At 46.3% G+C, this 64,984-nt stretch overlaps 2 protein-coding genes across 6 annotated transcripts; one reads left to right on the top strand and one right to left on the bottom strand.

The window, feature by feature from the left end:
• Positions 1-16,721: 16,721 nt before the first annotated feature.
• Positions 16,722-24,784, bottom strand: LOC104676077 (CEA cell adhesion molecule 4). 3 transcript variants are annotated; one of them, XM_010380790.2, is made up of 7 exons: positions 24,622-24,784; positions 23,351-23,710; positions 19,410-19,527; positions 18,324-18,376; positions 17,960-17,991; positions 17,420-17,461; positions 16,722-17,144 (listed from the first exon to the last, which is right to left on the bottom strand). In XM_010380790.2, the coding sequence occupies exons 1-7, from the start codon at positions 24,683-24,685 to the stop codon at positions 17,079-17,081; spliced, it is 735 nt and encodes a 244-aa protein (XP_010379092.2). In that variant the 5' UTR covers positions 24,686-24,784; the 3' UTR covers positions 16,722-17,078. The 3 variants fall into 3 exon arrangements, with proteins under 3 accessions (XP_010379092.2, XP_030768756.1, XP_010379089.1); XM_030912896.1 differs by lacking the exon at positions 19,410-19,527; XM_010380787.2 differs by lacking the exon at positions 16,722-17,144 and having other exon boundaries at positions 17,336-17,461.
• A 19,381-nt stretch (positions 24,785-44,165) lies between these two features.
• LOC104676075 (carcinoembryonic antigen-related cell adhesion molecule 5-like) lies at positions 44,166-61,522 on the top strand. Of its 3 annotated transcripts, none has more exons than XM_010380785.2 (8): positions 44,166-44,377; positions 45,266-45,625; positions 50,555-50,833; positions 51,234-51,488; positions 53,033-53,308; positions 53,718-53,975; positions 59,687-59,811; positions 61,332-61,522. In XM_010380785.2, the coding sequence occupies exons 1-7, from the start codon at positions 44,314-44,316 to the stop codon at positions 59,773-59,775; spliced, it is 1,581 nt and encodes a 526-aa protein (XP_010379087.2). In that variant the 5' UTR covers positions 44,166-44,313; the 3' UTR covers positions 59,776-59,811; positions 61,332-61,522. The 3 variants fall into 3 exon arrangements, with proteins under 3 accessions (XP_010379087.2, XP_010379086.2, XP_010379088.2); XM_010380784.2 differs by having other exon boundaries at positions 53,030-53,308; XM_010380786.2 differs by lacking the exons at positions 51,234-51,488; positions 53,033-53,308.
• The last annotated feature ends 3,462 nt before the right edge of the window (positions 61,523-64,984 follow it).

Genomic DNA, 64,984 nt, shown 5'->3' with positions numbered 1-64,984 from the left:
AAAATCCTTTAAAGACAGGCAAACACTGAGAGATTTTGTCACCACCAGGCCTGCCTTACAAGAGCTTCTGAAGGAAGCACTAAACATGGAAAGGAACAACCAGTACCAGCCACTGCAAAAACATGCCAAATTGTAAATACCATCGATGCTAGGAAGAAACTGCATCAACTTACAGGCAAAATAACCAGCTAACATCATAATGACAGGATCAAATTCACACATAACAATATTAACCTTAAATGTAAATGGGCTAAATGCCTCAGTTAAAAGATCCACAGTGGCAAATTGGATAAAGAGTCAAGAACCATCAGTGTGCTGTATTCAGGAGACCTGTCTCATGTGCAGAGACGCACATAGGCTCAAAATAAAGGGATGGAGGAAGATCTACCAAGCAAATGGAAAGTAAAAAAAAGCAAGGGTTGCAATCCTAGTCTCTGGAAAAACAGACTTCAAACCAACAAAGATCAAAAGAGACAAAGAAGGCCATCACATAATGGTAAAGGGATCAACTCAACAAGAAGAGCTAACTATCCTAAATATACATGAACCCAATACAGGACATAAAACAAGTCCTTAGAGACCTACAAAGAGGCTTAGACTCCCACACAATAATAATGGGAGACTTGAACACCCCATTGTCAATATTAGACATATCAATGAGACAGAAGGTTAACAAGGATATCCAGGACTTGAACTCAGCTCTGCACCAAGCAGACCTAATAGACTTCTACAGAACTCTGCACCCCAAATCAATAGAATATACATTTTTCTCAGCACCACATCACACTTACTCCAAAATTGACCACATAGTTGGAAGTAAAGCACTCCTCAGCAAATGTGAAAGAACAGAAGTCACAACAAACTGTCTCTCAGACCACAGTGCAATCAAATTAGAACTCAGGATTAAGATGCTCACTCAAAAGCGCACAACTATATGGAAACTGAGCAACCTGCTCCTGAATGACTACCGGGTAAATAATGAAATGAAGGCAGAAATAAAGATGTTCTTTGAAACCAATGAGAACAAAGGCACAATGTACCATAATCTCTGAGACACACTTAAAGCAGTGTGTAGAGGGAAATTTATAGCACTAAATGCCCACAAAAGAAAGCAGGAAAAATCTAAAATCGACATCTTAACATCAAAAATAAAAGAATTAGAGAAGCAAGAGCAAACAAATTCAAAAGCTCTCAGAAGGCAAGAAATAACTGAGATCAGAGCAGAACTGAAGGAAATAGAGACACAAAAAACCCTTCAAAAAATCAATGAATCCAGGAGCTGGCTTTTTTTAAAAGATCAACAAAATTGATAGACTGCTATCAAGACTAATAAAGAAAAAAAGAGAGAAGAATCAAATAGATGCAATAAAAAATGATAAAGGGGATATCACCACCAATCCCACAGAAATACAAACTGTCATCAGAGAATACTGCAAACAAGTCTACACAAGTAAACTAGAAAATCTAGAAGAAATGGATAAATTTCTGGACTCATACACCCTCCCAAAACTAAACCAGGAAGAAGTTGAATTCCTGAATAGACCAATAACAGGCTCCGAAATTGAGGCAATAATTAATAGATTACCCACCAAAAAAAGTCCAGGACCAGATGGATTCACAATTGAATTCTACCAGAGGTACAAAGAGGAGCTGGTACCATTCCTTCTGAAACTATTCCAACCAATAGAAAAAGAGGAAATCCTCCCCAACTCATTTTATGAGGCCAGCATCATCCTGATACCAAAGCATGGCAGAGACACAACAAAAAAAGAGAAATTTAGGCCAATAACCCTGACGAACATCGATGTGAAAATCCTCAGTAAAATATTGGCAAACCGAATCCAATAGCACATCAGTAAGCTTATCCACCACGATCATGTCAGCTTCATCCCTGGGATGCAAGGCTGGTTCAACATATGCAAATCAATAAACGTAACCATCACCTAAACAGAACCTATGACAAAAACCACATGATTATCTCAATAGATGCAGTAAAGGTCTTTGACAAAATTCAACAGCCCTTCATGCTAAAAACTCTCAATAAACTACGTATTGGTGGAATGTATCTCAAAATAATATGAGCTATTTATGACAGACCCACAGTCAATATATTGAATGGGCAAAAACTGGAAGCATTCCCTTTGAAAACCGGCACAAGGCAGGGATGCCCTGTCTCACCACTCCTATTCAGCATAGTGTTGGAAGTTCTGGCCAGGGCAATCAGGCAATGGTGCTGGGAAAACTGAAAGAAATAAAGGGTACTCAATTAGGAAAAGAGGAAGTCAAATTGTCCCTGTTTGCAGATGACATGATTGTATATTTAGAAAATGCTGTCGTCTCAGCCCAAAATCTCCTTAAACTGATAAGCAACTTCAGCAAAGTTTCAGGATACAAAATCAATGTGCAAAAATCACAAGCATTCCTATATACCAATAACAGACTGAGAGCCAAATCATGAGTGAACTCCCATTCACAATTGCAACAAAGAGAACAAAATACCTAGGAATCCCACTTACAGGCGATGTGAAGGACCTCTTCAAGCAGAACTACAAACCACTGCTCAACGAAATAAAAGAGGACACAAACAAATGGGAGAACATTCCATGCTCATGGATAGGAAGAATTAATATCATGAAAACTGGTCACACTGTCCAAGGTAATTTATAGATTCAATGCCATCCCCATCAAGCTACCAATGACTTTCTTCGCAGAATTGGAAAAAACTACTTTAAAGTTCATATGGAATGAAAAAAGAGCCCACATTGCCAAGACAATCCTAAGCAAAAAGAACAAAGCTGGAGGCATCATGCTACCTGACTTCAAACTATACTACAAGGCTACAGTAACCAAAACAACATGTTACTGTTACCAAAACAGATATATAGACCAATGGAAGAGAACAGAGGCCTCAGAAATAACATCACACATCTACAACCATCTGGTCTTTGACAAATATGGCAAAAACAAGAAATGGGGAAAGGATTCCCTATTTAATAAATGGTGCTGGGAAAACTGGCTAGCCATATGCAAAAAGCTGAAACTGGATCCCTTCCTTACACCTTATACAAAAATTCATTCAAGACAGATTAAAGACTTAAATGTTAGTCCTAAAATCATAAAAACCTTAGAAGAAAACCTAGGTAATACCATTCAGGATATAGGCATGAGCAAGGACTTCATTACTAAAACACCAAAAGCAATGGCAATAAAAGCCAAAATAGGCAAATGGGATCTAGTTAAACTAAAGAGCTTCTGCACATCAAAAGAAATTACCATAAGAGTGAACAGGCAACCTACAGAATGGGAGAAAATTTTTGCAATCTATCCATCTGACAAAAGGCTAATATCCAGAATCTACAAAGAACTTAAACAAATTTACAAGAAAAAAAACAAACAAACCCATCTAACAATGGGCAAGGGATATGAACAAACACTTCTCAAAAGAAGACATTTATGCAGCCAACAGACACATGAAAAAGTGGTCATCATCACTGGCCATCAGAGAAATGCAAATCAAAACCACAATGAGATACCATCTCACACCAGTTAGAATGGCGACCATTAAAAAGTCAGGAAACAACAGATGCTGGAGAGGATGTGGAGAAATAGGAACGCTTTTACACTGTTGGTTGGAGTGTGAACTAGTCCAACCATTGTGGAAGACAGTGTGGCCATTCCTCAACGATCTAGAACTAGAAATACCATTTGATCCAGTGATCCCATTACTGGGTATATACCCAAAGGATTATAAATCATACCACTATAAAGACACATGCACACGTATGTTTATTGTGGCACTATTCACAATAGCAAAGACTTGGAACCAACCCAAATATCCATCAATGATAGGCTGGATTAAGAAAACGTGGCACATGTACAGCATGAAACACTATGCAGCCATAAAAATGAATGAGTTCGTGTCCTTTGCAGGGAAATGGAAGCAGCTGGAAACCATCATTCTGAGCAAATGATCACAAGAACAGAAAACCAAAAACCACAAGTTCTCACTCATAGGTGGGAACTGAACAATGAGAACACTTGGACACAGGGTGGGGAACATCATACCCCAGGGTTTTTCCTGGGGGGGGGGCAGGGGGAGGGATAGAATTAGGAGAAATACCTAATGTAAACGACGAGTTAATCGGTGCAGCAAACCAACATGGCGCGTGTATACATATGTAACAAACCTGCACATTGTGCACAGGTACCCTAGAACTTAAAGAATAATAATGATAAAAAACACAACAAACAAAAACAAAAAGAAAAAAACAGGGCCGGGCGCGGTGGCTCAAGCCTGTAATCCCAGCACTTTGGGAGGCCGAGACGGGCGGATCACGAGGTCAGGAGATCAAGACCATCCTGGCTAACACGGTGAAACCCCGTCTCTACTAAAAACTACAAAAAAAAAAAAACTAGCCGGGCGAGGTGGCGGCGCCTGTAGTCCCAGCTACCCGGGAGGCTGAGGCAGGAGAATGGCGTGAACCCGGGAGGCGGAGCTTGCAGTGAGCTGAGATCCGGCCACAGCACTCCAGCCTGGGTGACAGAGCGAGACTCCGTCTCAAAAAAAAAAAAAAGAAAAAGAAAAAAACAAACAAGGATGACAAAAGAAAGGAAGAAAGAAAGAAGGAAGGAGAGAAAGAGAGAAAGAAGAAGGAAGGAAAGAAGGAAGGAAGGAAGGAAGGAAGGAAGGAAGGAAGGAAGGAAGGAAGGAAGGAAGGAAGGAAGGAAGGAAGGAAGGAAGGAAGGAAGAAAAGAAAAGAAAGAGAAGAGAAAGAAAGAGAAGAAAGAAAAGAATGAAAGAAAGCAAAGGAGAAAAAAGGCAAAAAGAAAAAGAATTTTTGGGGCCATGGGAGGTGCAACCTCGCTTGCACCAACAGAGAGTGAAGATTGAGCCACACTGTCACTGCCCGGGGTGTGTTCTGGTTCCTGCCAGGGTCATCCACTTCAGTTTTGACTTTACATTCTCATTCTTTTGCTTTCTTTATCACTTTCACAAACTCAGTGTGACTTTGTGAAACCAAGTATATGAACAGGACAGGGGATGTAGGAAATAGAATCCACCATCTGGGTTCACCGGCCGTTGTGACTTCTCGTGTTGAGCTCAGGGTGCTTTAATGAATTCTTCAGAGACATGCCCATGAGGTGAGGTGTGGAAACTAGAGGTGGGCAACAAGTGTAGGATGTCTTGGAGGTCTGGGATCCTAGGCAGTGGATGCAAATCAAATCATAAGGATTGAGTGAAGAATTTTGGTGTTTGGCATGATTGGGGATGAGGAGAATGTAGATTGGCAAGTAAGTGGCTTTGGGAAAATCCTAGGAAGGGCTGAGGACTCTGAGTGGGGGATGATCTACCTGTTCCTGGGAGAGTAACTCAAGCTAGCAGAGTGAAGTTGACCAGCCATTCTTTCAGGTGCAGGTGGGTATGAGAGAAGGAATGGAGTGTTGAGAGCGAGGTTAAAATTCATAATTTTCAGAGACCAAAATGTAAAATTTTCAAAGGGAAGAAAGCCCTACTTTTAGAGTTTAAAACAGTCGCAGCTCACCATTTCCATAGGTGTCCCATGACTTGAGTTTGACATGCTATTTGCATGGAAGATCAAGCTATCATTTGTCCTTTTAGGCAGAGATGGCAGAATCATGAGCTGGCAAATTGTGCAGTCACAAAGTCACTTTGAAAGGTGTGTGCTTAGTTTACAACTGGGTTTCACCATCTTAAGATCATTAATGAGTCTTGGCAAGGAGCTGTATATGTTCACTTTGCCCTGTGTCCTTTTATTTTATTTTACAGTAGGTTGCTAATTCAAGTTGTAAGAATGTCACTGGATGGATGAGCTTCATTCGAGTACAGAAAAGTCGGAGGCTTTACAGGGCTACAATCTGATCTTTGGCCACCAGAGGGAGGCAGCCCATCAGGGCAATCTGGAGTTGCCGTTCTTCATCCTGGATGACTGGCTGCTTCTACAGTATTGTGTCACTATAAGTCTGTAAACTGCTCCCTGGGAGCTCAGAGCAGGCTCTTCTGGAGCCATGATGTGCTTCAGGGATACACATTTTTGAACCTACAATACAAGTAGGGTACGGGCAGAAGAAATCGCAGCTAATTAACTGGAATATGAATAACATTACATAGACATTCATAAATAAATATTGGTCATAGGAAAATATTGGAAAGACAGAAATGGAAGGATATGTTTTTATTCTGCCGACAGACATGATGGAGGCTGAATCTTTGTTTTCCAAGAGAGAAGACCTTACATAATGGGTGTAAATAGAAAATCAGTTGGCAGCTGTAGAAAATATCATATAAGATGGGTTTAGTTCCACCCAGAGAAGGTTACTTGGTGTAGATCTCATGAGTGGTGCTCCATAAAGGAGAATTCAGGAACTTTCCAGTTTTCACTTGGACATAAAACACAGAAACCCAGGGACTATCATGGCAAACCGCAGTGGTGTTTCACTGTACAAGAGGTGACACCATCTGCCTGGAGAGGGGATAAAAATGGATGCATTCACAGTGTTGCTCTCAGGGATAGAATAAGAATCTTATGTTCCAGCTGCAGTGGGGCTGTAGGACACCAAGTGAACACCTCCTTGGAGTTGCAGGTGACCACATCACAACACCCAGCCTGCTCTGACACCTAACCATCAGAACAGCCTCCCTCTTCAACATCTTTTATGTGTAGGTCTGCTGACCGTCCATCAGGGCTTGCTGTTTTCAGCTACCTATATTGTTTTATTCTTTCCAAGACAGTTGGAGGAGATAAGGAGATCATTCTGGGGAATTTATCTTAGAAATTCATGTGGTATATGCACAATAAGATATGCTCAACCAACACTGGAATGCTCCTCGCACCTGATTCTCCCTAATTCTTGTTTTTCTCAGCCAAAATCAACTGCATTTTTACAGATGCTCAGGATAGAAATCTTGATGTTTTTCTTGAACTCTGGTGACATTGTACTGCGTCTCCAATCAATGGGCAGACTGTGCAACCTATCTGAAGGAGATAAGGAGCCCCTGCCTGAACGTCAATCTACTCACTGCTTTTATGAAGAAAATCTTTCCATGACAACAAAATGTAAACTGAAATAGTCAGGGCACTTATTCACATGGTTGATTTTCATTCTTGTCCAAGATCCTGAGCTCTGTGCAGATCACATTTTGAATGACACTGCGCTACACAGTCTGCTCCCTGTCTGTGCTTCTCACCTAATTCTACTCATCTCATCTGCTCAGTTCACAGTGGCTTCTGAGCCATTCCTCCAACAAATAAACTAAGCTTCTGTCCCAGGGCCTTTGCACTGGCTGTCCCTTTCTCTGGAACAATCTTTATCCAGAGACCTACATGGACATCTTCTTTCCTTCTTTCCTTTAGGTGACTGCTCAGATGCCACTTCTTCTCAGAGGATATCACTGACCGACTTATAGAATCAGCGGGAATCTTATGGTTGACATACTCTTTAATTCTCTCACTTGCTTTCTTTTCTAATAGAGGACTTACAGCTATCTGAAATACAGCATGCTTCTTTCTTGGCTGCCTTTCTGTCCTCATGACAGTATCAGTTGCATGAGGCCAGTGACTGTTTCTCTCTTCCCTGAGTCTCCTGTAACCATTTTTAGCATGCACATAGTGTGCGCTTAATATCTCCTTATTCAAAAGACGAATTTCTTTATTCATGAAAATTTGGACATTGGTAATTGAGTACAGCCACCTTAGTTTCCCTGTGATAATTCCAGCCCTGTCAACTTGTGGGAATCATGTAGGATGGGTCCTTTTGCTGGAGTATATTTCTGTGTAATAAAACATCCCAAATTAGTAGTAAAAAAATAAATAAATAAACCATCATTGATTTGTGCTCACAGATGCTGTGAACCAGAGGTTCAGACGAGAAGAGTGCAGATGATTTGTCTGTGCTCCACCATCTGGGACCTCAAAAGGCTGGAGTTGACTCTCAAGTGGAGGCAAAAGCAACCAGAAAACAGAGAACATAAGAGCACTATTGAATTGTTTTTTTCCTTTTTTGAGACCAAATCTCACTCTGTTGCCCAGGCTGGAGTGCCATGGCACCATCTCGGCTCACTGCAACCTCTGCCTCCCAGGTTCAAGTGATTCTCCTGCCTCAGCCTCCTAAGTAGTTGGGATTACAGGCATGTGCCACCATGCCTGGCTAATTTGTGTATTTTTAGTAGAGATGGGGTTTCACCATGTTGACCAGGCTGCTCTCGAACTCCTTACCTCAGGTGATCCACCCACCTTGGCTTCCCAAAGTGCTGGGATTACAATCGTGACTTACCATGCCCAGCCATAAGTTTTTACTTATCAATAATAACAGTGCCAATGGTCTAAATTGTCCAATTAAAAGCTGCAGAGTAGTCGAATGGATTGAGAAATAAGACCCAACTATATGCTGCCTTAAAGAAATGTACTTCACTACTAAAGACACAGAAAGGGAAATGTAAACAGGGAAATGGAAAAAGATATTTCATGAAACTTGAAACCAAATAAGTGCAGGAGTATCTATACTCATATTAGATAAAATAGACTAAAACCACATACTGTAAAAAAAAAAAAAAAAGACAAGGAAGATCATTAATGACAAAGAGGTCAATTCAGCAGGAAGATACAAGAATTATGAATACCCAAGTACTCAACACCAGTGTTTTTACATGTAGTAAGCAAACATTTTCAGAAAATCAAGAAGGAAGAAGTGGAGTTAAACTACACATGCAGAAGAAATATCCTTTTCATCAGTACGTAGGAGTTTGCCAGCTTGCTTCTATGCTACCATTTTGGAACTGGAACTGAGATATGCAATTTTGATATCTATTTTGTGTGTCTGTGAGGCAACAGATTCCCAGGGGTTGGTTTGTTTGTGTATTTGAATTTTCCAGATTTGACAACTGTCAAAATTGAGCTATGAAATGGAGAAACAGTATGGATAATCACCTCATTACTTACCGGGTTTCATGTAATAAGTTTTAATCTTTAAAGGCCCCATTTCAACTCACATTGGGCCATATTTACTATCTTAACTGAGGTTTCATGGGATCCCATTTTATCAAGTCAATGTCTAAGTACCAAAAACACTTCTATTATATTTATTGTCTCAGAGCACCTATGTCCAATAGAGAATGTTTTACAGCAATGGGTATATGACTCCAGGAAATTTAGACAAGACTACAGTTAAATTGAAGCATACTTGCTTTATTCAATTTTATGTTTAGTTTTCTTCTCAGGATGATAAGAACAATGTTTAAATTTATGGGATTCCCACGTGTGGCTACAGTTTGAGCCCCAGCATTGATTAAATCCATGAATATTTGTCAATTAGTGTATTTAGCAAATGTGAAGTTAAATTAGATCCTATGTTGTAGAGGCACAAAAGCAAATTGGTGCCCTTTTAAAAGTCTTTTTTTACATAAATTCCTTAATATATAAGTTAATAAATGAATTTTGAATTTCCAATAGAATCAAAGTATGAAACTTTACTCTGATTTAGTTACATATTATACATACATAATTTAACTATTTAGTATATATTTATATTAAAATACTATATATGTATATATTTAATTACCTTTTATTTTTTCCTCCTATATCTAGGGTTTTTTTGTAAATGAATAAGTAACCTAGGGCTAGCATTATGTTTGCGAGACCTGTGGTTTGCTCAGTACTTAAAGTTTAAAGTTTCTCTTCTATTTTTCTTGGATTTGTAGTCAATCAAAGTGGTAGCTTCTTTTCTTGGGGGGTGGGGTTAGCCACCTGAAGCTGAGTTTTCCGTCTCTAGAATGATAAGAGGAAAAGAGGGAGGAGGATGTAGCCTCCCTCTGGGATGACTCCACAACAACAATGAAACAAGCCCCTCTTTTTTTTTTTTTTGAGACAAAGTCTCACTCTGTCACCCAGGCTGGAGTACAGTGGTGTGATCTGGGCTCACTGCCACCTCTGCCTCCCAGGTTCAAGCAATTCTCCAGCCTCAGCCACCCAAGTAGCTGGGATTACAGGCACCTGCCACCACGCCCAGCTAATTTTTTGTATTTTTAGTAGAGACAAGGTTTCCCCACGTTGGTCAGGCTGATCTTGAATTCCTGACCTCAGTGGATCCACCCACCTTGGCCTCCCAAACTGCTGGGATTACAGGTGTGAGCCACTGCTCCCAACCCAGGCCCATCTTTTAAGCAAATCTTTAAAATGGCTTGTATTTCTAGATGGCATATCTATATCTATATCTATATCTATCTATCTCTCTCTATATATATCTTTTTCTTCTTTCTGTCTTTGGATGTTTCTTTGACAAGTTCCTGGTGGTACCCAAAGCCCCCTGTTGTTTTAATCTTACAACTTCCAGATACAGCCTGTGTGACTCCCCACTGACTCCACACCCTTCATGCTGCAGTGACCACCTCTAATCACCTGGATCTCATGTCTGCTTACATTAAACCCACCAATGAAAACTCTGGGAAAAATCTGTTTGGATAATATTCTGTACCCCAGAATCCAAAGACAGAAAGAAGAAAAAGGGGAAAAAAGAAAAGACATACACACACACACACACACACACACACACACACACACACACATATATATATATGCCGTCTAGAAATACAAGCCATTTTAAAGATTTTGCTTAAAGGAGAACCACAGCTCCTCCACATGCTGTCACCCATTTGTTTTGCTAACAGTAATGGTACCCTGCCCTGGTCCCCGTAGCTCACCTTGGCTCAACCTTGGGACAGTGAAAGAAAAAGTCAATACATGGCACCTCCATGGGGAAAATAAATGGGAAATGTCATTCCTCACTCCAAGGAGGGGTGGGGTTCACCCTCTGTGGATGCCTCCCCTATTAGGATTCCAGAAACACACCTAGCCCTTGCCCTAGATGGAGAATCCCCCTTCGCATGGGGTAGACCACTTTGAAAGCACATTACAAGTTCCTACTCAGTAACAATTTGGGGAGAACAACCTGGCTGCACTCTACAGCAGCAACACAGCAGCACAAAGCAGAGCAACTGAATTGCGCTGGAGAGAACGGCCTCACCAGTGAGGCGGCCACACCGGCTAGGATGTTAAAAGCCTCAGTATTTCTGAGATATCTTGTACTAATCAGAAGAGGTACTCTATATTGTGCCAACTACACCAATTGCTTCAATTTGCGATCTGTAAGATGCAGAGCTCTTGTCAATGATTGTGAGAGACATAAGATAAAAATAAAGATTTATTACTTACAGGTCCTGGGTGATATAGGTCCTGTCTGGAGGACACACACACACACACACACAGGGGCAGGGGCAGTATGGGGAGGACAGAGGGGGAACCCAAGTGCCAAGGCCTTTATTGGGGTACAGAGTATTATCCAAACAGATTTTTCTCAGAGTTTTAATTGGTGGGTTTAATGCAAGCAGACATGAGATCCAGGTGATTAGAGGTGGTCACTGCGGCATGGAGGGTGTGGAGTCAGTGGGGCAGTCACACAGGCTGTATCTGGAAGTCCCATAGGGAGAAGGTCACCAGGAGGCAGTTGTATAAAGCAGATATCTGATCAGTCACCTTGAGGAACTGGAAGGAGGTGGAGAACTGGAAACCATTTCAAGGGTGACTGAGCCCCGCTTCTGGTAGGAGAAAGGCCAACTTCTAGCCAAAACGGATGCCAAGGCATTGTAAAATTGTAAGCATTCTCAAATACTTTCTATGTGTTCTTATTTTGCTGATTTCTAGTTTTTACAGCCCAAATATCATCAACTTTCATTCTTATTTGGCAACATTCTGTTAGGTACAGCATGTGTGGAGGGCACCTCCTTCATTGATCCATGTGGATTTGCTCTAATTGTGGTTTTTCCATTTGTTTCATTGCATGGCTACACTATGATCTTTTATCCACATTGCTGTTGCTGGATTTGAGGCTTCTCCTCACTTGTCACAGTGACAAGACATTCTGCAGTGAACATCCCCGTGCACATATCTCTACCATGTGGAGTACTGTTCCCGGAGCTCATTCATTCAACATGTATTTATGAAGTACCCTGTGCTGGGTGGGCTATTGGCTGGTCTCTGGCTTTAGCAGAGACAGAACAGGCACATCCGGCCTTCTCAGAGCTCACAGCACAGGGAGGCCTTCAGAAGTAGGATAGTGGTCAGAGCGTGTGCACATTAAACATGATGAGGTCAATGTTGCTTGTAGGGACTAAACTGCAGTCCCATCAGAAGTATATGGGAATGTCCATCTCCATGTCCTCACCTTTCTTGGCATAATTATTTGAGTACTGCATGTGTTCCTGTTTTCTTCTTCTCTGCCCATACATCAACCATATTTACCCTCTTAACTGTCCATCCTCCACCTGTCCCTATGTGCTGTTGTTAATATTTCTGTGGTAGACCAGATGCCAGGATCCCTGAGATACCCTAAGCAGTTCCCTCTGCCAGTCCTTCCAAGAGTTCTGGTTCCACAGGTGACACCTCCGAACACAGGTAACCCCTGCAGAACCTGTGATTAACACGCAAGGCTGACAGTGAGTGGTGGGTGTTCTAGGAGGGGCCATCACCTCCATATGCAGGGTCAGAGAAGACCGAGGGGAGCAGGAGGCTGATGACTTTGACCACAAGGTAGGTGGGTGAGTATGTTTGGGTTTATAGGGAAGGGAAGAGAAGATAAGGGAAGAGGAAGGGACAGAGGAGGGGAGGAAAAGGGGAGGGGGGAAGGGGAGGGGGAAAAGGAAGGGGAGGGGAAGGGGGAAGGGGAAGGGGAAGGGGAAGGGAAAAGTTGGGAATTGCAGGCAACAACACAAAAGTTGGAACCTGCCTGTTAGAACAGCAGGGAGGCCACCCAGACTGCAGCTGGGGAGGGAAGATGTGGGAAACAGTGGGTCTAGGGGAGAAACAGACTGTGATTGACCTTGGGGGCTGGGCGGTGAGCACAGGTGTGTTACGTGTGTCTGTCCCAGTCATAGATATGAGGAGGGGTGGGGCCGCGAGTGGGCCCTGGTTCAGTGGGATTTCCTAATGCCTGCTGTTCATCAGAGCCTCTCCATGTAGCAGGTCAGTATAGATCTGAGGCTGTGTATGGGAGGGGGAGCTGGTGGTCCAAGGCAGCCTGTGGTGCTCACTGTCCCTAGGGGTGGGAGGAGAGGGATGAGGACACCCCGTGCAGTGAAGCCTCAGGTGTGTGGAGCCACAGGTGTCTCACCTGGTGATTCTCGTCAGACACGTGCCTTGGATGAGGATGTCAGGGCCAGAGTCATTGTCATTTTTTTTTTGAAATGTACATGGCATGGACCCAGGTATCCAGGGACCCAGAGAACAAGGCCCCTGGTGAGAGAAGGTTGCATGGGGCTGAGCAGTTTCATGTGCTCAGAGTGGGAGGGACTCTGGAAAAGACAAAGCCTCGACCCCACCTGTCAAAAGCCATGCCTGTTTCCAGGAGAGATGACAAGGGTGACCCAGGACAGACATTGAGTGTGAGGACAAGGCAGAGAGGACCCTGGTGACTTCTCAGGTGTGGGATGTTAGGTGGGGTTTGTTCCCGTCCAAGGCACAGAAGCCCTCCAGTGTACCCTGAGTGCTGTGTGTGACCAGCAGGGACACTGGAAGGGTTGGACCTGTGCCTCTTGAAGGCAAGGCTGGGTCTGTAGGACCAGAGATGCCTCTGTGGGTAGGAGGTGATGGGAATGAGGAAGATGAGGGTGACTATGAACCTATTTTAGTTCCCTGGGGATGTGTGCTGAGGAGGAAGTGGCCTAGAACATTCCTTTTCTGCGTAAAGTGAAGTGGGGAAGCGGTGTAGATTGTGTGTGTGTGTGTGTGTGTGTGTGTGTGTGTGTGTGTGACAGAGCCTCGCTCTATCTCCCAGGCCAGAGTGCAGTGGTGCGATCTTGGCTCACTGCAACCTGTGTTTCCTGGGTTCAAGTAATTCTGCCTCAGCCTACCGAGTAGCCAGGACTACAGGCATGTGCCACCAGGCCTAGCTAACTTTTTTGTATTTTTAGTAGAGATGGGGTTTCACCATATTGGTCAGGCTGGTCTCAAACTCCTGTCCTTAAGTGATCTACCTCTCCTTGGCCTCCCAAAGTGCTAGGATTACAGGCATGAGCCACTGCCTCCAGCCGCGGTGTGGATTCTTCAGTGTGTTCTGATAGCCGTGTGTCACTACACACTTGTTCTTTGTATCTTCACATCTCCTCCTATTGCATTTTAAAACATTTTCATAGTATGTGATTTTGCCTAATAAAGTATTCTCATGCTTTATATATATATATATTTGGATAGATAGATAGAAAGATAGATATATAGATAGATAAACAGATAGATATTCAGACAGATCTTCAGGCCCCACTTGTCCCTGAGAAGGATTATTTGCCTATGGGAAGAACAAGCAGATGGCAAAGGCCTCTGACACCAAGCACAAGGCTCAGCCTGGAGGAGCTGGCAGAGGACCCCAGGAGATCCCCTCAAGCATCTCCCCAAGGGCTCAGCTGGCGATGGAGGAGCAGAATGCTGAGCTCAGTGGATGCTCCAGGTTGAGTGATGGGTGTGCTTCAAAGGTCAGGCACAGAGAAGCAGACGTTAATCATGGAAGGTTCCCACCATGTTGGAGGCAGAGATAGTGGCCTAAATGTCAAGGGCAGGGAGACTTACCCTGAGGCCAAAGCAGGCTGTCAGCCCCCCAGAGACCACATCCTGGGTGCAGCAATCAGTCCTGCAGAGAGTGGCAGCAGATGTGCTAACAATCATGATGTCCAGACATGCAAATGTTTCGCAATTTGTGGATTGAAGAAGAATAGCATTATCTCTGTGATAGCTTCCTCTTTCTTACAGTCCTCATATAGAATAGAATGGGCAGTTTTTCCTGCAGTTCCTTCCTATCTGCAAGCTCCCTGCTGCCACCCCAGAAAAGAGCCTCACCGGGTCACTGTCCGTGGTGCTGATGTCCAGGAACTACTGAAGGGCCGGTGAGTTGTGATCTTTCAGTCACCTCTGCTCTCTTTTATTCTTAGCAACTGAGCATGTCACCAAGAAGAAGGTGGAGAGGTACTAGGGGCATGGAGAGCCCTCCGTCTCCCTCTCTCAGGACCTGGAGGGTGCTGGGGATATCACTGCAGGAACTGACGCCACAGTCAGGATGAACCCATCCAGGTGCCTGTGTGTAGTTTGTGGTGAACGATGATGAGAAGATGGCCTTGAGAGGAGTGATGGACAGAACAAGGACATTTCAAAGATGTGCACATCCTCATCCCCAGATCTGTGGACATGTCACATGGTAAAGGACACTTTACAGATTAAAGGAAGGATCATGAGATGGGGAGGTTATGGTGGTTTATCCCAGGTGCATCCAAAATAACAAGGCTCCTTCCTTTTAAGTGACAGAGGGAGGCAGGAGGAGGTGGAGATGTGGGGATGGAAACGGCACAGAGTGGTTTCAAGATGCTGCACTGCTGGCCTTGAAGATGGAGAAAGAGGACACAGTCAAGTTTGCAGGGGGCCTCTAGGAGGTGGAAAAGGAGAGGAAACGAGCTCTTCCCTGGAGCCTCCAGAAAGAACAGTCATGTGGGCACCTTGGTTCAGGTTTCTATGTCACTAAGCTTGTGGGAATTTGTCACAGCATCAACAGGAAACTAAAGAGGCCTCATCTTGTCTCATCTGATGCTGTGTGCAGGTGGGATCGGGGGTCATTTAGAGCTAAATCCCTATGCAAATCCTGATGTAAAACAATTCAATGCCGGTTGTTTTCTTACGTCTCATCTCATGATGAAGAACCTGTGGCAGTGGCAGAACACCCTTGGGAACCGTGTGGTTCTGTGCTTTAGTGCAGGGACTGGCTTGTTTGTGGGAAGGTGGCACTTGGTTCAAGTGAACCTACATGAGATCATCACCCTTCCAGGGGCCCTCAGGGAAGGGCTGAGAACCGCTGGCCCAGGTGTGTGGAGGAGCTGCAGGTGAGGCAGGGCTCTGGGCCAGGGAGAGGAGCAGACAGGTTGTCCCATCACCATGGGAGCCTACATGAGCTTTAGATGGGGGAGCCCTGCTCCTCTGACCTGGACACTCCTGTGTAAAGAGTTGGCTTGCTCAGTCAGATCCATGCCAGGGGGTAAAGTGGGAACTGATGGGCAATGAGGGGCTAGAGTCCTTGGTAGTGTTCAAGGACTGACTTATGGGTCTGTATTCACCTTGGTTACTCTGACAGCCCCTCTCTGTGTCTCACCAGGGATAAAGATGTCCTGAGCAGAAGCCACTGGGACAGAGGAGAACCTGGTGGCCAGGGCTAAGCACACAGGATCCTGGATTTGGGGACAGGCAAGTTCATTTGTGGAGGACAGTGATAGACAGGGCTGCCAGGGCCTGGGTGAAGAGGGCAGGAGGGCCCAGGACACTGGAGCCTGTGTGGCGGTCACACCCATGATCTGCACCACCCTTGGATGCTCCTGCATTGCTCACCTTTGTGTGGACATCAGATGGCCCCAACTTCCGTGCTCCTGAGACACCTCGTGCATTCACAGACGGACCCAGGCTGGGGCTGTGCATGGCCTTGGTCCCTGGGGCAGTGTGAGGACAGCCGAGTGCTCGGCTGGCTGGGCAGGGCTCCTGTGAATCCCACCCTTTCCTGTGTAGGGTCCACTCCAGCCTGACTCCCAACCCCCTATTTCTGCCTCCCAGGGAAGAAAGACTGGGGTTGAGATATGGTGAAGATGATATTTTCCCTGTGTGACCCAGGAGAGAATGGACATGGAGTTTCAAGTGAGTTTCTGCTAAGTTCCCATGAGCAGAAAAAGAGCCAATGAGAGGAAGGGTCCTCTTTATTCAGATCCTTTCCAGGTAACTCTGGGTGTGCCACAGGCCCATTCACTTTCCCTGCAAGCCCCTGCTTCCTGTGGTGATGGGAGGCCTTTTTCCCAGCCCATCCAGAGCCCAGGGCAGCCTGTCAGGGTCTCCAGATATTTAGGAGAGACCCCTTTCCTCCATGTCCCCAGGCCAGTGTCTTCTCGGGACTCAGAGCTGGTTCTCTGGCTCAGGCTTCATGTCCTTCCCTGTCCCCAGGGCTGGAGTCTTTGGGTACCTCCGTCAACCCACAGGAGCAGCTCCTGGGAGAACCTAAGAGACCACATCTGCTTTGTGGTCAATCCGGCAGTAAATGTTTGCGTCAGAGTGTAGCAATTCCTGTAAAAACAGAGAAGAGGCCTCGACCCCTGTGGCCTTCTAAAACAGGGTCTGGCATCTCCCAGGCTCTGGGCCCACCCAGGGCTGCTCTGGTGCTGAACCTGGCTGTGCTCAGGGGATTCCTGCTCCCAGGCCCCTCCCTCCTCTGCTCACCACCCACTGTTCTCATTTTTACTGCATTTTCCTGAATCTCAGAGCTCAGCCAGGTGCTGTTGGGGGTAGATCCTGGGTCCCCTGGGGCCTGCGGGACCAGAACATCCATGGCCCACACTCACCTCATACATGGGAGTGGCTGTCCTGGGGCCAGGTAGGGGGGCCTGGGCAGGGGAGAGAGGGGATGTCAGGGGACAGCGAGGGAGAGTCATGGAAACCCAGCCTGGAAAGTTCCTTCTCTGATCTGCCAGGACTTACTTCCCTGCATCTACTTCCAGGCATTTTCCCTCAGGAGTGACCAGCTCTGCCCCTGAGCTCAGCCTCCGAATGTGGACACAGCACCCCGACCCCTGTCCTGGCTGGGCCCACCCCACACCCTTGTGAATGTGGGCCTCTGACTGATGCTCCCAGTGTCCACTCTGCACCTGCTGGACTCCAGGGGTCCCCTCAGGCGATGGAGGATCCCAGGGTGGGGTCAGCACAGGGTGTGGGTGGTCCTGGCCCTGTAGGGAGGCTGGGACCTTGGCCGGAGAGGCTCACTTTGACCTGACTGTTTGGGGGAAGGTGGGGCTGTGCTGTGCTGTGGGGTTGATGGTCCCCCTGCCCTGAGCCTGCACTACTGGGACCCCAGTAGAAAGGGACTGGGGAGGGAACAGGCTTACCGAGAAGGTGGATCTGTGAGAGGGACCGTGGCCTGGGGACAGAGACAGGAGTGAGCAGCAGAGTGGGAGGAGAGCCTGGACCCCTCCTGCAGGAGGGTGTGAGGGTCCTCAGCTCCTAGAGAATCAGGGAGAGGGAACCTCTTCCCAGGGGAGACCTGAGCAGCTGAGGTTGAGGAGGTGACCCATGACCCAGAGCCCACAGATCAGTCTGATTAAGCCAGTCGGGGTCCCATGTGTCATGTTTCCTGATATCCTCCTCGCAGCCCCAAGGAAAGGGTCAGAGGCCCCCAGAGGATGACTGGCAGGATTGGACACTGTAGGGCAGACCTAGGTGCTTCCACACCTGGGCTGAAGGAACACTCACCGGGGGTGGAGGCTGGGAGCCTCTGCTCCCTGAGGTCACGCTGGATGCTGGCCCTGGGAAAGGTCAAGGGTTATTGATGAGGGTGCAGGGAGAAATCACACGTTTAGGGGCAGAATAAAGGACAAGGAAGGGATTCCATTTTCAAGGACTGGAGTGAAGGCCTCCTGTCTCCATCAGTTTCGTGGTAGGAGTGGCTGAGGAGGGGAGCTGAGGAAAGGTCTTAAGCAGCCACATCTGTCCTGGCCAGAGAGGACCCCCAGTCCTGACCCCCAGGCAGACGCTGGGTGAGGAGAACATTGACCCAGGGACCCAGGAAAGGGACTGAGGACCCAGGGAGGGAATCAGACCACCTGGGGGGTTTGCCTGAGAGGAAGAGTCAAGGCCCCAGAAGGAAAGCAGGGCCGTCTGTGTGTGCAGGACACTGGGGGAGCTGGGGGCACGAGGAGGCAAGGAGCATGCATTAGATTCTCCCAGAACTCAGTGTCTCTGCCATGGCCAGACCCTCCTTTCAGGCCTGGAGATGCTGAAATGGGGGCAATGGGTTTTTCCTCTCTCTCTCCAGCCCTTGGCAAGAGACATAAAGGACAGCAGGTCCTTAGGTCCAGGTTCTCCCGTCTCACACCTCAGGGACAGCAGTTACAGCATCAATCATGGTGGGATGCTGACCCCACCCAGCCTGTCCAGGCTTTGCCACTCCCCACTGCGTGACTTCCAGGACCCCCACCTTGGATCTCAAGCCTGCAAATCCCCCCCCTCATGGGTGGGTAAATTCAATGAACAGCAGGAGGTACCAGATTCTGAGCACTCCCGTCCTATCTCCCTCCCTTCCTTCCTCCAGGCAGCTGTGACTTTGCTGTGTTAGGGAACTAGGACCACACTCAGGGGTGCAAATTTAGTTTTGCCACATTCATAAAGGAGGAGGCAGCCTAGGATCAGCAGCTGGCAAGGGAGGAGCCATGGAATGAGAAGGAAGGATCCCTTGGGAGGACGAGGAGAACCTGGCCCTGAATACAGGGCGGGGTCTCCCTCCTCCCGGACTGGGATCAGCCTAGGGGGTGGGAGGAGGCTGCAGAAAAGCTGTGGTACCTTCTAGTCCTGGCGAGGAGCAGGAAACACACCAGGGCAGCCACCAGAGCCACCCCGACCAGGACCCCAGTCACGATGCCAGCGACAGCCCCCACAGGAAGGCCTGGGACGTTGTTTTCTGCAGAAAGGGGAAGGCAAAGGGGACGAGGCCCAAGTCTGTTCCAAGGGAAACCATAAGCAGCCTTGCAGGGCAGGGGCACGGTCAGGTAGGAAGGAAATGCTCCAGAGCCTGAGTGTGGTCTCTTGTGCTGTCCTCATAGCTGACTCCCTCGCTCTCCACGGTTGCACCATTTTCTGTGTCTCAGGCTTGAAACACTGGGATGCACCGACTCCTACATTCTCCCACAGGTGCCTGCACCTCGCCCTGCTCCTGTGCCTTTAAATCCCCTTCTTCCTCTCACTTCATGCCTCTTCCCTCTGTTTTTTTTTTTTTTTTTTTTTTTTGGACGGAGTCTTTCTCTGTCGCCCAGGCTGGAGTGCAGTGACGCAATCTTGGCTCACTGCGACCTTCATCTCCCAAGTTCAAGTGATTCTCCTGCCTCAGCCTCCCAAGTAGCTGGGATTACAGGTGTGTGCCACCATGCCAGGCTAATTTTTGTATTTTTAGTAGAGATTTTGCCGTGTTGTCCAGGCTGGTCTCAAACTCCTGATCTCACGTGATCTGCCCGCCTTGGCCTCCCAAAGTGCTGGGATTACAGGCGCGAGCCACCGTGCCCAGTCTTCTCTCTGTTTCTTCTTTTCCATTCCATGATTGTCATAGACAGCGAGCCCTTGCCATCAACTCAATGCTGATGAGCGGGGATGATGCTCTTTGACTGTTTTCAGGGGACTTCCATGTGCCAGGCCCAGTGGGAACCAAGCTACCTACAGCTCATCTCATCCTCGCATCACCTTGAGGGAGGGGGCATCAGCTCCAGCTGCAGAGTTAGCATCTGAGACTTACCGTGCCTCAGTAAGTCAAGGAAGGTCACAGAACTTGTACATGATACAACCAAATTTTTACTGCATTGTTCCTAATTTTATCTCTAATAACAACAATATCAAAAAATAAGAACACTAGTTGACAGCATCAAGGGAGCTCTCACCCTGTGTGTAACTCTGCTTTAATCTCTCTAATCTCCTAATAAAGATCCTCACAACCACCCTGAGATCCACGTGTTACAGTGAGTTTGATCTCTAGCATATATGTAGTTAGACAGATGATAGGTGATAGATAGATAGATAGATAGATAGATAGATAGATAGATGTTGTTATTCTTTCTTAGCCTGTCCATCTCTCTGCTCACATCACCCTCTGTTCTGAACATTGTCTATGCTCTCCATTGCAGCCTGTAGCATATTAGTCAGAATTGTTTTTTCATTTGTTTATTTGTTTTTGAGACAGAATCTCGCTCTGTTGCCCAGGATGGAGTGCAGTGGTGCGATCTCGGTTCACTGCAACCTCTGCCTCCCGGGTTCAAGCAATTCTCCTGCCTCAGCCTCCCAAGTGTCTAGGATTACAGGCTCCCACCACCATGCCTGCCTAATTTTTAGTAGAGACGGGGTTTCACCATGTTGGCCGGGCTGGTCTCGAACTCCTGACCTCAGGAGTTCGCCCACCTCGGCCTCCCAAAGTGCTGGAATTACAGGTGTGAGACACCGCTCCTGGCCCTAGAGTTGTTTTAAATTCCTGGTCTGATAATTTCAACATCCCTGCCACTTCTGCATCTCGCTCTGATGCTTGTTCTGTCTTTCAACCTGAATTATTATTTTTTCTTTTTGCTCTAGTTTGTCTTGTAGTTTTTGTTGAAAGCCAGGACATGATATACTGGGCAACAGGAAATTGGGTGAGCAGATGTTCAGTGATGCGGTGGTGAGTGTGGGGAGGGAGGGGTTCTGTGGTCCTGGATGGAGTCTGTGCCCTGGGCTGTGAATGTCACAAGTGTCTCAGTGCCTCTCAGTTTTTTCTTCCCCTTAGGTGGGACATGATGGCTTGAGGGGGCCAGAGTTGGATATTTCCCCTCCTCTCAGTCAGTTAGGCTCCCATAAACCCCCAGCAGGTTAGACTCTGGTAAAATAACAATTTATTCCTGCCAGCTAATAACTATCTGGACTTGCTAAGAAGAACAGATGCCCTGGCATATTTTTAAATATTTACTTTCTTCTACTCCCCAGAAACGATGGGGGGATTATTATGGGATATTCACAGTGAGAACTGGGTAGAGCTGCAGGACGGAAGGCAAAAGTGTGGGGCTCCCCGCAAGCCCGATCTCTCCCCTGAAAACCTTCCCACAGCCCTGCAGCCCCAGAGTCACATGAGACTGCTCCCAAAGGCAGATTTAGGAGAAAGGGGCTAGAGGAATGGGACATGGGTCTTAGCCCCTAGAGGGACAGAAAACAGGTGTGGCGGCCAGAACCTCCTAGGATCTTGCATCCAGGTCTCTGTTTCTGAAGAGGTTATAGATCATTCCTTCATTCAATCCCTCCCTCCATAAGAGAACTACAGAGTGTGTGTCTCATGTTGGGCCCAGAACCTCCCAGGATCTTGTATCCAGGTCTGTGTCTCTGAAGAGGTTACAGATCATTCCTTCATTCAGTCCCTCCCTCCTTCATAAGAGAACTACAGAGTATGTATCTCACCCTGGGCCCTGGCTGGTGCAGGGTGTGAAAGGGGGAGAAAGCAAAGTCCTCCCCTTTATCCTTCCATCGGAATGGTACCAACACATCAGTAAACACACGATTTCATGTCCAGAGATGGGGGTGTGGACCTGAGCAAGGAGGCCTGAACTTCCCCAGCACTGACTAATTGTTGAGCACTGACTGATTGTTGATTTAGTTAAGAAAAAACTGAGTAATTCTGTATTTACTCGTAACTCTCCAGACCAGAATCTCCCCCTTTGAGCTGTAGACACCTAAGAAGAAAACATCTGAACCGGTGGCTGCTCTGAGGTCCACAGACACCTAATAAGGCACCAGGGAGGAAGGAGAGGACGTGGCAGTAGCTGCAGACAGTCCTCCCGTGACTCTGCCAGCTGCGATCTGCCCACCCTGGCCGGTGTCTGTATCTCTCTGTGCCTCACTTTCTCCTCCATACAATATGTAAATGGGAAATGGTCTGTGGCTTGCCACTTTGTCTATGGATGAACTTTAAATTATTCACAGGATCTGACATGAAGCTGGCACAGAGGAGGTGTTCACATCAAGAGCCTCTGTTATTATTTGCCTCCATGGGTGAGCACCCCCGGGCATGATCCCTGGTGGACAAGAAGCTGCCGGGAACATTTTCTCACCTCTGTCCCTACTCCTGGGCCACTGACTGCCCAAGGGCATCTCTTAAGCTCCCCATTCAGAGGGCCGATGCCCTAGTAATCCTGTCCACCTGTCCTCTCCTGACTGAGTCCCAGGTAAAGTGGTAGGCTCTGTCCCTGTCCAGATGAGACTCTGGGAGTTGAGCTGGCACTGGTGAGCTCAGCTGGTAAATCCTTGCTCCCACAGACAGCTGGTAAATCCTTGCTCCCAGTCAACCCTGCCCAGGAGACCACACCCAAGCCCTGGCACAGGCTTCCCGGGGTCACCTGGAGTCAGGAGCCTTGGGGCTGAGCTTCTCTGTGAGGATCCCAGGACCCCCTCAGGCCAGGCCCTGACGCAGTTCTCCAGAGTCTTTCTCAGGGTCAGGTTCATGGGGAGGGCACGGGGTGCTTGGCTGAGACTGACCTCCCCCTGCTGAGGCCCCCCCGCCCCGCCCCGCCCCCATTCAGCAAGTGTCTGCAGGGTCTGGATGCAGGAAAGGAATTCTGATCTGTTGAAGTTTACCTCCTATATGTGTGTCCTGCACTAAATGCTCAAATCTCAACACGGGACAAAATGCAGAGGGGAATGCAGGCACAGCCCAGGCCTGACAATCTCATGTGTGTGAAGCGGAACTGACCCCCAACACCCAGAGGTATGGGGGAATCACTCACGGTGCACGTGGAGCTGGCCAGTTGCTTGGTCGGAGTCATAACTGGCATTTATGGTTCGTAGGGTGTAGGATCCTGCGTCCTCCAGGGTGACGTTTTGGAACAGCAGGGATCCATTGGGGTATATTGTCTCTCGACCGCTGTATGCAGTCCCCGGGATATTTACTTGAACGTCTATCAAATAACCAGCAATGAGAGGGCTCCCTTCTGCCGTTTTCCCCTTGTGCCAATAATAGGCTTGAATAGTCTCTGAAATATTGCGGGCCAGTAGAAGAACATCCTTTCCCTCTGCAGCACTGGACGGCAGGGCTTCAATAGTGAACTGGACAGTGGTGGGCAGGTCCCAGAAGGTTAAAAGTGAGGCTAGGAGGTGAAGAGAGCATCAGTCAATACCGGGACCTAGGTAGTGGGATGGAAAAATAAGGCCCTGGGTCCTCAGCGGGTCTCCTCCTCCCTCAGCCTTGGAGTGTGTGTGTGTGTGCGCGTGTGTGTGTGTCCCCGCCTGGGTCAGCAGCAACGACCCCCATTCCTTCAACACCTCTGACCTTGGCATTTTCTGGTGTGGAATCCTCTTCCCCAGGGGTCTGCATGGCTCCCTCCACACTGCTCTCAGATCCTGCTCACATCAGGGTGTTTTGGGGAGACCCCTCCCCTGACACCTCCTCTAGAGACCCTGGGTCTTCCCTTTCTGAACTTTCCCTGCTCTGCTCCCTCCGGAGCTCTTGTCAACACGTGATCTCACATTCTAGATCCCTTTGGGTGTCTGTCTTCCTCCCCACGAGAGCGTGAGCTCTGTGAGGACAGGGACTTGTGTGATCTTGGTTGCACCCCAGTGCCTGGGACAGGCTGCAGACTCCCGTGGATGAATTCATAGCATTCCCAGGGCCTCCAAGTCCTGAGGTTTATTTCCCAGTGTCTGAAGTTGTTGGCTAAGAACAGTGTTTTATGCCCTGGTTATGTTTATTTGAAGTGTCATCTGATAATAGTTATTCTCATTTTTCAAAATGTAGTGGCCAGTGATGATTAACTAGGAAACAAGAACACTTGAGATTTTCCTGCCTTTTACCAATTTCAGTTCACTGAGATTTTCTTGTGGTGACCCCTGCCCCTCTATGGTGTTCTCTCTCTTATCCAGCCTCCAACAGAAGCCCTCAGTCCCCTCTCAGAGCCCCAGGAGACCCCAGCCAGAAGCCCTCTGTCCCCTCCTACCCAAGAGACTCCAGTCAGTCTCTGTGCTCCCTCCTCCCACCCACTCCCAGAGAGTCCTCCCTCACCTGTGATCAGGAGCCCCTGCCAGGGCCTGTGCCCTCCATGGGGAGCGACTGGGGAGGGGCCCATGGTCTCTGCTGCCTGCTTGTCCTCCGTGGAGGGGAGCTTGGGCTCCAGGAATGCTCTTGTCAGAGCTGCTGTGACTGTTAGGTCCGCTGACCTTCCTCCTTTTGTGCTGAGCGAAGCACTTCCCAGGGCCAGGGGCAGAGGCGGGACTCTGCCCAGGTCACCCCTCTGCCTCCTCCCCTCTCATTTCTGCCTTTTTTGTCCCTCCTTCCCCTTTCTCTTCTGTGTACATTATAGTTTCCTAACCACACTTTGAGAAGCAGGGTTGATGGAGTCTGCTGTCCCCAGACAGGGTGACCTGTCACCCCTGCACTGACCCTTTGGGAATGTCACCACACACAGAGGTACTCTGGGGTCTCCCAAACTCGGGGAACTGTTTCCCTTTGTGACACAGAAACCCAGCTGGGCCCTCAAGTCTCCTCATGCTCCCCAGTTCTCAGGGAATGTGGGATGATACCCAGCAAGAGAGTGACAGAGGTGGCTCTGTGGGATAGAAAGTGGGGGGCAACTGCGGGGGACCAGTCCTCTCTCTCCAGTGTCACCAGCCTTGCCTCTGACCCAGGGACACAGATCCAGGCCTGGGAATCTTAGGAGGATCCCCAGCTCCTGGATGTGGAGGGAGGTGTCCTGCATGTCCTGGGAAGAGTGGACTGTGGTGGAGGGAGGTGGGTGGCTCTGGGTTCTGCTGTCCTTGAGGAGGGATTCAGGGAGATCCTCCTTCTCTGTGTTTGTTGGCTGCGCTGTGGCTCAGGGCCTGTCCATGTTCTCCCTGACCATCCCAGGTGGCCTCTGTCCTGTGAAGCTGACTGTCCTGTTGTCACTGTGCCTTCCCCAGGCATGGTGCCAGGAGAAAGTGGAGAACTGAGCAGAGAATCCTGGCAGAGCAGGATCCTCAGAGCCTCCAGGAAGGAGCAGGAGAGACAGAGCAGACACATGGGAGGGACTAGAAGGGCCTGCTAGAGCAAAGGATGGAAACCAGGCTTCACCTCCACCTCCTTAACAAAGCCAGGTTCCTGTCCAGGGGAACCCATTTCCTGTGTGTTGTCTGTGTGCAATGTTGCCCCTGAAGGGCAAGAAGAGACCTGTGGTAAAAGTCAGAGACTTCCCCAGGAATGCTGACCAGGGTTCATGTGGTATGAGTGGCCCTGGCCCCTGGGCAGAGGTGGGCTCTGAACTCCAGACTGCAGGGTCAGGTTACCCTTGGTCCCGTTCACTGCGGGTCCCCAGGATGCCCAACTCCACGCAGTGCAGGATGAGCTCAGGGAGAGGACGAGAGTTGTCCAGAGCACTCCTGGTCCTGATTTGGGAGAACTGTCCTGCAGGCAGATGGGCTGCCTCAGAAACAGCCATCCGTCCCCAAGGTTTCAAAAGAAGGGCCCAGGGAGGTGTCTCTGGGAGCGTTAGAGAGAGGACACTGGCCTGGGAGGTGGTCCCCAGAGTGCCCTGTGTTCGTCCATCCCAACACTGGGGGTTCCACCTCCAGGTCACCTGTGTCCCTGTCTGTTGTCTGCCCCAGGCCTCCCCACAGGGCCCAGGAGCTGGGGCAGCTCCCACCTGGAGACTCCACAAAGGGATACCTGGTTCCTCTATTAGAGCAGGGGAGGCCTCATGACCCTCAGTCCCTCTGAGACGGAAACAAAGGCAGATCCTGGGTTATCCTGTCCCCTCCTGCAGGAGAAGTTCCCCTGGATCCCTGGTGAAATGTCTGCAGGGACCATAGGCAGATGTCCCAAATACTGGGGACCTTGAGGGTGGGGAGTCACTCCCTGACTTCCTTGTGGTCATTCTGCCCTGGTGGAAGATCCACCTGGGATCGAATATCCAGAGTTTGTGCCAGTTTCAGTGTGTTTGTGAGAGGCTGGAGGGGATGTCAGTGAATGATGTCAGGGAATTAATTGGGTTTGACCCCTCACTGTTAGAAAGACCCTGAATTCCCTCCCAATGCTACTAGGGTAAAAGCCCTGTTCTTGTGTCATTTCTCTACGTTAATGCAAATAGAGTTTATTAAGGCATTTCTGGCCAACTAAGGTGGATTTTGTCCTGTAGACACAATATAGACCATAATACATGTACATATGCAAAAACAGACCTAAACACATATCCACAAACGCACATAAAAATCTTACAGCTTTCATTTTAGAATTTTAGTCACGAGATAGTAATACAAACTTACTAGTTGATTAAAGCCAACTAGATCCAATTGTATTTCTGACAAATTGGAATCGTTAACATGGCTAAATTTTATTTGCCCCATAGGTAATATAATGAAGGCTGTGGGGGAATATTTTGGGTAAAGCAGTTTCTAATGGCAGTGTAACTTATAAACAAACAAATGAAATCTCTACCCTTTCAGCATCTTTTTTTGCTGTTTCACATGAGTTTAGGATTAAATTTTCAATTGCTTACACTTTAGCTAGAACTGGCTGAATTGTATAAGAAAAAAAATCTCCAACTAGCCTTAAACTAGCTTTTTTATTGTTGTTGGTGGTGGTGATGGTGTGGTTTGCTTGATTAGCAAATGTGGATGAGGAAATATTTTAGCTTTTTTTCCTGGCTTTTTCTTTTTTGCCCCTGCATGGCAGTAGAAGAAAAAAGTTTATGTCAGACAGAGATACCTTAAATTATTGTTCTGAGCTCAAGATTTTGACCCGTATGATCTGAGAGCCTACCTTTTATAAACATGTATTTTTAAAAATTATTGATTTTTAATTGTGCTCCATCATTATAAGCAATTACTAGTTAGGCAAACTTAAATTTACATTTCCTACAGGTGTCTAAGTTGTTTCTTATCTTGGAATTGTTTAATTTGCAAAGTCATTAATTTTAAAGCCCTTCAAAATTTCTTTTTTAAACCTCTGGGCTGGAATGCCATAAGCAGTGAGTTTTATCTCAACACCAGTAGAAAAGTCAGTAGATTCAAAGTGGGTAGAGAAAAAAAATAGAGAATTTAGAAGACTCTACATTTTCACCCTACCGATGCAGGGCTTTTTAAGAGAGACTTAATGATGATCATTGAATACTGAATTTTCCTTGATGTAATTTTGCTCATAAATTTTAAAATGTGCACAAGAAAGAACCATAAAATGTAGCCAGCTGGAGCCCCAGAAAACCTGGCTTGCCTTAATGTTTGAGAGTCCCATTCCATTTCTTATTAATCTCTTGAAAGTGAAGAAAATTTTACAAATCCTGCCAGAGAATGCCAGGCATTTCTACCGGTGTTTTAGATGGTGGCAACCATGCTAGTGGCTGTTAAATAGCCATTTCGTGCCCATCATTTAGAACGTTTATTTGTGCTCTGGGACAATTTTCAGAAGCAAGCAAGGGGAAAAGAGACAAACCAAATAAAAAGAAATCCAGATAAAGCATTCACAAGAATTTTAACCCAGGCATGTAGATTTTAAAAATATTTAAATTAGGCACACAGATCAAAATGGAAGTAAATTCACCAGAATAGACATACCTCACAGGCAGAATGTAAATTTTGTAGAATCCAGAGTACATGATCTAGAAAGATATACGCCTTTCTACCAGGAAAGACTTGCCAGAAAAGACAAAAATTTTTTTAATCATCCCAGGAGAAATGTACAGTCTTTTATTAAGGCAGCCTTATCCAAATCAGATTCCAAATAAAGTCAAGAGCTTCTACCAAAAAGAGGCTCTGCTTGAGCAAAAACTTGTCAGGGCAGGAAAGGTGAGATATGGAAGCAGAGAGCTCAAACTTCAAAAGTGAGTAGTGCACACTGGTTCAAAGATCACAGATTTCTTCTGATAGTGATCGTTCGCAGATCCCACTTCTGACACCACATGTGTTAACAAACAGAGTGAGGCTTTCTATGAGAAAATGATGTTTATTGGGAGTAGCACATTTCAATGGAAATGCATGTGTCATAGTAAATCATCTACATATTCAGGGTTTTTAAAGGAAAAAAATTAGGATTATTACCTAGTCATTTTGAAAAAAACTATCTTTAGCTGCAAAGGTCAATAACCAGAAAGATGCCTCTGTGAGGATCCATAGGCAGTTGCTGGGCAGATGTCCTTGCAAAAGTAGTTTTTGTATAAGGTTGTGATGGCCTTTGTGTAAACTTGTGGCTTTTGCAGTCTTTTGTGATAGTTTTGTTATCAGGCATGAGGATCCTCTCTTCATGGCCTTCTCTGGCTCTATTTGTCAGAGGTTTTTTTTCACACTAGTAACTCATTTTGACTCTGACAACTTTCACATCTGTTAATATTTAAAGAATAAATAAAATTAAAAAGACCAAAGTCTAGTAGAAAAGTAGGCAAATATATAAACAGTTTACAGAAGAAAAAACAATTTGAATGATTCATAGACATATGAACAAAATACCCTCACACATGCAGGAGAAATTGACATTGATATTATCCTGGAATGGTGAGGCTCATAATATGGCCCAGTGATTTCAAATGCTGAAAAGTTCCATTTGATAACACAATGTATGGGAAGAACTGGGGTAAAAATTGTACTTCCTAACTTTGTTGGGTGACGTGAAAATTTGTAACAAGTGTGTAGCATCAAATTTGTCAATACCTATCAAAATTTAATACATGCATTCTCTTTGCCTCCCCAACTTCACTGGGAGGAATTTATCACACACTCATGAAAAATGACACCTAATCATGGTTTCTCATGGCAGTGATGGCTTAACAGTAAAATATTGAAAACAACCTACATTTACATTAGCATAAACAGGTTATGTACATCTACACAATGGAATATGAGGCAGATATTTAACCAACAAGGAATTGTTTTAGCCACAGATATGGAAACTCTTCCATAGTGTTTTTAAATTATATGGCATAAACAACATATAGCCTATGTGTAGTTTTTACATTGAATGTGATATTTCTAATTTTCTTTTTTCTTTCTTTTTTTTTTTTTTTTTTTTTTTGAGACAGGGTCTCATCTTGTCCCTGGGCTGGAGTGCAGTGGCACGATCTTGGCTCACTGCAGCCTCAATCTCCCAGATTCAAGTGATCCTCCTGCCTCAGCCCCCGCCCCCAAGTAGCTGGGACTACAGGCATGTACCGCCATGCCCCACTAATTTTTGTACTTTTTGTAAAGATGGGGTTTCACCATGTTGCCCAGGCTGTTCTTGAACTCCTCAGCTCAAGTGATCCTCCCACCTTGGCCTCCCAAACTGCTGGGATTACAGGAGTGAGTCATTGTGTCCAGCCTAGTCTTTTTAAACTTTAGAGTTGAGTTCGTATGTATTTATTCTATAACTTTTGTTTTTTAATTTAATACTTCTGTATTTGGGTTTTTTTTTCTATTGTCCACTTTTCCGGTGTGTTTCCGTCCTTTGTTTTTGATTGATTCACTTTGACTTAATGATATAGTATCTTTTTCTTTTTTTTTTTTTTTTTGAGATGGAATCTCCTCTGCTGTCCAGGCTGGAGTGCAGTGGGCCATCTCGGCTCACTGCAACCTCTGCCTCCCGGGTTCAAGCGATTCTCCTGCCTCAGCCTCCCGAGTATCTGGAATTACAGGTGTGCGCCTGCACACCTAGCTAATTTTTGTATTTTTAGTAGAGACAGGATTTCGTCATGTTGACCAGGCTAATCTGGAACTCTTGAGCTCATGATCCACCCACCTAGGCCTCCCAAAGTGCTGGGATTGCAGGCGTGAGCCACGGCACCCAGTCCCATGATGTAGTATCTTTTTCCTTTAATGTTATCTCCTACATATAATCATAAACATTTACGTATACTTCACAATTACCTTCTGGTTCCCAAATTATGACTCTTGCACAGTGATTCTTTGAGATCACTCCCTGTTTTCAGCACTCCCTGAAATGTTTTCAAAGCTTCCTTTATATTGACATTTATGGATATTTTGAGCTAGTACAGATTTCTGCTACTCCAAAATACGGACTCATTTGTGCCTCCAGGAGCACTGGCTCTTCTAATAAAAAGAATAATTAGAAAATACATCATATCACAAACCACAAACTCGACCCATGGGGTGAATTTTAATTGTTTTCCATGAATACAATTGCAGAGAGGATAATATTGTCACCAGTGGAAGGTGTCTAGGTTCTTGGTGTATTGGACAAAATGCACAAACAAAGCCATAAAAGAATGAAGCAACAAAAAACACACATTCATTTAAATGAAAGTATGCTCCACAGAGTAGAAGTGGCCTCAAGCCAGCAGCTCAAGAGTGCTGGTTATAGGATTTTCTGGGGGTTTAAATATGCTCTAGAGGTTTCCCATTGGCTACTTGGCTTACACCCTATGTAAATAAAGTAGTGGCCTGCAACCAGTCTGATTGGTCGTGGAAGGCAACCAATCAGAGGCTGAAGTGAAGTTACAACGTTACACCCTATGAAAATGTCTGATTGGTTGCCTGAGGGGACCAATCAGAGGCTGAAGTGAAGTTACAAAGTTACATTCCTATGCAAATGAAGACTAGACCCTTGACCAGTCTGATTGTTGCAGGAGGGGACCAATCAGAAGTACTTTCCATTTCTCATCCGCCAGGAGGGTGGATCATCCCAGTTCAGAGACCGCACCCACCACCTACTTGGCTTTACCAGAGAGCAATGCAGCAACCACCACAGTAGTCACAAACTGCCCAAGTACCTTTTTCCATTTTAAAGTGGTGGTGATGATGCATTTACTTTATCGAGCCATCGTGAATAGTCAATGAAATCAGGTAACTTGCCGTGAGTCAATAAATACTAAACACCGTGGACTGACATTGTCATTGTTGGCTTAAGGTCCCATTCAACACCAGATCCCACTGTTTGTCTGAGTTGCACCATCTCCACAGTGGCGGCAACACCGTGTCCCTCAGAGGAAGGACTGTAATTGCGTTTGAAGGTGGGAACACGTTATCAGAGGGAAGGAAAACTCCTGGTCTGTGGAAGGGCCACAGTGTCCCTCTAAGCTGAGTCACAGCATTGTTTGAGAAAGTCCCAACCAAATTTCTGCTGTGTTCACTAAGCCTGAGTCTGAGACATTCACCTGTTGCTCCCATCACAGGCTGTGGACCCTGAGCCTCCCACGATGGGAGCAGCCCCTTTCTACCTATTCTTGGTCAGGGCTGTGCCTGTCCAGGTTTGCCTGGGGCAGGAAGTCACAGCCAGCACGGGTATCCAAGGGCGAAGATCTGTGTTCTTGGACCCGGGGAGAAGTGGATGGTTTGAGCTCTGGCTATGTGGATTTGAACTGGCAGCCTGAGCCCCAGAAGAAGAGAGGATACGGGGGACGTTCAGGCTAACTGAGTCACTGCAGTCAGCATTCACTGGGTTCTGGGTTCCACTCCCATACGGTCCTGTGTCATTCCCTGTGACACTGAGTAAAGTGAAGGTCCTGGTGCCCTTGGACATCTTCAGCCTGGGACTGGCCAGGAAGCTCTGACCCCTTACCCACCACAAGTGTGTTGTGTCCTGAGTCTCAGGTTCACAGGTTAACCTACAGAGTCTTTGCCCTCCACGGGGTCCTGTTGCCTTGATGGAGGGCTTGGTTAGCTCTACTGTGCAGATAACAGAGAGAACACTGCCCTATGGGACACCCTGATTACTCCAAAGTGAACATGGAATGCATATAGCATGCATGTTTTCTTATCAAACTTGTGCAAGTCAAACCTTCATGAATATTAATAACTCTTCCTATACCCTACTGAATATCTACTTGGCCAACCTGTTCAGCGTCAAACCCTGTTCCACCCTCCCCTCCTTCAAGTGCCTGCTATTGGTCTCTGCTGGAAGCTGCACTTGCTAGACTGAGGAATGGCCAGCAGGCAGGCTGTAATATTTTATAAGAAATAAATGCACCAGGTGCAATAGCTCAAGCACGTAGCATCAGTGCTTTGGGATGCCATAAAGGGAGGGTTGCTAGAGGATAGGAGTTGAAGACCACCCTGGGCAACATAACAAGACCCCATCTCTAAAACAATTTTAAAAAATTATCAGAGCATGGTAGCAAGTGTCTGCAGTCTCAGCTATGATGGAGGCTGGTGTCCTTTCCCTTATTCCCACTTCAACAGAAACCCTTGATCCCTCTCAGAGCCCTGCCCTCCCCAGGAGACCACTGCCAGTCTCTATTCTCCCTCATCCCACCCACTCCCAGGGAGTCTTCTCCTCACCTATTGTTAAGTTCCCCTGCCACAGAATGAACCCTCTGCCGGGAGGGACTGAGGGGGCCCCAAGGTCTCTACTGCCTGCTGTGTCCTGCACTGTGGAGAAGACCTTGGGCTCCAGAAATTCGCCCAAGCACGGCTGCTCTGACTGTCAACTGTGCTGTTTGTGCTGAACCTACTCCCAGGGCACTTCCCAGGTGGGCCTGAGGCATGGTCTCGGCCCAGGATGCCTCTCTGTCCCCTCCCTTCTCACACTTGCCTCCCGTTTCCTTGCTTTTCCCTTCACTTCTGTCTACATTTTGGTTCCCCCAGAACATGCTTTGAGAAGCAACTCTTATTTGGATCCCTGTCCCATAACAGGATGAGCTGCGTTCCTCTGCGCTGACCTCTGTGTGTCCTGGGTGTGGATCTCTTATGCACCACACAGAGAGTCCCTAGGGTCCCCCAACCCAGCTTTTTTCTCTATGACACAGAAGCCCCTCTGTGTGCATTCAGTTTTCCTAGTGTTCTTTAATAGTAGGGAAGGTTGGATTGACTCGCAACAAGGAGGTCACAGCGATGTCCAGGGAGAAGGTTCCTAGAAATGGACACATGGGGCTAAAATCCATGTCTAAGATTCTTAGTTTTCCTTTCTGCAGCACTATGAGACTTTAATTTTATAGACATAACTGAAGATGAAGCTACCTGGCACTACAGTATTATGTCTCCCAAGCCTCAGATACTTATAGACCATCTCTATAATGTTTTCTACAGTTTGAACCACCTTTATTATTATTGACTTCATACGTTTTTCTAAATCAATTTACTTTACAAAACATCCTGTCCCAGCAGCGTGCAATGGCTTACACTGTAATTCCAGGTATTTGAAAGGCTAAAGTGGGGGGATCACTTGAAGCCAGGAGTTTGAAACAAAACATCCTGTCCTTTGCAATATTGTCCATGAAATTAAAGGTTTTGTGGATGTGCTTAAAATTATTTCTAACATGCATTAAAATAAACATATAACTATTAAAGTTTCTTAAAAGCTTATTTATGTTCTACCTAAAGTCAGTTTTGGGAAACACTGATACAGTGGAATAACCTTGGAATTTATATCCAGAGACACCTGGGACTCACTTGGTTCTGTCACTTAACTGTGTCTTCTTGCACGAGTCACTTGGCTTCTTTGATACTCGATTCCACAATTTTAAAAATGATGATGGTAAAATCCACTTTGCAGAGTTGTTAGGAATAAGGATTGCCTCAGCCAGGAGGTGGAGGTTGCAGTGAGCTATGATGGCACCACTGCACTCCAGCCTGGATGACAGAGCAAGACTCTGTCTCAAAAAAAAAAAAAAAAAAAAAAAAGGAAAGTAAAAAAGTTACCTCCACTTGTTAGGACTTGTGGTGCATCTGTCATTGTTTTCATTTCCTAGTTCCACTACCTATGTGCTTTGTGATTTTGATCAAGTTGCCTAACTTTTCTTGTTCCTCATTTACCTAATTTGTAAAATGTGGGTAACAGTACACTAGTGTGAGTGTGTGTTATTTCCCAGCTCTGACCACTAGAGGGCCTAGAAGCACCGGCACCCACTGGCAATGGACGTGTCCGTGCCCATGGTTTACAAACATCATTCTCCCATGAAAGGAACCAGGGTTCCCTGGAGAAATAGCTGATCCAGGGCTGGGGCAAGAAAGCACAAGAGAAGCCTGGAGCTTTATGTGAGGGCAGAAAGTAAGGAACCACTGGAAAAATTATGGCAAGGTTTCAAAAGATTACAGATGTCAACAGGGAGCTTAGAATTACCAATTTTGGGACAACATGAGCAACATAATAAATAATGATAGCAATGGATTCCAACCCATAATTATCCATGAGTCCATGCTGATATAAATAATTAAAGAAATAAATAAGGAAGAAGAAATAGCTCTTTCTTATAGCAGAATTCCAATTAATAAATGTAGAAGGAATTATGGAAATAAAAAATCACTATCTGGCTAACACCTCAGTAATAATTGTTTATAGGCAAGAATCAAGAAACATCCATAGATTCTAAAAATTAATGGGTCATAGTAAGACGATGCTGTAAGTATTGAGTACCAAGGAGGGGTGGGAGGAAGTATGGTGAGAAGAAACAGGCTACTTGCTTATTCCCAAAATATCTGTCCATAAGATACGTATTAATTACAATGAGATGAATGGTAAATTTATACTAGAGAAACCTGGCAGACACCACCTGAACCAAGGGCTTAAAGTGAACCTCATCAGTAATGAGAGATATCGACATCCTGCGCCTCCGGCTGGGATGTCCTGAGAAAGACACATCACTTCTGTGCTAATCTTGCCCGAAATACACAACCTGAAACATCCCAAGGAAACATGAGACAAACCCAAACTGAGGGGCATTCTACGAAACAACGGACCAGACCTCCTCAAAAGTGTCAAGGTCCTGAGAGAGGGAAAGAATGGGAACCTCGGCCGGGCGCGGTGGCTCAAGCCTGTAATCCCAGCACTTTGGGAGGCCGAGACGGGAGGATCACGAGGTCAGGAGATCGAGACCATCCTGGCTAACATGGTGAAACCCCGTCTCTACTAAAAATACAAAAAACTAGCCGGGCGAGGTGGCGGGCGCCTGTAGTCCCAGCTACTCCGGAGGCTGAGGCAGGAGAATGGCGTAAACCCGGGAGGCGGAGCTTGCAGTGAGCTGAGATCCGGCCACTGCACTCCAGCCTGGGCGACAGAGCAAGATTCCGTCTCAAAAAAAAAAAAAAAAAAAAAAAAAAAAAGGACCCTCCCCAGGTTGGAGGAGGCCTAGGAGACGTGACAATGTTATTCGGTGTCAGATCTTGGATTGGAGTCGGGACCAGAAAAAGGACATTAGTGGGATGATTAGCAAAATTTGAATATTTGTAGATTAGTTAATATTATTGCACCAATGCTGGTTCCCTGATTTGAACAATTATGTTGGTTATGTAAGATGTTGTTTGAAGAAAAAAAAAGCTGGATAAAGGATAAACTGGAACTGTATTTTAAAAGATTTTTGTTAAAAATAAACGTGATAAATGAGAAGTCAAAAAAAATTTTAAATGCTTTAGATTTCTGTAAGGCCAAAATGAGTGTATAGTGCTTAGAACAATGCTTGTGACGTAGGAGTTCTTAACATGTCAGCTATTACTATAAGTACTTTTATAATTAATAAGGTTATAAGGAATGAGTAATCTAAGTAATTTATTGCCTAATGTCCTCATATATTCTCATATTTTTTCCTCTCTGCTGTGAAATCCATATTGAGCATGTACGTGGCTATTTTAAGATATAAAATAAGATTAGGCCTGGCGTGGTGGTTCACACCTGTAATCCCAGCACTTTGGGAGGCCAAGGCCGGCAGATCACTTGAGGTCAGGTATTGGAGAGCAGCCTGGTCAGCATGATGACACCTCGCCTCTACTAAAAATACAAAAATTAGTGGGTGCAGTGGGCATGCACCTGTAATCCCAGCTACTTGGGAGAATGAGGAGGGAGAATCACTTGAAAGTGGGAGGCAGAGGTTGCAGTGAACAGAGATGTCACCTCTGCACTCCAGCCTGGACAACAGAGCGAGACTCCGTTTCAAGAAAAAAAATATATATAATAAGATTGGGTTTTATTTTGAGAATTAGTTTGGGGATAGAGGAGCTATTATTTCGTTTAGCCGCTAATAGCAGCTCAGACTTAGGCCGGATTGCAAAACTTTGGCTGGGAAACAAAGCTTGAAGCAGGCTGCCACCCACCGTACGTGGTTTGTGATGGCGCCCCCTGGCGGCGCAGCGAGCTTTCCCGGTTTAGGAGCGACTCACCCTCGTGCTTGAGGAGCGACTTTTTATTTTATTTTATTTTATTGTTATTTCAATAGTTTTTGGTTATATGGATAAGTTATTTGGTGGTCATTTCTGAGATTTTGGTGCACCCATCACCCAAGCTGTGTACACTGTACCCAATGTGTAGTCTTCAATCCCTCACCCTTCTCCCACCCCTTCCGGCTAAGTCCCCAAAGTCCATTACATTATTCCGATGCCTTTGCATTCTCATAGCTTAGTTCCCACTTATAATTGAGAACATATGGTATTTGTTTTTCCATTCCTGAGTTTCTTATAATAATGGCCTCCAGTTCCCTTCATACTTTCCTTTTTATGGCTGAGTTAGTAGTCCATGTTGTATATATACCACATTTTCTTTGTCCACTTGTTGGTTGACGGGCACTTAGGCTGGTAGGAGTGACTTTAGAATTCCACTCGGTCTATTTATTGAACCCTTTCTAGCTCACATTGTGGATCCTTTAATCTTCACAACATGTCTCTGTTGGGACATGAGAAGCGGTGTTTTTAACATTTATTTTATTGATTATTTATTATTATTATTTATTCATTTATTTTGACAGGGCCTCGCTCTGTCACCCAGGCTGGAGCGCAATGGTGTTACTATGCTCACTGCAGCCTCAACCACCTCCAGCTCAAATAAACCTCTGCCTCAGCCTTCCAATAGCTGGAACCTCAGGGGCACACCACCTCACTCAGCTAATTTTTAAAAAATTTTTCTAGAGACAGAGTCGCACTTTGTTGCCAGGGCTGGTCTCAAACTCCTAGCTTCAAATGCTTCTCCTGTTTCAGTCCCCCAAAGTGCTGGGATTACAAGTCTGAGCCACCAAAACCGACAGAGAAGGAGCATTTGTTCATCTTAAGATGAGAAAACTGAAGTTCTAAAGAGTAAAGCAACTTGCCTTGCCCAGGGTTGCAAAGGGAGTGGCAGAGCCAGAATTTGGATCTAGGTCCCCCTGACTTCCAGGCTAAGTGTAAATGTCTAGGTGAATCTGAATGTGTATCCAGGTGGAGAAGTATTGCTATAGAGCAGGTATTGTCAATTGGGGGTGGTTTCCCCCAGGGAGACAGGTGGCAATGTCTGGAGATATTTTTAGCTTTCATAACAAGGGCGGGGATGGGAGAGATGGAAGACTGTTATTGGCATCTAGTGAAGAAAGGCTACGTGGATGCTACTGAACAAAACACAAGGCACAGAACAGCCCCCACCACAAGGAACTGTTCAGCCCAAATGTCAGTAGAGCTGCTATGAAGCCCTGGTTGGACTTAGAAACCTGAGGATGCATTCTTGCAGTGAGTTAATGTTTGCCAAGTGCTGAGCTGGACAGCATGAGGGATATGGAAACCGTGCACCATTTGTGCTGCCAAGGAAGCTGCAGCCTAGAAGGGCAGGGGGTGGAGGCAGGAGAGGCACATGAAGGCCTTCAACATAAGGCAGCAGATGATAAGTGCCAAGAACAGAGTGTCCAGTAGGGCTAAGCCAGCTCTCAGGAGGGAGACCACATGTCTGGCTGTGGGAGGAACTGAGGGAAGCTGTGGGAAGGTGGTTTTGAGCTGGGTGTGTGAGTAAAGTTGAGCTGATGGGACAACACAAGACCTGTAGAGGGAAGGGCAAAGAGTCTAGTTTGGGTGGGGAGAGAGTATTTTTTTAGTGAGTAGAGAGGGACATGCTGGAAAAGCAGGTTGGGGCTGGAGCTTTGAGTCCAGGCCGAGGACTCAAGCCAGGGTGTCTGTTACAGAGATAGAAAAGCCTTTCCTCTCCGAATGGTGGTCTAGGCCGTAGGGCTACAGGGCTCAGCAGCTTCCCAAGTGCTCTCTCTACAAAGGAGGGGACGTTGGAAATCATAGTGTAGAAGGGTGAACATCTCTTGATTTTAGGACCAATTTCACGCTGAGTATGTGACAAACCCATTTCATATCAAAGTGGCCTTTGGGTAGATGGTGTTCCCAAGTGAAATTATACATGGGGTGAGCTCTCTTCTGCATGGTTGCTCTGTGAAAGGCTGGACCACTTTATAGTGAAAACCCAGAGCAACTTGAGACCCCTAGGCAAAGGTTTGCTACCCAAAAGGTGAGATGCTACAGCAGGGCTTGCTATGGATAAAGTTAAAAATATGGACACTACCTGGTGATAGGATTTTTCTAGTTTATTACTTTACCATTAAATAGCATTAAGACATGTTTGTGGTATGTATGGTGCACTGTAAAGAATATAAGCAAGGACTTCCTGACCTTCTATACATGTACAGTTGCCTTTAACACCCTCCCACCACTGCCACCATGTTTGGCCCCAGAGAAATGCATTCCTCTTCTGGGGGGTTAGAGGAGAATGCAAGAGAGCAAATCTTTGTTGAGCCAGCTTGTGTGTGTGTGTGTGTATTTGCCAGCTACAATTGTGGACACTTTCCCATACATTACCTTATTTAACTTTCTTAACACCGTTTGTATATAAGTACAGTTTACTTCTTTTGGTAAAGGGGAAGCTGGCACTGGGAAAGGCTAACTTGCCCTAAACCCCTGTAACTGAAAGAGGCTACATTTTGATGCGCATGTGGCCCACTGTGCCACATTTTCTCCTCCCTTTTTTCTATTCATAGGCAATTAATCTTATTCACCTGGACTTGGGCTGCTAGAGACCATGGACATTAGCATTAGTGGCAGCAACAGAAGGAGGAAAGAGATAAGAACTTTCATTGCGATTGTTGGTGCAGCTATAAGTCACTTGGAGAGTGTAGGGAAGTTTCCCGGTTGGAGGCTCCTGATATCTGGGGATGGCTCAGGCCAGGGTACACAGCCCGGTGGTCTACACTTTAGTCCCAGGTCAGTGTTTCCATCTAAGGGCGAGAACAGGTGAGGTGATGCTGGCTTTACTGTTAAGTAACAAGTTAGACTGTGTGTTTTCCAGAAATGTGGGAGATAAAATTTCTCAAACAAAAAAATGAGACAGAAGGTGTTGCAGCAGAGAGTTTAATACTTGCAAGGTGGCCAAGCAAAGAGGATGGGATATATTTCTCAAATCTGCCTCCCCAAGAATTTGGAGACTAAGGTTTTAAAGGATTGTTTGGTGAGCAGGGGACTAGGAAATGGACACTGCTGATTGGTTGGGCTGGAAATAAAATCAGAGGGTGTCAAAATTGTCTTGTGCACTAAGGAAGTTTCTGGGTGGAGCTCACAGGATGTGTTGAGCCAGTTTCTTAGCATAGGTCAACAGTCTGGGTGGTGTCAATTGGTCCACCAGAATGCCAAGTCTAAACAACATCTCAAACTCCAGCCTTAAATTTCACAACGCAATAAAATCTGTAGGAGCAATTAAAGAACATATAAATCTTGTGCCCACTGGCTACGTGACTCCTGAGCAGTAGGTAATTATAAAAACAAAACAAAACAAAAAGATGGGGAACAATGACTGTTTACTGTTTAACTCTGCCTATATCCTAGCTGAATTCAGGCCCCTACCATAATTCTAACCTCGCAACATTTCATTTGTTTTACAAAGTTGGTTTCAATTCTGGAACAAGAAGGGGATTAGTTAAACTATAAATTCCTTCTATAGTTAGGCTGGCCTATGTACACGAATAAGCAAAGGTGGATAGTGTGTGAAGTTAGAAGCAAGATGGAGCCAGTTACATTAGATTTCTCTCACTATTGTAATTTTGCAAGGGTGGTTTCAGTCCCCCCTGGGCTTCAGCATTCCTCATTCCTGAGGTGTGAGCAGATGATGAGATGGGAGGGGTTGATTACCACTCTAACTTCTTCCTGATGATAGGGGACATCATTGGGGTTTATTCCAGGATAGGAGAAATGAAACTGTCTTGCTGTTTTCTTCCTATATTCATGAGTGCCTGGTTGGGGACCCAAGTTTTGCATGACAAGGATATTAGTATTCACATCCCCAGCCCCAGCATAGTACTTAAGTGAACAGCAGACTATAAGTATTGAGCCCTACTATAGGGAGTGAAAGCCCAAGTCTCAAGAGTTCTTGTGGAACTGATCTGAAGTTTTAAGGCATTCAGATAAGTAACACCAAGAACCAACCAATCAGACGTGGGGTCACCGGTAGAGACCTGCTGTAGCCGTCAAGTTTCTTGGAAATTTCTTTCTATCCAGATTGCAACTTCTCCTGAGGTGTTTATGTAGGTGCAGCAAGTGATGTTTCAAATTGCACAAACTCCCCTTTGTGTAGCCAACAGATTGTCTAGGACTACGTGAGCTAGCAAATTGAAGGACCTTTGTTGAACCCTAAGGCTTCTTTATTGTGGGGTTAGGACAAGGGAGGTCATGAAGCCTGTTCCCAGGGCACTCTGTGTGAGCACATGAGACCCCCCTGCCCCATTAGGTCTCCATACACAGCTCTGACCATCAGGCATTGTGAGGAGGACTCCAGCATGGGCTCAGGGATCACACCAGAGAATCAGCTACAGAGAGGAAGACGGGCTGGAGGAGCTGATGGATGACACAGAGCAGGATCCCTGCAGTTCACAGGTCCAGCTCACCCTGGTGTAGGTGCCCCCCCACCACCAATCCAGGCATCCCTGACACAGCTCCCTCCCGGAGCCTCCTCCCTGCTGACACATCAGGGTCCCTCACTCAGGCTGTCCAGAGAGGGCAGCACCTTGGACAGCGCCCACGCCCCCACCCCACCCCCCCACCCCCACCCGCGCCCCGCAACTTCCCCCTTCCTCCCTTACAGGGCTCAGGGCTCATGGCTCAGAACAAATGGCAGAGGCCAGTGAGCCCAGAGATGGTGACAGGGCAATGATCCAGGAGTAGCTGCCTGGAACAGGGGCAGATGAAGCCACAGATGGGAGAAGATGGTGCAGGAAGAAAAACCCAGGAGTGGGCAGGAGAGGAGAGGAGGACACAGGCTCTGTGGCTGCAGCCCAGGGTGGGACTGTAAATGTGAAGTCATCTCAGCAGGTGAGGCCAGGTCCCATGAACAGGGAACAAGCTCCCACCTCCCCTGATGCAGGGACACAGAGAGTGTGTGGTGCTGTGACCCCAGAGTCGGGATCCCCTGTTCTGGTCCCCAGGAAATAAGAAGTGAGATTGACTTGCCCCTGCTCCTCTCTGCTCCCCTGACATTCACCTTCCCCTCATGTCCTTCCCTCTCTAATATGATTTGGATCTATGTCCCGGCCCAAATCTCATGTCAAATTGTAAACCCCAGTGTTGGAGGTGGGGCCTTGTGAGAAGTGATTGGATCATGCGGGTGGATTTTCTGCTTTGACGCTGTTTCTGTGATAGAGGTTTCACATGATCTGGTTGTTTAAAAATGTGTAGCACCTCTCCCCTCTCTCTCTCTCTCTTACTCATGCTCTGCCATGTAAGACGTTCCTATTTCCCCTTCACCATTCAGAATGATTGTAAGTTTCCTGAGGCCTCCCCAGGAGCAGAAGCCACTATGCTTCCTGTACAACTGCAGAATGATGAGCAAATTAAACCACTTTTCTTACTTTTCTTTATAAATTACCCAGTCTCAGATATTTCTTTATAGCAATGTGTGGACAGACTAACACAATCTTCTACTCCCAGATCCCTGAACAGTGCTCAGCCCCAGACATCATTGCCCCTGGGGGCATGCACAGTGCAGCCTCCTGCAGACAAAAACAAAGTCACAAAAGGTGACAAAAATCTGCATTTGGGGACATCTGATTGTGAAAGAGGAAGGACAGTATACTTGGAGCCACAGAGACTGGGGCTCACCAAGCTGAAACCTGGTGGCACTTTGGCATAACATGTGCATGACCCGTGTTCAATGTCTACAGATCAGTGTTAAGTAAAACAGCCTGGTCTGGGGTCGCTGCTCTCCCTACTTCCCTCCCCGTCCACCAGAGGGAGGCAGAGTTCCTCCCAACCTGGAGCCTCCCCAGAGGCTGCTGACCTCCCTCAGCCAGTCCCACAGCCCAGCAGGGTCCACCCTCACCAGGGTCACCTCGGCCCACGTCCTCCTCGCCCTCCGAGCTCCCCACACAGACTCTGTCAGCTCTTCCCTGCAGCCCGCCGGCCACCCACCTGAGGCCTCTCCCTCTGCAGGCAGCTCCTGTCCCCGACACCCCCTCCTCCCCAAGGCTCAGTTGAAAGGGCATTTCCCGGGGCAGCTCCCTGTGATGTCCAGGACAGCTCAGTCTCTCATAGGCTCCGACGCCCCCAATGTTATCACCTCACAGCCCTTCTCTCATTACCATTAACTCCTCAGCCCCACGAAGTTCACTGAGCGCCTGCCTCCCTGTTGCAGGAAAACTCTGTGGGTGCAGAGTCCACACCTGTCCTGCTCTCTGTGGAATCCCACGGCCCAGTCCAGTGCCTGACATGAGACAGATGCTCAATAAATACTGGTTAAATGTGTGGGAGATATCTAAAAAGAAGCACATCTCCTCCTTGTGGCCCCCGGAAGTCAGAGTCTGTTCCTTGTGGACACAGGGGCACTGGCACCAGCACGGGAGAAGGCCAGCAAGTGCCCACGGCTGCCCCAGGGACGACGCCTCAACCCCCGGAGCTTCAGAAGGGAGGACAGAGGCCTGTATGGAATAGAACCTGGGCCGGCCAGACCCTGCAGCCTAATCCAGGGTTCAGGGTCAGCTCACACCACGTGGACCCTGGTCAGCATCCCTAGGGCAGCTCCAGACAAGGCCGCAGGTCTCCTTTTGCCCTCCAGGGGGCGACATTGCAAACAGACAACACTCAGAAAATGGATTCCCCTGGACAGGAACCTGGCTTTGCTAAGGAAGTGTAGGTGGAGCCTGGTTTCCATCCCTTGCTCCAACAGACCCTTCTGATCTCTCCCACATACCTTTCTGGGTTCTATGAGTACCTTGTTCTGCCAGGGGTCCCTGGGCAACTCCCAACTCCCTCCTGGTACCACCACGGGGAACGTGGGGTGACCACAGGACAGTCAGCCTTGCAGAGGACAGAGACCACCCAGGACAGTCAGGGAGAACACGGACAGACCCTAAGCCACAGTTCAGCCCACAGATACGGAGAGGGAGGGCCCCCTGGAGCCTTCCCCAAGGACAGCAGAGCTCAGAATCACCCACCTCCCTCTACCACAGTCCTCTCTTTCCAGGACACACAAGACACCTCCCTCTCCACACGCAGGAGCTGGGGACTCCTGAGACCTCTAGGCCTGGGTCTCCATCCCTGGGTCAGAGGCCGGGCTGGTGTTACTAGAGACAGAGGGCTGGTCCCTCCTCAGTCACCATCCAGTGAGCCCTTTTCTATCTCCCAGAGCCACCTCCGTCACCTTCCTACTGAGCATCACCCCCCTTCCCAGAGCACTGGAGAGCATGGGGAGAACCGGGGCCCAGCTGGGTTTCTCTGTCACAAAGGAAAATAATCCCCCTGGTGTGACAGACCCAAGGCCAGAACACAGCAGAGTTCAGCACTGGGGAAGGCAGGTTGTCCTCCCAGGGAACGGGGGTCCATCCACCTTGCCAGAAAGCTTTGTCTGGGGAACTGAAAATAGAAGGGAAAAAGGAGGAGGGACAAAAGAGGAAGAAATGAGAGGGGAGGGGACAGAGGACACCTGACCACACCCATGACCCACATGATGCCAAGAAGTACTCCTGCGGTAGGAGGAGACTCAGGGCAGAGGGAGGAAGGACAGCAGACCAGGCAGTCACAGCCACCCTGACAAGAGCATTCCTGGAACTCAAGATCTTCTCCACAGAAGAGGACAGAGCAGACAGCAGAGACCATGGGGTCTCCCTCAGTCCCTCCTTACAGATGGTGCATCCCCTGGCAGAGGCTCCTGCTTACAGGTGAGGGGAGGACAACCTGGGAGAGGGTGGGAGGAGGCGGCACAGAGACTGGCTGGGGTCTCCTGGGGAGGACAGGGCTCTGAGACGGACAGAGGACTCCTGTTGGAGCCTGAATAGGGAAAAGGACATCAGAGAGGGACAGCAGTCACACCAGAAAAATCAAATTGAACTGGAATTGGAACGGGGCAGGAAAATCTCAAGTGTTCTATTTTCCTAGTTAATTGTCACTGGCCACTACATTTTTAAAAGTCGTAATAACTGCATCAGATGACACTTTAAATTAAAACATAACCAGGGCCTGAAACATTGTCCTCACCACCTACCGCAGACATTGGAAAATAAACCCCAGGCCGTTGAGGGCCCTGAGAAGGCTCATGAGCTCATCACAGGAGTCTGCAGCCTGTCCCAGGCACTGAGGTGCAACCAAGATCACACAAATCCCTGCCCTCATGAAGCTCATTCTCTCATGGGGAGGAAGACAGACACGCAAAGAGATCTAGAATGTGCGGTCAGGTGTTGACAAGAGCCCTGGTGGGAACAGAGCAGGGAAAGGTCAGAAAGAAAAGACCCAGGGTCTCTAGAGGAAGTGTCAGGGAAGGAGTCTCCCAAGAATGCCCTGATGTGAGCAGGACCTGAGGCCAGTGGGGAGGCAGTCGTGCAGACCCCTGGGGAGGAGCATTCCACACAGGGAAATGCCAAGGTCAGAGGTGCTAAGGAAATAGGAGTCACGCCGCTAACCTTGACCCAGTAGGACACACATATACACACATACTCACTCACTCACTCCAGGGCTGGGGGATGAAGAGACCTGCTCAGGACCCAGGGCCCCGTTTTTCCACCCTAATGCATAGGTCCCAATATTGACCGATGCTCTCTCCTCTCTCCTAGCCTCACTTCTAACCTTCTGGAACCCGCCCACCACTGCCCAGCTCACTATTGAATCCAGGCCATTCAATGTCACAGAGGGGAAGGAGGTTCTTCTACTTGCCCACAATCTGCCCCAGAATCTTTTGGGCTACATCTGGTACAAAGGAGAAAGAGTGGATGCCAACGGTCGAATTGGATCACATGTAATAGGAAATCAACAAACTACCCCAGGGCCCGCACACAGCGGTCGAGAGACAATATACTCCAATGCATCTCTGCTGATCCAGAACGTCACCCAGAATGACACAGGATCCTACACCCTACAAGCCATAAAGGAAGATCTTGTGAATGAAGAAGCAACTGGCCAGTTCCGGGTATATCGTGAGTGATTCCCCATGACCTCTGGGTGTTGGGGTCAGTTCTACTTCTCACATACGGGATTCTCAGGCCTGGGCTGTGCCTGTGCCCGCTCTGCATTACGTGCCGTGTTAGGGTTTGAGCATTCAGTGCAGGACACACACAGAAGAGACAAACTTCCACAGATCAGAATTCCTTTCCGGCATCCAGATACTGCAGACACTCACTGCAGAGGAAGGACAGTCTGATGGGGAGGACTCAGCAGGGGGACGTCAGTTTCAGCCTAGCACCCCATACCTTCCCCCATAAACCTGACCCTGAGAAAGACCCTGGAGAACTGCATCAGGGCCTGGCCTGAAGGACCCCCTGGGATCTTCACAGAGAAGCTCAGTCCCAGGGCTCCTGACTCCAGGTGACCCAGGGGAGCCTGTGCCGGGGCTAGGCTGTGGCCTCCTGGGCAGGGCTGACTGGGAGCAAGGACTTACCAGCTGTCCAAGGGCTGTGGCTTCTGGAGCTGGATTCTGGATGCAGAATCGGAGTTTCTGGCCACACCTGTTCCCTGTCCCCAGAGTCTCATCTGGGCAAGGACAGAGCCTTGTCCTTTACTTGAGACTCAATGTAGGAAGGATAGATAGACAAGGTTACTAGGGCATCAGTCCATTGCCCTGGGGACATAGGTGACTCCATGGGAAGTTCACTGTCCTCAGAAGGAGGAACAGAGGAGAGAAGATGCTCCCGGCAGCTCCTTGTCCACCAGGGATCAGGCCCAGGGCCCTCTCTCTTGGAGGCAAATAAACATAAATGCTCTTCATTTGGGCAGCTCCTCTGTGCAGAGCTGAGATCAAGTGATTGTAAATATTTTGAGGTTAATTCACAAACAGTCTCATAGCCAAATAATACTTATCCTACTTATTGAAAGGAAATTGAGGCACAGGGAGACAGTCACTAACAAGGGTCACACAGGCCATAGGTGGCAGATTAGAGACATATGAGGTCTGTCTGCAGCCAGAACCCCCTCCTCTCCTGAACCGGGGGTGGGTGGGACTGTTTGTTGTTAGGCATTTGCAGACCTGAGACCAGTCATGGGTCTGCTTCCTTTTGTCTTGGACATCCACAGCTCAGAAGCGGAGATTCTGGTCTGGAGAGTGAGAAGTAAATGGAGAGTTAATCAGTTTTACTCTAGAACTAAATCACCTCAATTGTCAGGGTCAGTGCCGGGATTGTCCAGACCTCGCCCTTAGATCCACAGCCCCCTCACTGGACCTGAAATCCTGTGTTTCCCGATTTGTCAGTGTCACTCCCATGGGAGGATAAAGGAAAGGATTTCGCTTTCTCTCCGCACTCATACCCCTGCGCCAACACAGGCCCAAAGTGAGACACACTCTTGCTCAGTAGCTCTCTCATGAAGGAGGGAATGAATGAAGGAATGATCCATAATCTCTATAGAGACTGGATCCTGGATGCAGAATCCTAGGAGGTTCTGGCCTGTTCCCTGTCCATCAGGGGCTAAGATCCATGTACCATTCCTCTGACTCCCTGTCCTGAAAGTAACCCTATCTCATGTGACTCTGGGGTTCCTTGGCCATGGGAGGGTTTTCAAGGCTCCCTGGTCCTGGTCGGAACAGCCAAGGGACTCCTGCTCCTGGTGTCTCTGAGGTCACTATACCCCGCATGTCTCATTGCCATGGGCATTTCTGACTGTCTCCTGTTCCTCCGTGTTCCTCCCTCTTCATTCCAGCTGAGATGCCTATCCCTGAACATCTACCTCCACTCTTAGGCCTTCCCCAGACACTCCCTCGAACAAGGCTGGCTGTGCTGTTTTCTTCCCTCTCACACTGTGGCCTGGCCCACTTCCCAGGCAATAGGGAAGGCACAGAAATCAGCTGGAGCAGCCGCCCCTGCCAGGCTCCATCACAAGCCAATGTCAACAGGTCACCAGGAGAATGAGCTTCCGCTGTGTCCCTGCCCAGAGCTCTTTACCTCCATGAGGCCAACACACGGAACAGGCAGCAGGACAAGGATGAGCAACTCCTCCATCCACTCCCTACACTGACTCACCAGGGGGTCAGAGACAGAAGGACAGGTCTGCAGTCCCCAAAGCCCACATGCTTATTCCACCCAGTTCACTACCTACTCCATCTTCATCCTGGTGTGGGGCTTACATCCTCCAGTGGATCCTGGGGCCTCCCCCAGGTGCAGCTGGCCAAGCAGGTGCTGTCTGATGGGTTTGCTGTCCATTCTACATATACTTGTGTCCTCGAGATGATGCCATTGTCATAAGGTGGGGTCCCTTGGACTGAGAAGTGCACCAGCCACTGGCGTCTCACTTAGACTCTGCCCAGTTATACAAACTTAAACTCTAGTTGTGCTTTCTGAGGTTGATAGGAGAGGAAGAAAACCTTTCATGTGCTTGATTTGGGGCTTCTCCTCTTTTTGCCTAACTCTGCACAGGAACCAGAGGCAGGGAGCGCTTTCTAAACTTACTACCATAACACACATCGCTTCTCCTAATTTGGCATCATCTCTCCCTTTATGTAATCTACACACCTAAGACTTCCTCTCTGACCGGTTCTGTCTTCCTAACAGGACTCATACCCTTCTCTCTACTCAGGGAGTCACTGATTTCAAACCACCTTCAGCATCTGCCTTTGAGCGTAATGTGATCCCACTGGAATTGAGAGCAGACCTAAACCTTCGTATAACATCAAGAGAAGTACTACTTCCAGCAATTGATCTTAGATCTTTAGGCCATTAACAACAATTTCCACTTCTGGAAAATGTTTCCCCCAAATGTCTTTCATTTTTTTTAACTCTAGTCAGAAAATAATATGAGATCAAAACCACTGACAAATTTTTAAGGGCAAATTATAGTATTACAGGTTGAGTATCCCAAATCCAAAAATCCAAAATCTGAAATGCTCCAAAATCCAACATTTTTTGACCACTGACATGATGCTCAAAAGAAATGCCCACTGGAGGCTGGGAGTGATGGCTCACGCCTGTAATCCCAGCACTTTGGGAGGCCAAGGCGGGAGGATCATGAGGTCAAGAGATCAAGACCATCCTGGCCAACATGGTGAAACCCCATCTCTACTAAAAATACAAAAATTATCTGGGTGTGGTGGCCTGTGCCTGTAGTCTCAGCTACTTGGGAGGCTGAGGCAGGAGAATAGCTTGAACCCAGGAGGTGGAGGTTGCAGTGCGCTGAGATCGTGCCACTGCACTCCAGCCTGGCAACAGAGCGAGACTCCATCTCAAATAAAAACAAAAACAAAAACAAAAAAAAAAAAAAAGGGAGAGAGAGAGAGAAAGAAAAGAAAAGAAAAAGAAAAGCTCACTGGAGCACTTTGGATTCTGTATTTTCAGATTTGGGATGCTAAACTGGTAAGTATACTGCAAATATTTTCAAAACTCAAAAACAGTCAAAAATCCAAAACACTTTTAGTCCTAAGCCTTACGCATAAGAGATACTCAATCTGTACGAACTATAGGCACCGAGCTGAACAGCAGATCTCTAGAACCTCCTCATCCTGCGTAACTGAAACTGCAGAGCCATGAACAACTCTCCATTCCCCCACTTCCCAGGCCCTGATAACCACCATTCTACTCTCTGATTCCACGAGTGTGGCTACTCCAGGGACCTTATATAAGTGGAATCCTACAGTATCTGCCCTGTGAGTGGCTTATTTCATTTAGCATAATGTTGAATGGGAGAAAATAATTGCAAAATTTCTTCTCAAGGTTCTATCTCATAACTGTCAAATGCACATGGTCCTTGAGGGCCAGATTTCCAGCAGTTCATGCTTTCCCTTTTCCACCAGCCAGTTCTGCATTTGCAAATGTCCACATGTATTTATGGAGAGATCCACAGGTCCTCGCCTGCCCTCTGCAAGGGGAGAAGGGACATTAAAGACCGAAGACAGGCCGGGCATAGTGGCTCATGCCTGTAATCCTAGCCTTTTGGGAAGCTGAGGTGGGCAGATCACCTGAGGTCAGAAGTTCAAGACCAGCCTGACCAAGATGGTGAAACCCAATCTCAACTAAAAGTTCGAAATTTAGCCAGGCATGGTGGTGGGCGCCTGTAGTCCCAGCTACTCGGGAGGCTGAGACAGGAGAATTGCTTGAACCCGGGAGGCAGAGGTTGCAGTGAGCCAAGATCGTGCCTGGCCAACACAGCAAGACTTCATCTTGAAAAATAAACAAACAAAAAAAAGACCAAAGACAAAGAACATACATATGGTTCTGCTGTTAAATCCAGGCAGCTCCTGCCTGTCACCTCACTCTTTTCTAGATCATTCCCTGGACTCCACTCTATCTTTAGGGGTCACTGGCTCAAGTCAGTCATCATCAAACACCTGGGGAAAACTACCCCACCTTGTGCCTCCACTGCCTGACGACTGAGCTGACCTCCAGGCTTGCCTCTGGCGTCCCCTGTGTTATTTCTGCTGAAGCATCCAGTCCCAGGCCAGCCTGTACAATACCTACAGGGTTTAAGGACAATGGGAAGTCCCATCATCATCCATTTCTAGGATGTCCTTAGACAGGGAAGCTGCAGAAAAAAGACACCTAGGGAAACAAAGCAGGACTGAAGGTGGAAGGAACTCAGCACCTGAACGTTCCAGGTGAGGACCCCAAGGTGGGCCAGGCAGTCAGCTGATCAGGGAGGGACCAGGAGAGGCACCAGGAGCTATGACCCCCCAAGTCCTGTGTCTGTCCACAGCCCAATGCTGCTGCTCAATTCACACTTGAGAAAGTCTGTGATTCTCCCACACAGAGCAGGTGGCCTCAGAGCTCTCAGATCATCATGCATCTGACTTGTGACACACACACCTGCTGTGGGCTTGTAAGGACTCAGGTGGGCTGGGAGGTGGGAGGTGCCAACTCTGATTGAAAGATGCCTGTGAGGAATCAAAGGTGCCACACAGGGCAATCTTCTCTCTGTTACCTGCACAGTGGAGCTGCCCAAGCCCTACATCATCAGCAACAACTCCAACCCCGTGGAGGACAAGGATGCTGTGACCTTAACCTGTGAACCTGAGACTCAGGACACAACCTATCTGTGGTGGATAAACAATCAGAGCCTCCCGGTCAGTCCCAGGCTGGAGCTGTCCAGTGACAACAGGACCCTCACTCTACTCAATGTTCCAAGAAATGACACAGCGTTCTACGAATGTGAAACCCAGAACCCAGTGAGTGTCAGACGCAGCGACGCAGTCACCCTGAATGTCCTCTGTGAGTATCTCTGCTCCTCTCTGGCCCAGGCTGCCAGTCCAAATCCATAGGGCCAGAGGCAGGGTCTCTCAGTCCCTCTCAGGTTCAAGTACACAGACCCTCACCCCTGGACATCCAGACTGTCTGTGACTTTCTGCCCCAGAAAAACCTGGGCAGACCAAGTCTTGATCAAGAATAGGAGGGGAGGGGCTACTCCTGTTCTGGGAGGCTCGGGGTTCACATCCTGTGATGGGAGAAACAGGTGAATGTCTCAGACTCAGGCTCAGTAGATACAAGAGGGGTTTGGTTGAGACTTTAGGGTTGCGACTCAGCTTAGAGGGACACTGTGGTCCTTCCATAGACCAGGAATTTCCACTTCCCTCTGACAACATCACCTGTGGCTTTATTCTCTTTGCTCCAGATGGTCCAGATGCGCCCACCATTTCCCCTCTAAACACATCTTACAGAGCAGGGGAAAATCTGAACCTCTCCTGCCATGCAGCCTCTAACCCATCTGCACAGTACTCTTGGTTTGTCAATGGGGTGTTCCAGCAATCCACACAAGAGCTCTTTATCCCCAACATCACCATGAATAATAGCGGATCCTATATGTGCCAAGCCCATAACTCAGCCACTGGCCTCAATAGGACCACAGTCATGGCGATCACAGTCTATGGTAAGTGGATCCATGAGCCCTGACGTCACGTTTTGAGGTGGAGTCTGTCTGGTTTTCAGAGAAGAGCCAGGAAGAAATTTTCTATCCCAGCCTGTGTCCAATGGGCACAAGCAAATCCCAGATTCTCCCCCTGGACCTCCCCAGTGTGTCTCTACACACTGTCTTCTCCGTGTTGTTCTGATTTCTCATGGCTGACCCCGGGTCTAGCCTGGAATATGGGGAGGAGGCTCGCTCAGCCCTCGAGCCCTGTGTAGTGGAGGAAGCTTCACAGAGTGGGAAGGAGCAAGGGTTCTCAAGGTCAAGTTGCTTCTCTCTGTCACCAATCTGTCCCTTTCTATCACCTCTTTGTGTTCTTTTGCCTACTCCATGAACTGCAAGGAACATTCGAGGCTTTGAAACAAGCTCATACTTTTTTCCCAAATGAGAGAAGGAAGCCCCTTGGGTAAGGGAGAAACAGCTCAGACTCTGCTCCCTGCTCTGCTCTGGGCTCCCCGCCATGACTGGCCTTGTCTGACTCCACTGGAGTGGGACCCGGGTGTGTGGAGAAGGAGCCCGGGTGGTCTGTCCTGAATTAGGCTAAATCAAGCTGCCAATCAACACCAAAGCCTCCTGTCGTCCCAGTCAGGAAACTGGAAAGAAAGGGAGCCTCAGGGCAGGCTCCTGAGCTGTGCCCTGGCTCTGACGTCACCAGGTATATGAGGCTGTGGGCACAGCACATGGGACACAGCTCAGGGGACAGCGAGGGACCCACACTTGGAGAAATCAGGAGATGCACCACAGGGGCTCTGCATGGCAGGGAACGGGCAGTGTCAAAAATTCTGTATTTATACAGACGGTAACAGTGCATATCTAACACAGACTTGCCATCTTAACCTTTCTACACGTGCAGTTCAGTGGTATTAAATATATTCCCCTTGTTTTGCTACCATCACCACCATCTGTCCACAGAACTCTTCTTTCTCCCAAAATGAAACTCTGTTCCCATCAAACTCCTGGGCAGAGCTGCCCCACCTGTGGCCCACAGTCTGACCCTTGACTTGTCACCTTTAGACTTGCTCCTAGTCTCCTGCGCTATTTCTGCTCAAACACCCATCCCCATCATCACCCATCTCTAGGATGTCCTTAAATAGCAAAGCCTCAGAGAGAACACACCTTGGCTGGGGGTGTGGGACCGTGCAGCTGGAAGAAACTCAGCTCCTTTGAATCCAGGTGAGGACCCCAATGGGCCAGGCAGCCAGACAGTCAGGAAAGGACCAGAAATGCTGGGGGCTGTGACCCCCAGTCCTGTGTCTGTCCACAACCCAACGCTATTGCCCAATTCACTCTTGAGAAAAGTCTGTGATTCTCCCACACAAAGCAGCCGGCCTTACAGTCTCTGAGCCCTCAGATCATTGTGCATCTGTCTTGTGACACACACATACCTGCCCTGGGCTTTTAAGACTCAGGTGGGCTGAGGGGTGGGAGATGCCAACTCTGATTGAAAGATGCCTGTGAGGAATCAAAGGTCCCACACAGGGCAATCTTCTCTGTTATCTGCACAGCAGAGCTGCCCAAGCCCTACATCACCAGCAACAACTCCAACCCCGTGGAGGACAAGGATGCTGTGACCTTAACCTGTGGATCTGAGGCTCAGGACCCAACCTATCTGTGGTGGGTAAATGGTCAGAGCCTCCTGGTCAGTCCCAGGCTGCAGCTCTCCAATGGCAACAGGACCCTCACTCTACTCAATGTCACAAGGAATGACACAGGACGCTATGAATGTGGAATCCAGGACTCAGTGAGTGCAAAGCGCAGCAACCCAGTCACCCTGAATGTCCTCTGTGAGTATCTTCTGTTCCTCTGTGGCCCTGGTTTCCAACCCAAATCCATACAGCCAAAGGTTAGGACTCTCAGTTCTCCTCAGGTCCAAAGATGCAGACCGCCACTCCTGGACACCCAGGCTGGCCATAACTTCCTGCCCTGGGAAAACTAGGGCAAACCCAGCCTGGACCAAGAATAGGAGGGGAGGAGCTGCTCCTGTCTTGGGAGGCTCAGGGTCCACAGCCTGTGATGGGAGAAACAGGTGAATGAATGTCTCAGACCCAGACTCAGTGGACATGAGGGTTATGGTTTAGACTTTTTAACACAGGATTGGGACAGGACTTAGAAGGACACTGTGGCCCTTCTACAATCAGGAGCTTCCCCTTTCCTCTGATGACATCACCTGTGGCTTTGTTCTCTTTGTTGCAGATGGCCCGGACACCCCCATCATATCCCCCCCAGACTTGTCTTACAATTCGGGAGCAAATCTCAACCTCTCCTGCCACGCGGACTCTAACCCATCCCCACAGTATTCTTGGCTTATCAATGGGACACTGCAGCAACACACAAAAGTTCTCTTTATCTCCAAAATCACATCAAACAATAACGGGGCCTATGCCTGTTTTGTCTCTAACTTGGATACTGGTCGCAATAACTCCATAGTCAAGAACATCTCAGTCTCCTCTGGTAAGTGGCTTCCCTGGAGCACCAGCATCATGTTTTGGGGTGGAGTCTATCTGGTTCTCACAAAAGAGCCAAGAAGACATTTTCTTGCCCAGTCTGTGTTCCATGGGCACAAGGAAATCCCAAATTCTACCCTGAGCTCTCTCACTCCATCTCGGCCGACTCTCTCCTCGCCAGCTTCTCTGATATCTCATGGCTGACCTCGGGTCCAGCCTGGAATGTGGGGAGGGGGCTCCCTTAGCCCCAGAAGGCCCCCTATAGTGAAAGGGGCTTCATAGTCCAGGAGAAAGAAGGGTCCTTAAGGTCGAGTTTCTCCTCTCTATCACCAAATGTCCCTTTCTGTCACCTCTTTGTGTTTTTTTAACCTACCCTATGAGCTACAAGGAGCAAGGAGGTTTTGAAACAAGCTCACACTTTTTCCCCAGACGAGAGGAGGAAGCCCCTTGGATGAGGGAGGAGCAGCTCAGACTCTGCTCCCTGCTCTGCGCCCGGCTCACCTGGTGACTGGCTCTGCCCTGGCTCCACTTGGGGTGGGACCGGGGCATGTGGAGAAGGTGTAAAGGTGGCCTGTTCTGAATCTGGTTAAATCGAGCTACCAATCCACAGCAGAGCCTCCCTCGGGTCAGGTTGCAGGGAAATGGGAAAAGAGGGAGCCTCGGGACAGACTCCTGAGCTGTGTCCTGGCTCTGAAGTCACTGGCTGTATGAGGCTGTGGACCCAGCACATGAGACACAGCACAGAGGACAGTGAGTGGCACACACTTGGAGAAATAGGGAGATTCAGCCACAGGGGCTCTGCATGGGAGGGAAGGGGCAGTGCCAGAAAGTGTGGATTTACAGAGAGGGTAAGTCTACCAGCCAGTATATATATCTAACATAAAACTTACCGTTAACCATTTCTAAGTGTACAGTTAAGTGACACAGCATAAATATCAATCAAGCATATTGCCCGGTGTGGTGGTTCATGCCTGTAATCCCAGCACTTTGGGAAGCCAAGGCAAGTGGATCACTTGAGGTCAGGAGTTCAAGACACACACACACAAAAAATAGCTAGGCATGGTGGCAGATGCCTGTAATCCCAGCTATTAGGGAGACTGAGGCAGGAGAATTGCTTGAACCTGGGTGGTGGAGGTTGCAGTGAGCCAAGATTGTGCCACTGCACTCCAGGCTGGGTGACAGAGTGATACTCTTGTCACAAAAAAAAAAAAGGAAAAATAAATCAAGTATCTTTATACTCTTGTGTAACCTTCACACTATCCATTTCCAGAACTTTTTCATCTTAACATACTAAACCTCTGTACCTGATAAACAGTAACTCTCACTCCTTCTCCCCCTAAACCCTGGTAACCTCCATTGTACTTTCTGTTTCTAGGTAATCAACTATTCTAACGAGCTTACATAAATGGAATTATATAATAGTTGTCCTTTTGTGTCTGCCATATTTCACTTAGCATAATGTCTTCAAGGTTCATCCATTCTGCACCATGTATCACAATTTTATTCCTTGTTAAGACTGAATAACATTCCATTGTATGGACATACCTCATTTTTCTATCGACTTATCTTTCAATGGACTTTTCAGTTGTTCCCATCTTTTGGCTATCGTGAGTAATGGTGCTGTGAACATCAGTATACAAATATCTGTTCAAATCGCTGCCTTCAATTCTTTTTGGTGTATGTCCAGAAGTGGAATTCGTGGATCAAATGTTAATTATTTTTTAATTTTTTGAGGAACCACCATACCATTTTCCATAGGAGCTAATATTTCACATTTCTGTCAGCAATGCACTAGAGTTCCAATTTTTCAACCTTCTTGAAAACACTTACCGTTTTGTGGCCATCCTGATGTGTGTGAGGTGGAGTATCATTGTGGCTTTGATTTGCATATCTCTAAGTGTTAGTGATGTTGAGCATATTTGCATGTGCTTGTTGGCCACTTGTATCTCTTCCTTGGAGAAATCTCTACTTTAGTCCTTCATCCATTTATTAATTGGGTTTTTGGATTTTTGTGGTTGTTGATTTGTAATAGTCCTTCATATATTCTGGAAATTAATCCCCTATCAGATATATGATTTGCAAATATTTTTCCCATTTCATAGGTTGTCTTTTCACTTTTTCGATAATGTTCTTTGATATATAAAAGTTTTTAAATTTCGAGGCTGGGCACAGTGGCTCATACCTGTAATCCCAGCACATTGGGAGGCCGAGGTGGGTGGATCATGAGGTCAGGAGATCAAGACCATCCTGGCTAACATGGTGAAACTCCATCTCTACTAAAAATACAAAAAAAAATTAGCCCAGTGTGGTGGCGGGTGCCTATAGTTCCAGTTACTCGGGAGGCTGAGGTAGGAGAATGGCATGAACCCAAGAGGCGGAGCTTGCAGTGAGCCGAGACCGTGCCACTGCACTCCAGCCTGGGCGACAGAGCGAGACTCCGTCAAAAAAAAAAAAAAAAAAAGGTTTTTAATTTTCGTGAAGTCCAGTTTATCCATTTTTTTCTTTTGGTGCCTACTTGTTGTTATAACCAAGAAATCACTGTGAAATTAAATGTCATTAAGCTTTTTTCCCTATTTTCTTCTCAGAGTTTTATACTTTTCACTCTTACATTTAGGTCTTTGATCCATTTTAGGTTAATTTTCATATATAGTGTCAGGCAAAGATTCAACTTGTTCTTGTGCATGGATATTCAGCTTTCCCCATATCATTTATTGAAAAGAATATCCTTTCCCCATTAAGTGGTCTTGGCACCCTTGTCAAAAATAATTTGGCCATATATGCAAGCGTTTCTTTCTGGCTCTATATTCTATTCCATTGGTTTCAATATCTTCCTTTATGCTAGTACCACACTGTATTGATTACTGTGGCTTTATAGCAAATGCTGAAATCAGGAAGTGTGAGTCCTCCAGCTTCATTCTTTATTTTCCAGGTTGTTTGGCTATTTAGAGTCCTGAGAGTCCATATGAATTTTAAGATAGGTTTTTCTGTTTCTGCAAAAATTGTCAGTGGGACTCTGGCAGGAATTGCATTGAACCTGCAGCTCACTTTGGGCAGTATTGTCCTCCTAACAATATTGAGTTTTCCCATTCATGAAAAAAAAATGTCTTTCCATTTATTGATGTTGTCTTTAATTTCTTTCAGCAATGTTTTATAGTTTTCAGGGTATACTCCTTTCACCTCCTTGGTTAAACTTATTTCTAACTATTTTATACTATTTTATGTTAATGTAAATTGGAAATTTTTTCTTAATTTCCTTTTAGATTGTTCATTGTTAATATATAGAAGTACAATTGATGTTTGCATGTTGATTTTGTATCCTGCAACATTACCAAATTTATTTATTAACTCTAACAGGTTCTTTTAATCTTTAGGGTTTTCTACATATAAGTTCAAGTTATCTGATAACAGAGATCATTTACTTCTTCTTTCCAATTTGGATGTCTTTTTTTTTTTCTTGCCTAATTTCTCTGGCTAGGATTTCTAATACTATGTTGGATAGATGTGGCAAAAGCAGGCATTCTTGTCTTGTTCCTGGTCTTACAGGGAAAGCTTTCAGTCTTTCTCCATTGAGTATCGTGTTAGCATTGGGCTTTCCACATACTGCCTTTATTATGCTGAGGTGATTTCTTTCCATTCGTAATTGGAGTGTTTTTGTTATGAAAGAGTGGTGAATTCTGTCAAATGCTTGTATTGGTTCTATCTAAGTATAGGTCTATTAAAATTAAATTTTTGTGTGTTTCCAGGAATTTGTCCATTTCATCTTGGTCATTCAACAGTTTGCTGGCATACAATTATTCATAGCACTCTTGTAGTCCTTAATATTTCTGTAGAATTTGTAGCATTGCTGGCAATATCTCAATATTTTTCTTTTTTTTTTTCAAGAGACAGGGTCTCACTCTGTAGCCCAGCCCAAGCTAGAGTGCAGTAGTACCATCACAACTTACTGCAGCCTCAACTCCTGCACTCAAGTGATCCTCCTATCCCTGTCTCTTGAGAAGCTGGGACTACAGACATGTGCCACCATGTCTGGATAGTTTTTTAAGAAATTTGGTAGAGACTGTGTCTCCCTATGTTGCCTAGGCTGGTCTCGCCCTCCTGACCTCGAGCAATCCTCCTGCTTGAGTCTCCCAAGGTGCTGGGATTAAATATGTGAGCCACCATACCTCCATTTTCATTTCTGATTTTAGTAATTCAAATCTTCTCTCTTTTTTCTTAGTCAGTCTAATAAATGACTGTCAAATTTTTTATCTTTTTTGAAAAACCAACTTTTGGTTTCGTTGATTCCTTCTATTGTTTTCCATTTTCCATTTTATTTATTTCAACTCTAATCTTTATTTCCTTCATGTACTATTTGTGGTTTGAAGTGGTTCTTTTTCTATATGCTGAAGTTGTAAAGTTAGGTTGTTGATATGCGATCTCTCTTTATTTTTAACGTATTTACCATTTTAAATTTCTCACACAAGATTCTTAACTTCTCTGAGCCTTCAATTCTTCAACTGAAAATTGTAATAATTCTCCTCACCAGGAAATGGAGGGAAAAAGGAAAATTGCAATAAGAGTGACTGTTCAATAGTATTGTTTTAAAGATTTAATGTAATATTCGATTAAGCCTTCAGCAAAATGCCACACACTGAGGGAAACTTCATAAATATTAGCTGCTATTATCACTACTGGTATTATTAGCTTGAAGTCAGGCAGTGCTAGAGCCAAATCCTAGATCCACTTCTCACTAATCATTTGACTTTGGATAAGTTTTTTTCACTACTCCAAGCCACTGTCATTTCATCTGTAAAATGGAAATCATGCCTACCCAACAGGGTTATTGTATGGATCAAATGAGATGCCAGAAAAGCATTTGCAGTAGCTAACATAGCATTAATCACCAGCCTGAGTTGACTGGTGAGAGCTAAGCCCCAAATGAAAACCCACTAGGACATGGTTACTGGCTAAAAGTGGGGGAGAGAAAAAAAGCTAAGTGCAAAGAATCAAGCCTGGTATGTTAGTTTTCATCCACTGAGATGCAACCAAGATGGAATTAGAGATGCAAGATAATTTACTGGAGAAAACCACCATGAGGAAAAGTGGGAAGTGGGAAGAGCCTAAGAGAGCCCTCAGACCACGATGCAGATCTGATTCCTGAAAAGGAGAAAGAGGAGAGAGTTTTAGATAGTGATGCAGTTCTCAGAGTTTCCACAAGGCTGGTGGGGCATCCTCAAGCCCCTCACCCATGAGAGAGAAGCAGAGTTTCCCAAAACTGGGCTTTTCATTTCCCTGCTGGGAACCCATGAGAAGCGAGTTCTCTGTGCAACAGACTTAGTAAATACAGAATGCACTAGCCTGGGCTTTCTGTCAATCAAGTCCCTGCCATAGAGACCCAACAGACTCTTATTTTTACCTACCACAACTGAGACACTGAGAAAAAGATGCAACCATGAAAAGATAGAAAGTTCTAATGCCACACAAAAATAGCAATCAGTCTTTCTCAAATTTCAAAGCCTTCAGAAATATCTGAGTGCAGAAACGCCAGGGTGGAATTGACAGAAGACTGATCACCAACTAGAAACACAGTGAGAGAGAAAAAAATTACAACCTTCCCACAAAACTAATGCATTCCTTGAAGGAACAAGTAGAGACTACTTCATGCTGAGAGCTGGAACGTGGGGCACCCCACTGCAAAATAACATCACATTCATTCCTTCTCTTTTCTTTCCATGACAGGCAGTTCAGCACCTGGAAATTCTGGTCTCTCAGCTAGGGCCACTGTCGGCATCATAATTGGAGTGCTGGTTGGGGTTGCTCTGATATAGCAGCCCTGGTGTAGTTTCTACAATTAAGAAAGACTGGTAGGTATGACAGCCTTTCCTCTTGTTCAGTTTTCTGCAGTGCTGACTGCCATGCTTGGGAGAGAGAAAGGATTTCTTTGCCTGTATCTGGGACTGGATCTCCTCCTCCTACTCCCAAGCTCCTGCTTCTCAGCACTAATTCCTGCAGGTCTCTTCTTCCCTGGTCTTCATGCTCCCTGTACCCCACTGTCTCTTAGACATAATTATCCCCAGCCTCTGCTCATTTGTTTCCCAAATTCAAAACATTGTCAAAGCCTCTTGGTCCTTTTTTAACATCTCTCACTTGTGTCATTCTCTCCATTCCCATAAACATCAACAACTGCTCAAAGTCCTGCTTGATCCCTTGTTGCCAGTCTTTGAAATGTTTCTTGCATATGACTGCCTCATTACCTTCCTAAAATCTAGTTCACTCACCTACTCAAGAAGACACAGGGACCTACTGTGGTCTATTAGATAAGTTCACATTTCTTCCCTTCACTAAGCTTTCTCGATTCCTTTACCACCACTCCCTTGTATAATTCCATCATCCGAATTAGATCTGTCTCCCTACACATCCCTGCCTCTCCACCCCATATGAACATAGAATTCTTAGTTCCAATGTTACACCTAAAAACATGTCAAACAGGGTGACCTCCTTCCACCATCTGCACTGTGGAGTTACCCACACCCTTCATCACAAGCAACTTCTGACCTCATGAAGAACAAAGACTGTAGCATTAACATGTGAGTCTTAAGCTCAGGACACACCCTACCTGTGGCTGAGAATCTTTTCCTGATAACCAATTCATGTATTCATAGCAGATACAGAAATGAAGAAGGCAAGGTCCTTAATTCTATGACAGGAGACAAAACCTGAAAAATAATAGTAATACCAAAACAGAAAGGAGTGAATGTCACGAGAAATCAGAGAAATCTGATGGAAAATATAGCTATACGTGGGAATCACTCAGAAACATTTTATAAAATGGATACTTAAGCCCCACCCCTAAATTCTGATTTACTGGTCTGGAGTGGGACCCAGGCATTCATAATTTTTAAGCCTCCCCAGATGCTACTAATGTGTAGCCAGGGTGGAGAAACCCTGTTCTAAGTAAGTAGTACTTGGGGCTAAACCCATGACTTTCAGCTAGGAGTATTAGAATTGCCTATGGAGTTTTTCAACATACATAAGCCTATACTTTGTTGGCCCTGTTCATTAATGGGCTCCATCAGGAACTCAGGAATCCAGTTGAGAAACAGAAGCTAAATGGAAAGGCCATCTTAGTTGACATGTTAAATTATATGGGAAGCACTCTCAAATGATAAGTGATGCTAAACCTTCTTTAAGTTATATTTATGGGTATGTTATTGATGTGAGTGTTCCAAAAGTTATATAAGAAAATCCAGAAATCTAACAGGTTGTCAGCCATAATGTCATATGCCACAGAAGTAACTAAATTTCTATGTGAGTTGTGTTCTCATTATAATAAATTCTCATCAGATTTTTAACCATACTCATTTTAAATCTTTGTCATTCACAGACAGTTGTTTTGATTCTTCCTTAAAGCATCTGCAACAGCTACAGTCTAAAATTGCTTCTTTACCAAGGATATTTATAGAAAAGACTCTGACCAGAGATCGAGACCATCCTAACCAATATGGTGAAACCCCATCTCTACGAAATTGGCTGGGCTTGGTGGCGCGCTCCTGTAGTCCCAGCTACTTGGGAGGCTGAGGCAGGAGAATTGCTTGAACCTGGGAAGCGGAGATTGCAGTGAGCCAAGATCGCGCCACTGCACTCCAGCCTGGCGACAGAGCAAGACTCCATATCAAAAAAAAAATATATATATATATATACAAAAGAAAAGACTCTGACCTGTACTCTTGAATGCAAGTTTCTGATACCACTGGGCTGTCTAAGAATTTCCAAAACGTTAATGAACAAACTGACAGCTTCATGAAACTGCCGACCAAGATCAAGCAGAGAAAATAATTAATTTCATGGGACCAAATGAACTAATGAGGATAATATTTTCATAAATTTTTATTTGAAATTTTGCTGATTCTTTAAATGTCTTGCTTCACAGATTTCAGGAAACTTCTTTTCCTTTGAGCTATCTACAGCTTACAACAATTTGATAAAATATACTTTTGTGAATAAACATTGAGACATTTACATTTTCTCCCTATGTGATCACTCCAGACTTGGGAAACTATTCATGAATATTTATATTGTATGGTAATATGTTTATTGCACAAGTTCAATAACTCTGCTCTTTGTATAACAGAATACATTTGAAAACATTGATTATACTACTAAGACTTTGACTAGAATGTCATATTTGAGGATATAAACCCATAGGTAATAAACCCATAGGTACTGCAGACAAAGTCTGAAGTCAGCCTTGGTTTGGCTTCCTAGTGTCAATTAAACTTCTAAAAGTTTAATCTGAGATTCCCTATAAAAACTTCCAGCGAAGCAACTTTAAAAAAGTCTATGTGGTCAGTCGCTACTCTTGCTGCAATTATGAAAAGAATGAGGCCAAGTTTGATGAAAATAAACGTATTTAAAAGAAAACAAATTTGTCTTATTGGGATTATCTTTGGTAGAAATAGAGATGCCCATGGAGAGAAATTATGTTGAAAAGAAAAACTATAGTACACCTGTTATGAGGCTGTCACTTTGTACATTGTTACTAGTTTTTATTATCCATCTGTAGGCTAGAGTGGACCCTGCATTCTTCCACTTTCTTCAATCCCATTTTCTGTCATAGAATCACTAAGAACAAAGTCTGCTCTGTTCCTGAAGCTCTATAAGCTACAGATGGATAACTCAACGTAAATTTCATGGGAAAACACTCATGCCTAAGGTGTCGGCCACTCAGAGCTCACCAATATGTTCAACACCATAACTAGAGACACTGAAACTGCAAACCAGGACAAGAAATTGACAACTTCACACTGTGGACAGCTTTTCTCAAGATGTCAGAACAAGACTTCCCACCATGAGGAGGCTCCTACCCCTCTTAATTTGTCTTTGCTCATTGCTGCCTCTTTTGCTTGGCAGGATAATGCTGCCATTAGAATTTCACAGGAAGTATCTTCTGAGGGTAGCTTAACAGAGTATCATATCTCTCGTATCACTCCCAAATTTTTACATAAAAGATCCTTTAGTCCACTCAATGGCTGACATTAGCAGCATCTTTAATACAACTGTTTGTTCAAATGTACGGTGGTCCCTTTTAGAGTTATACTTCTAGACTCACCTGTTCTCACTCCCTGTTTGAATGTAACCCAGGCATGAGATGCTAGATAATAGAATTGCTACCTACTAGCTGAACAGGAAAGAGCCTATGCTATTTCTGACACTTCTTGTTGCACATAAATAAATACAATGGGTATTACAGAGACTCAGTTGCAGAAATTAACAAACATCCTGCTTGGTTAAAATGGGTAGACTCATCTGGCTCATTCTTTATTCCATTTTAGTTGGTTTGCATCTTGCCTAAGGTGCATACTCCAAACTCTTGGTATTATTCTCCTGATAGTCACACTAGTAGTCTCCCTGGTGTGCTGTAATCTCTAAAAGCTTTAAATGTTTGCATGCAGCTATCCATCAAATGTCAAATGGTCTCTCTTTGGCTGGCGACAAAACTCAAAGGAATGTGTGATCAGGAAGACATCATAACCTATGAATGATGGAAGCCCAAAATGATGGTAGCTGAGAGTAATGTCAATGCTTTCAGTTTTAGTCACACTCTCACCTAAGTGAGTGCATAGAGACTCCAAAATAGGGCCACTGATGTTAAATGTTACATACTCCAACTGGAATTTTAAGAAAGCAGATAGATCCCAAAACAGACCAATAAAAAAAAAAAAATGGCCGAGCACAGTGGCTAACGCCTATAATCCCAGCACTTTGGGAGGGCGAGGCAGGCGGATAACGAGGACAGGAGTTTGAGACCAGCCTGACCAACATGGTGAAATTCCGTCTCTACTAGAAATACAAAAATTAGCTGGGTGTGGTGGCACACACCTGTAATCCCAGCTATTCAGGAGGCTGAGGCAGGAGAATTGCTGGAACTTGGGAGGCAAAGATTGCAGTGAGCCGAGATTGTGCCACTGCACTCCAGCCTGGATGACAGAGTGAGACTCCACCTCAGAAAAAAAAAAAAAAAAAAAAAGAGAGAGATTCCAATCTACTTGAGGTCCCCTTTACTTTAATTTTTATAAAAATGTAACCTGAATTAACCTGATGTTAACCAATACATTTATTTCTACTGCTCTCTTTTCTTGTTCAAATTTGACAAAACCCACTGTTCTGTTATTGTATTGCCAAAGGGGAACTATGACTGTATTTGTAAAGTGGGACCTGCCCCAAATTATAAATCCCAAATAAAAGCCAATTAGATTTATAAATAAAACTGCTGTAATTTTGTCTTTTGTTATGAGTTCACAGCCAGCGATGGCCAGTGGAGTCTCTCAGGCCGCATCATTCTCTCCCTGACCCTCCTGCCTTCCTCTTTCCCTTCTGATTACACTGAGGACCCTTCTGATTACACTGAGCCCACGCAGATAATCCAGAATAACTCACCATCTCAAGATTCTTAACCTCATCACATCTGGAAAGTCTTTTTGCCAAATAAAAGTATTACGCATTGGCTCCAGGGATTAGGATGTGGACATTTTTAGGAGGTCATTATTCTGCCCAACACAGGTACCTTTTATAAACTTCACCCACAACAAAAATTTGCTTTGCCTGCCTTCTGTGTCTCACTTTTCTGTCTGTGCACAAAGTTTAGGGTGAAACACACCAGCTCTGCTATGAACTGGCTGGATGACCCTGGACCACTCACTTCACCTCTCTCAGCCTCTTCTCATCTGAAGCACAAGAGTGATTCTTACTGTCAGAAAATTTACATGAAAGGATAAACTAAGATGTGTAAGGCATTAGACACACAGCCTGGTACCTGATGAGCCCTCGGTAAACATTCTTTTCAGTTCTTTACTTTCACCATCCTATTTCTGTCACCCTCATCCATCTACTCCTTCATCTCCTTTCTCTTCAGTGACTTACTCAGTCTAAGCTGCCAGTTAGGAAAGAAGTCACACTTCCCATTCTCTCATGATTCTGCTGGAATGTTCTTGTGATGAAGTCTGTTATCCATGAGAGACAGCCCACATTATTTATATG

Source organism: Rhinopithecus roxellana, chromosome 12 (assembly GCF_007565055.1).
Source record: "Rhinopithecus roxellana isolate Shanxi Qingling chromosome 12, ASM756505v1, whole genome shotgun sequence".
Lineage (NCBI taxonomy): Eukaryota > Metazoa > Chordata > Mammalia > Primates > Cercopithecidae > Rhinopithecus > Rhinopithecus roxellana.
The sequence above is the reverse complement of the archived record's forward strand: the minus strand, read 5'-3'. Positions and strand labels throughout refer to the sequence as shown.

What these genes read in the sequence shown, in the direction of transcription:
- LOC104676077 (XM_010380787.2), bottom strand. Translation starts at nt 24,685, where the DNA reads ATGGGCCCCTCCCCAGTCGCTCCCCATGGAGGGCACAGGCCCTGGCAG. An exon ending in CTCCTCGCCAGGACTAGAAG is followed by an intron (nt 18,377 to 19,409) that starts GTACCACAGCTT and finishes GACCTTTCCCAG; the next exon opens with GGCCAGCATCCAGCGTGACC. An exon ending in GCTCCCAGCCTCCACCCCCG is followed by an intron (nt 17,992 to 18,323) that starts GTGAGTGTTCCT and finishes CTCTGTCCCCAG; the next exon opens with GCCACGGTCCCTCTCACAGA.
- LOC104676075 (XM_010380784.2), top strand. Translation starts at nt 44,314, where the DNA reads ATGGGGTCTCCCTCAGTCCCTCCTTACAGATGGTGCATCCCCTGGCAG. An exon ending in AGTCACCCTGAATGTCCTCT is followed by an intron (nt 50,834 to 51,233) that starts GTGAGTATCTCT and finishes TCTTTGCTCCAG; the next exon opens with ATGGTCCAGATGCGCCCACC. An exon ending in CATGGCGATCACAGTCTATG is followed by an intron (nt 51,489 to 53,029) that starts GTAAGTGGATCC and finishes TTATCTGCACAG; the next exon opens with CAGAGCTGCCCAAGCCCTAC.